The sequence below is a fragment of the Eucalyptus grandis genome, chromosome 10 (genome assembly GCF_016545825.1).
Source record: "Eucalyptus grandis isolate ANBG69807.140 chromosome 10, ASM1654582v1, whole genome shotgun sequence".
Lineage (NCBI taxonomy): Eukaryota > Viridiplantae > Streptophyta > Magnoliopsida > Myrtales > Myrtaceae > Eucalyptus > Eucalyptus grandis.
The window spans coordinates 9,615,362-9,687,450 of NC_052621.1; the positions used below are offsets into that span (position 1 = coordinate 9,615,362).

The following is a 72,089-nucleotide window of genomic DNA, read 5'->3' on the forward strand; positions in this document are numbered from 1 at the left end:
GTCTATGCAGTCTGAGCAAGGAACCATGGGTGCTGGCGTTCGGGGCTCCATATGGCGGAGTGCGACTAGCCAGCAGCGGCGGCGTGCTGCTGGCGGCAATGGAGGGAGGGGCGGCGGGACTAAATGGGGATGAAGAGGAGGAGGAGGCTGACCTGGGGTTCCAGGAGCTGGTTCCAAGCGGGAAGGAGAACAAGCCATTTTGGGCGCATGGGGTAGAGTTGCTGGGTTGCTCGTTGAAAACTGGTCTAAGGCAAGCGAACTTGGAGTTCGTTGACGCGGGTCCTTTTCTTGATCCGTTTTGGCGCGTTGAAATATCTAAATAAGTTTTAAGTAAATCTTTTCAATCGGACAGAAAATTCTGGACACGTGTATATGTATAAATTGGTCATAGACGTATATTTAAAGTTGCGTATACTCTGCAAAATCAAACAGACGTACAACAATGAAACTTTTATCCAATCCTTTTTGTTTTGTTTTAATTTGCCAATTTTTCAGATTTCCTTTTTGATTTGTTTTCCGGCCTACTCTTTTATTGGTATTTATTTGGTCCATTTCCGTATTTTCTTTCTTAATGTTACAAATTTTGACGAGTTTGAACATTTTAGATTTTTAAGTATTCTCAAATCTTTAGTGCTTACTTTTCTTTCCAAGCATAATCTTTTCCGTAAGTACCCTAAATAAAGTTTTGTTATTATAACCCTACCACGTTCATAATCTGACCTCTTATTTGTCGACATGACACTCACCCATGTCTCTACGTCACTTGTCTACCTCACAAAACCTAGTTCATGACCCAACTCAAGCTCTCTCGTCAATTGGGCAAGTCAGTCCAAAGAGTTGCTCATTAATCAAAAGTAACAATTTTAGGAGAAAATTTAATAAGAATTTGAACTAGGATTGAGGTTATACAATTTTTGACCCACCGGACCTACCTGTTTGATAGATATTCACAAGTCACATGCATTTGCACAATTGGGAGATTGGTTCCATTGGTTCCATTTTTTATTTATTTATATTTTCTATGGCTTCCTATTTTCTTCTCTTAATTAAGGATTAAATTAGAGGATTTAATAGGCCCGAGAAGCACAAACTTGAAAGGGAAACGAACAAATCCCAATAGGTGGGATTTTTGAATATCAAGAATGAAAAACAAACTGAATACCAAAATACCGATAATTATAAATAGAAAAATATTATCGTTAATTAAAAATAAATCATTAATATCATCCATTAAATTTTAAAGATAAAACTATTTAAATTATTGGCTTTACAACTATTAACAAAATCGTTCATAATGGCTTATCATTCCTTTCGCTCAAATGAAATTACCCCAAAAGAACTCTCCAACAATTCAAAATCATTATGCGTAAAAATTTACTATAAAAAATAAAAATATGAATAATAAATTAGTAGCTGAAACAATTATTCCATTGATTTAAATATTGTAGAAAAGGGCAAGCAAGGACAAAAAACAATCTAAAACATTACAACATCAATCTTATCATCACAAAAATAATATCCCTAAATCTTATCATTTTGACCACAGTCTAATAATAATAAGATCCACGGTTTAAAAAACTAGTTCAAAGGGAGCAGTCCTCTAAAACCTCGTATCGTAGAATGCGTCTCTCATTCCGGGTGGTCGTAAGGTCCTGTCCGGCCATCAGTCCATTCCACCACAGATTCCATTTTCCCCGAGCTCTGAGCGCCGCCAGACCGAAAGCCTCGCACGATCCAAGAAGCTCCGCGCCGATTCATCAGCGGCGGTGCATCTACGGAGAGACCGAAGGCGCGCGTCCCGGTGAGAGGCGGAGAGAGATGGCTGGAGCGTCGGAGGCGGTGGCGAAGGCGGAGAAGCTGATGGAGGAGCACATGAGTGGGAACGACTCGTCCCACGACGCCTGGCACGTGTTCAGGGTCAGGGATTTGGCCCTCTCCCTCGCCCGCGAGGAGGGCCTCGATGCCCACCCGGGTTCCATGGAAATCGTCCGTATGCTTGCTTACGCCTGATCTCTCTCTCCCTCTCTCTTCGGTCTCACTCCGCCTCTGCCGTTTTCGACTACCCTTTTATTTTTTCCGGCGGATTCGTTCTCTTCTGAGGGTCTTTGTTGTGTTCGGTGAAGTATCTGCAGAAACGAGAGCGACCCACCACTTAATTGGTCCTCTTGAATTTGCTTTGAGTTGCGTTGAATTCATTTGTCTATCTGGTTCTTTACAATCTGTGAATTGTGTTGCAGGTGGAGCTTGCTGCACTTCTTCATGATATCGGTCAGCAGCTCTCTCTCTCTCTCTCTCTCACACGCGCGCACTTGAAGACTGCATTTTTACACAATCATGAGTAGGATAACCGGTCTGACTTTGACATTCGTGCTCTTTTTCCAACTGGGGAGTTAAGGGGTTGAACTTAAAATGCTGTGGTGGCTATGCTTTTTTTTTTTTTTTTTTAAAACAAAAAATGTGTTACTAGCAGTCTGTAGATGACTTGAAACTCTCCCCCTTTCCTTTACTAAATGCATTTACATGTCTGTTAATTATCCAAACGTAGATTGCCGGTCCTTTTGCATAAAGGTCCTTTGAACTAACTCCTGCGCACGCACATAATTAACTGTGGCATTGCTTTCATGTGCTTAACGATCAATTTTAGGATATTCCACAATTTATGTTGAGAAAGAACTTATTTTTAATAGTAGTTTCTCATTGCAGGTGACTACAAGTATCTAAGGTCTGGATTTACTTCTTGATCAGCCATAGAAGTAAGATTACACAGTATTGTTCTGAGTGTGATTGTTCACTGAGAACCCGTCTTTGCATCATATGGATACCTAGTATGTTTGCTCATCATATGCATTTCATCCTTGAGTATTATCTCAAGCTTTGTCATATATGCAACTAAAGGAAAGGTATGGGTATGTTGCAATGCTTTTTGTTTGCTATGCTAATATATTATTGTTTCTTTTCTCTAATTCAGTGTTTCACTTTTGCCATCCGTGTTTCTGTATTTCCATGTAGAGATCCATCTGAGGAGAAGATTGTCGAGAATTTCCTTGAGGAACAGGGAGTGGAGGAAAGCAAGAAGATCAAGATCTTAAAGATAGTAAGGGGAATGGGTAAGGGTTTCTTTTTCCTTCTCGACAGTTATATAAGAAGGGGAATGGGTGATTTTTTTGGAGTTTTTGATTGCTCTACCTTTAGTTGACTGTGTCTTTGTCAATTCAACTCAGTACAATTATGTGTATGACGCTTAAATATGTAAATTTTCTGCGCATGATGTTTTGTGGTACGTGCTATGCTCGCAGCATGAGACATAGACCTTTTATCTTATTAACCTTGGTTTGTGGAACGCCTACTCTTTTTCTGGAAATGTCATCATGAAGCTGTGAAATGGTTTATTACAGCCTCAATATCAAATAGTTATATCTGCAGATAGAAAAACAATTATTCCATTGGAGGAGGTTTCATTGGTAATCATATCATGCAGGAAGAGATTGGACTGTAGTACCTAGATTAATAGACCCCGCCTAGATTAATAGACCCCGCCCATCGATTTATGGTTGCTAACATGAATATGTTGTCCTTATTATATAAACATGTTCTTCAGTGACTCGTACAAGTGTAGGTGTGGCTGGAATTATGGTTTGTGTGTATGGGTGCTATAGTAAATCTGGAGATACTTGTAATTAAATTCAGAGCCTTATTAGTTTTGTGTCGTATAATTTACTCTGTTCGGAGAGAGAAGAAAAGCATATTTATGGCTCATCAGATTATTCATATGGTTTACCAGCAGTTTAGCAAGTCTAGTAGCACTTAAATAGTTTATTTTCAAAGACCCTCTTCGATGGTCATATCATTCCATCAATTATTTTTTATTTAAACATCACTACATCAAGATTATCCTTTTGTATCTTTGGAATTGGGAAGTCCACTAGAAATTACATATCCATTTATTGGTGTGAAAACTTATATGACAGATTCTGGCATGGTCAGGTTTCAAAAATGAGATTAAGGGGCTTGCAGAAACTGAAGTATTTCCAGAATTTGGGGTCGTGCAGGATGCTGATCGTCTTGATGCCATTGGGGCCATAGGTAATAATAAAGAAATCTTGAGTAGTATTTCCTTGATCTTACCTATTCATAATCCTTTGTCTAATTGAATTTTAGTGTTACAAATTGAGAAATTCAGAAAGTTGAATGATGCCATGTGATGTTTACCGATATAAGCTAGTCGTGTGTCCTTCCTTGACTGGTTTTGTGATCTGTTCCTTTTACTCCATTCACTTCTCTGTCTTTGACTGAAAGAAAAAAAGCACACCTTGTCATGAAAATTAATGCATATTTGTTGCCTTCTAACTGCATCTGTCCTTGTACTGGTTTTGAGATACTTTTGAATGACGTAAGGTCGTGTGCAGGAATAGCTCGTTGCTTCACTTTCGGGGGAAGCAGAAACAGAGTTCTCCACGATCCTGCCATCCAGCCACGATCTGTTCTTTCCCAGGAAAACTACATGAAAAAAGAGGAGCAGACTACCTTGAATCATTTTTATGAGAAACTTCTGAAGCTGAAAGATTTGATGAAAACAAAGGTAAAAAAGTTGGGTGTCCTGTATATAGGGACCTAACTTTTGTTGGTATTCGTTTTTGTAGTTATTCCACATGCTTGCTCTTCCCAATGGTTGCTACATTCTTTTAAGAGCTGATAGATGACCATTTAAAATATACCTTCTTTCTGATTGTGTGGGGCTTTTTGAAACGCTTAGGCTGGACAAAGGAGAGCGGAGAAGCGGCACAAGTTTATGCTCGAGTATTTGGAAGAGTTCTACAAAGAGTGGGATGGGCAAGCCTAGATTGGGTAACTGATTCTCTTTTGACAGAGTTCTTGGGTTTTAGGACATTAAGATGCACAGCATTTTTATTCTTGAGGTTGGTCTTTGATGTTGTTACCATGGAACTGCAGGTGATATTGAAGAGGTACTATTACCATCACCATTTCCAATGGTTTAGCCCTTATGGATTACAATACCGAAATTTATCTAAAGTAGAGATCCATGGTTGAATCCAGTTTTAGCAAGTCAGTTGTTAATGCATTGTAATCATAACATTTATCACCTACTAGCTTATTTAATTCTCTTACTAGTATGCTGCATTTGTTAGAATGTCGTTAGAATTCCGGTCATGGTTGCCCATTTCATAACTATTGCTATGTTTGCTATAACAAAAGATGGAATGCCATCTAGATTGCATTTCGTCGAAGATGAGACATTCTCTAAATGAGCTAGAGATCGAGATTGAATCACGACTCACGAGCAGTATGGGTTTCATAGGGATGTGAATGATTCTATGCTGGATCATTTGCTCTTCTTTTTTTTTTTTTAAAATCATTTCATCTTGATGATTGTTTAGGTCTTTGAAGAGCAATTTTATACACACTTCAGACATAAATGGCTATAACGGGGAAAGCACTGCAAGAGACGGAAACGAAGATTGTGTTGCGAGTATAATAGCGTGAGAAGTTGGGAGCTAGAGAAATAAGATGTTTGTAGTGTTGGTTCAGGGGTTAAGTCATTAGATACCGAAGACTCTAGAGTCAAATTATAGCCAGTGAAGACTAAAAATGCTACAATTCTTTGAATAACGTCCGTTTGTTGTCATCTGATTTAAAAACTTAGGTTTGTCATTGGTATGTCGAGTAATTAATTCATACCGCTTACATTTTTTCAATGGTATAGCGATTAGTTGGTGTCCGGACCAACTCTTATTATATACCTCAACTAGTCCACCCTTTCAGGTGGTCTTGAGAGTGCACTTCTACGCATGGTGCCATGTATTAGAGTTTTTACTATCAAAAAATTCCAACAAGATTTGAACCTCAAATTACAAGAAGAGGAGCACACTCTTTTGTCATCTATTGTCACTTAAGTCAACAACTCGTTGGTTCCACCAAAAAAAAAAAAAAAAAAAGCACCTTGTTGGTGGACAAATAAGCCGTCATAACCAAATCTTTCATATTTAGCTTTTGCAATTTCACAAATTAAAATAATTTAATCACATGAATATGCCGGTATCATATAATTAATTAGGACGGACACAAAGTCGAATTGTGTGTTCTATCAAAAATTAGGACACTTTTTCAAGAACTTGACCATTAATACACACTTTTGCGGGAATAGATTCATTTGTATTTTTCATTATTTTAATTATCCATATGTAATCTGCAATATCATTATTAAAAGTATATCCTTTCACTTTTGAATATTAATATATACAAAGTAGAAAAGGTAAGATGTTAATTTCTTGGGTTGGTGCAATTGATTGGTAGGTTAGGAGATTTCAACTTAGGAATTAGAGGTCATTTGTAGAATTGATAAAATTATAATTGGGCATTATGGAAATCTTTCATTCTTATTTTCATGGCATTTTAAGCTTGAGAGTGTTCCACGGATATCATAGCTGTAAAAAGGGTACACTTTTATTTTGAGGTTGTCGATTCTTAGGAAAACTGGAAAATGCATCTTAAGCTGAAGTTCTCAATTAATCGCAAGTTTTTCCATGTGAGAGAGAGAGAGAGAGGGGAAAAGTGGTGCACTTAACGGCCTTTTTCGGTTAAATTTTCACCGCTTGATATCAAGGTATATTCAGGCAAAGCATAACTAAAATACTTCTAGATCCACAAATATCAATAGCAATGCTTTCCACGGATGTTTCTTAACTATTGAATGCCTTTGTTAGCTTTGTTTATTTTTTTTGGTCGAACCTTTGTTAGCTTTAAAAGAGAAATCTGTGCGTCCCAGCATCACACGAGCCTGGGAGTATATCTTCAATTGCTTGCGCCTTGATTAGCCATGTGCATAAGGAAAAACAAAAAAGGCCAGCATCCCTGTTGGTAATTTCTAATCAAAATTGAATATATGAACTCAATTGATAATAATGCAATCTGTTTATGATTGAATTGATCCAATGAAAATGTTTATGATTGAATTGTTTCTCTAATGTAATATGTTTCAAAAAAATTTTGGTACTTTTCGCAAAATTCTTGAGGGAAAAAAGTTGACCTTTTGCTCAATAAGTCACATATCCCAAATGCCAAAATTCATGTCATCTTAATATCTGAAAAGGGTTGGGTAAAGTTCAAAGTTCTAGGAATTGGGGCATCAGCTATATTTTCCTTCACCATTGGACGAAGGTTATTTCCCTTAATTAGTTCTTTTATTGGTATATCACAAATTATAAATATCATTCACATACAAATTCAATTAAAAAAAATTATGGGTGATGCCTATGTTTATAAAGCATTGACCAAATGATTAAAATATCATCCTTAGAAATTTCTATGTTAGATTTTTAGAAATAATTCAATCCTTGGTGGTACAAGATTAAAACTGTAAATGTGAGTATTAAAATTTTCTTTTGGTGTGACTGACATTAAAAAATATGCATATCATATTCTAACCCCACCCCCCAAAAAAAAAAAAATGAAGTCGATCATGCCATGTTTATCTTCAAATCTTTTTTTCCTTTTGTTGTCATTGTTTTGGTGCTTTGTTTTGATGCGATTGAGGATAAGATTTGATTTAAATGTTAAAATTGGAAGGGTTTTTGCATTCGTCGAATTGATAACATGTTATTTCCTTTTAAGTAATTAAATCGGATCTAAATTCTAATCCAATTCGGAGTCCTTGCTTACCATTACTTAAACACTATCGGCCCACACATCCCTTTCGATTCTGTCTTTCCACGTTTGCTCGAGCAAAGATCCTCTACTTCTAAAACCGACCCTGACCCTGACCCTGCCGGCTTGGTCTACGGCTTCCCAACGAACCCGCCGCAGCACCGCCCCGGAAGCACCGCACCGTGCTCAAATACCGGACATGGGGGTTGGTCGATGCTGTGCGGTATGCTTATACGTGGCGCTTCTTGCTGGACTCGCGGCCGCCAGTCTCGCACTTTTTTATCTCCAAGAGAAAAGAGATGCGACTTCTCGAGCGCGAGTTTTCGTGTCCGGCATGTCCCTCTCTTCCTTCGACGTGACGCCGTCGTCTCGTCAATTGAACGGGACTTGGCACATCGATTTCTCGCTGCTACACAAGGGCCCGAAAGTCAAGTGTTTCCCATGCGGCAGCGCCGCGGTCTCGGTGCGTTACAAAGGCACGTACCTGGCGGGGGTGACTCTTCACGCCTTCCGTGTGCCTGTGAATCATCTGATTCCACTGGAGGCGAAGGTCGATGCATCCCGAAGCGACGCGCCGGGTTGGCTCGCCCGCGATCTCATGGAAGCTAGGACACTTGGCGTTGTGGAGTTTGAGGTTCAGTTTGTCACTAAATATTACACATGGCATAATACTTATCTGTGCAGGGGTTTGAGGTTAGGGTTTTCGACGGGGAAAGAAGCTAAGCTTATCGGTGACGATCACGTGAGATGCCCGTTCATTGGTTAGAATAGAAGAAATCGACGAGAAGAAGTTTCTCTTGATGGCTAGATTTCATTATGTTTTCTTTTTCATGTTTCAATAACTTTTGATTGTTTTGTTCTAATTAGTTCCGGGATGAGCAAAGCATGTCATCAAGTCGCAGTGTTAAGCTAACCTGCATCTTGGATAGGGATATGAATGAGTCAAAAGTAGATTTTAGTTGAATCCATGATGGTCTTTTAGTTAAGCAATGTAATCTTTTGCTTGATGTTATCGAATTTTTCAATAGTATCATGTGACCAACCCCATGCAATCAAGCCAATTTTTTCAGCAAATATACCATTAACGAAAGATAAAAAAGAAAAAGTTGATAAAGCTCAGACTTGCTCGACAACGAGTTGCACGGCCAATTGCATGTTTCAGACTGTTTATTGCTCTATAAAATTGGGCTCCTCCTGTTAGCTGCAATCTCCACGGTGTTCGGATATTTCGCTCACGATTTAATTATGCCTCCGAAGTGAGAGTACCGAAGTCGAGCCCCGCCAGAGTGGAGAGATTGGCTTGTCACCATGGCCTCTCGTCCAATCATTCGAGCCTCGCCAGAGTGGAGAGATTGGCTTGTCACCATGGCCTCTCGTCCAATCATCCTCGTTAATATGGACGGCGACAAGGGAGCTGAGAAAGAGATGAAGTCGCAATGGGAGAGAAAGAAAGGGGATAGCCGCGCTCAGCAGCCGGAGAAGGGGTAGGGGTGACTGCGAGTGGCTTGAGATGGCAACTCGCGGGTGATGTTGGGTGACTGACAACACACGGGCGATGCAGGTCTGAGATCTAGTAGGGTAGAGGGGAGAAAGAAGATGTGGAAAGTAAATGGGTAAATCGAGAATACTAATAATGCCGGTGGAAATCAGTAATATATATTGATGGAAAGTCAAAATACAAAGCAACCCTGAGAATACTATCGATAACATGGGGAGGGGAGAGAAACCAAGGTGAGGGGGTATTAGCAAGTTTGCTGTACACGAAGATGAGAGAATCGGCAAAAAGCATTGAAGAGGGCGCGGCACTCCCACGGCGGGCGACCCCGAATTTCAAACGATAACATTCTTAAAATACTGAAAAAATTAATGCCCAAAATCACATGTCGCGGGCCAACCAGTTATCTTGAGTTTTTCATCGAGTATTTTCAAATTTCCAAACTAACATTCTTAAAATTGGAACTTGAGTTTTGAGTATTTTCAAAAACCAAAAACCATTAAAATTGTTTTGTCAAACACCAAGATTTGGTGCCGAGACATTTCGAGACCCAAAATTAATTGAAAATGATGCGCCAAAAGTAGCCTTTGTCCTAAATAGACCTTTAACCTTCACCGTGTCAAGAAGGTTGAAGAAATTGAAATAGTGGAAAAACACAATTTTGTATGCGAATGATATCCAAGGCTGAAAGTTGTCTTTTATCAAGATCGAAAATTTTATTTAGTTAGTTATCAAGTAACCAAGTGTCATGTTAGGGTTCCCTGATCAAATCCAAGAAAAGATAGAGGAGAATTAGTTTTGTGCCCTATCTGAATTCTGGTCATGGTTGCCCATTTCAAAACTGTTGCTATGTTTGCTATAACAAAAGATGGAATGCCATCTAGATTGCATTTCGTCGAAGATGAGACATTCTCTAAATGAGCTAGAGATCGATACCGAATCACGACTCACAAGCAATATGGGTTTCATAGGGATGTGGATGATTCTGTGCTGGTTCATTTGCCTTTTTTTTTCCTTCCCGAAACCGTTTCATCTTGATAATTATTTAGGTCTTTGAAGAGCGATTTTATACACACTTCAGACATAAATAGCTATAACGGGGAAAGCACTGCAAGAGATGGAAACGGAGATTGTGGTGTGAGTATAATAGCGTGAGAAGTTGGGAGCTAGAGAAATAAGATGATTGTAGTGTTGGTTTAGGGGTTAAGTCATTAGATACCGAAGATTCTAGACTTAAATTATAAGCGGTGAAGACTAAAAATGCTAAAATTCTTTGAATAACGTCCGTTTGTTGTCATCTGATTTAAAAACTTAGGTTTGTCATTGGTATGTTGAGTAATTAATTCATACCGCTTACATTTTTTCATTGGTATAGCGATTAGTTGGTGTCCGGACCAGCTCTTATTATATACCTCGCCTAGTCCGCCCTTTCAAGTGGTCTTGAGAGTGCGCTCCTACGCACAGTGCGATGTATTCGAGTTTTTACTATCAAAAAATTCCAACAAGATTTGAACCTCAAATTACAAGAAGAGGAGCACACTCTTTTGTCATCTATTGTCACGTAAGTCAACAACGCTTTGGTTCCACCAAAAAAAAAAAGAAGCACCTTGTTGGTGGACAAATGTATAATTAAGCCGTCATAACCAAATCTTTCATATTTAGCTTTTGCAATTTCACAAATTAAAATAATTTAATCACATAAATATGCTGATACCATATAATTAGCTAGGATGGACACAAAGTCGAATTGAGTGTTCTATCAAGAAATTAGGACACTTTTACAAGAATTGGACCATTAATACACACTTTTGCAAGAATAGATTCATTTGTATTTTTCATTATTTTAATTATCCAGATATAATCTGCAATATCAATATTAAAAGTATATACAATGTAGAAAAGTAAGATGCTAATTTCTAGGGTGGTGCAATTGATTGGTACATCAGGAGATTTCAATTTAGACATCAGAGGTCATTTGTCGAATCGATAAAATAATAATTAGGCATTATGAAAATCTTTCATTCTTATTTTCATTGCATTCCAAGCTTGAGAGTGTTCCGCCGATCCCATAGCTTTGAAAAGGGTACTTTTATTTTGAGGTTGTCAATTATTAGGAAAACTGGAAAATGCTTCTTTAGCAGAAGTTCTCAATTAATCGCAAGTTTTTCCACGTGAGAGAGAGAGAGAGAGAGAGAGAGAGAGAGAGAGAGAGAGAGCAAAAGTGGTGCACTTGACTGCCTTTTTTGGTTAAATTTTCACCGCTTGATATCAAGGTATTCATATTCAGGCAAAGCGTAACTAAAATACTTCTAGATCCACAAATCATCAATAGCAATGCTTTCCACGGATGTTTCTTAACTATCGAATGCCTTTGTTAGCTTTGTTTTTTTTTTTTTTTTTTTGGTCGAACCTTTGTTAGCTTTAAAAGAGAAACATCTGTGTCCCAGCATCACACAAGCCTGGGAGTATATCTTCAATTGCTTGCGCCTTGATTAGCCATGTGCATAAGGAAAAACAAAAAAGGCCGGCATCCACGTTGGTAATTTCTAATCAAAATTGAATGTATGAACTCAATTGATAATAATGCAATATGTTTATGGCCGAATCGATCTAATGAGAATGTTTATGATTGAATTGTTTCTCTAATATAATATGTTTCGAATTTTTTTTGGTATTTTTCCCAAAATTCAAGAGGGGAAAAAGTTGACCTTTTGCTCAATAAGTCACATATCCCAAATGCCAAAATTCATGTCATTTTAAGATCTGAAAAGGGTCGGGTAAAGTTCAAAGTTCTAGGAATTGGGGCATCGGCTATATATTCCTTCACCATTGGACGAAGGTCATTTCCCTTAATTAGGTCTTTGATTGGTCTATCACAAATTATGAATATCATTCACATATAAACTCAATTAAAAAAAATTATGGGTGATGCCTATGTTTACAAATCATTGACCAATTGACTAAAATATCTTCCTTAGAAATTTCTACATTAGATTGTGAGAAATAAATCAATCATTGGTGGTAGTAATGATTAAAAAAACTATAAATGTGAGTATTAAAATTTTATTTTGGTGTGACTAACATTAAAAGAATATGCATATCATATTCTAACTCCCGCAAAAAAAAAAAAAAAAAAAAAAAGGAAAAAATGTTTATCTTGAAATCTTTTTCCCCCTTCATTGTCATTGTTTTGGTGTGTCTATTTTGATGCGATTGAGGATAAGATTTGATTTAAATGTTAAAATTGGAAGAATTTTTGAATTCGTTGAATTGACAACATGTCATTATCTTTTAAGTAATTAAATCGGATCTAAATTCTAATCCAATTCGGAGTCCTTGCTTACCATTACTTAAACACTATCGGCCCACACATCCCTTTCTGATTCTGTCTTTCCACTTTTGGTCGAGCAAAGATCCTCTACTTCTAAAACCGACGCTGACCCTGCCGGCTTGGTCTACGGCTTCCCTGTGAACCCGCCGCCGCCCGCCCCGGAAACACCGCACCGTGCTCAAATACCGGACATGGGGGCTAGTCTATGCTGTGCGGTATGCTTTTGGGTGACGCTTCTTGCTGGACTCGCGGTCCTCGCATTTATTTTTCTCGAAGCAGTAAACTTTCCGACTTCTCCAGTGCGAGTTTTCGTGTCCGGCATGTCCCTCTCTTCCTTCGAGGTGACGCTGTCGTCTCGTCAATTGAACGGGACTTGGCACATCGATTTCTCGCTGCTAAGCACGATAGGCGAGTCTTTCCCGTGCGACAGCGCCGCGGTCTTGGTGTATTACAAAGGCACGTACCTAGCGGGGGTGAATCTTCACGCCTTCCTTGTTCCTGGGAAGCATCCGATTCCACTGGAGGCGAACGTCGATGCATCCCGAAGCGACATGCCGGGTTGGCTCGCTCATGATCTCGCGGAAGCCAGGACACTTGGAGTTGTGGAGTTCGAGGTCCAGTTCGTCCCTAAATATGAGATATGGCATCTTACTTTCTTGTGCAGGGGCTTGAGGTTAGGGTTTTCAACGGCGGAAGAAGCTAAGCTCATTGGCGACGATCACGTGAGATGCTCGTTCATTGGTTAGGGTAGAAAAAATCGAGGAGAAGTAGTTTCTCTTGATGGCTAGATTTCATTATGTTTTCTTTTTCATGTTTCAATAAATTTTGATTGTTTTCTTCTAATTAGTTCCGGGATGAGCAAAGTATGTCATCAAGTCGCAATGTTAAGCTGACCTGCATCGTGGATGTGGATAGGGATGTGAATGAGTCAAAAGTAGATTTTAGTTGAATCCGTGACGGTCTTTTAGTTAAGCAATGTGATCTTTTACTTGATGTTATCGAATTTTTCAATAGTATCACGTGACCAACTCCATGCAATCAAGCCAATTTTTTCAGCAAATATACCATTAACGAAAGATAAAAAAGAAAAAGTTGATAAAGCTTAGACTTGCTCGACAATAAGTTGCACAGCCAATTGCATGTTTCAGACTGTTTGGTGCTCTGTAAAATTAGGCTCCTCCTGTTAGCTGCAATCTCCGCGGTGTTCGGATATTTCGCTCACGATTTAATTATGCTTCTGAAGTGAGAGTACCGAAGTCAAGCCCCGCCAGAGTGGAGAGATTGGCTTGTCACCATGGCCTCTCGTCCAATCATCCTCGTTAATATTGGATGGCGACGAGGGAGCCGAGAAAGAGATGAAGTCGCAATGGAAGAGAAAGAAAAGGGATAGCCGCACTCAGCGGCCGGAGGAGGCAACTCGCGGGCGATGTTGGGTGACCGACAACACATGAGTGATGCGGGTCTGAGATCCAGTCGGGTAGAGGGGAGAAAGAAGATGTGGAAAGTAAACGGGTAAATCGAGAATACTAATAATGCCAGTGAGGGCAAGTTTGGAAGACAAAAATCATTGAATTTCCAAATTAACATTCTAAAAATACTGGAAACCGAAATCATATGTAAGTTTTCTTGAGTTTTGAGTATTTTCAAATCTCAATTTGGAACCAAAAACCATTAAAATTGTTTTGTCAAACACCAAGATTTGGTGCCGAGACATTTCGAGACCCAAACTTAATTGAAAATGATGCGCCAAAAGTAGCCTTTGTCCCTAAATAGACCTTTAACCTTCACCGTATGAAGAAGGTCAAAGAAATTGAAATAGTGGAAAAACACAATTTTGTATGCGAATGATATCCGAGGCTGAAAGTTGTCTTTTATCAAGATCGAAAATTTTATTTAGTTAGTTATCAAGTAACCAAGTGTCATGTTAGGGTTCCTGATCAAATCCAAGAAAAGATAAAGGAGAGTTAGTTTTGTGGCCTATCTACATTCCTTGTTATTGAATCGGGATGTTTTTGACCCGCACGTTTACGCCGATGTTTCAGGAATCATAATTTCTATGCACTTTAACGTTCGTAAGGTCAAATTCTATAGATTTGATAGGTTTATTTATAAATGTTGAGATTTAATCACGTCAGGCAATTTAATTTAATTTAATTTATTCCTTTAAAGGATATGTCACCATACACATGTACTTTGTTATAAGCCCTATCGGATCCTCGAAATTGTAGGGCGATCGTTTTCCACTATTTCAAGGAGCAATGACATGTGCAAAAAAAAAAAAAAAAAAAAAAGGAGCAATGACATGAACTGATGGAAAGCATTAATTGGATAAAAGGGTGTTTCATTAGGCTACGTGGGTGGGTTAAATGTCACGCGGACTTGTCTCACGTACGGTTTATTATATAGGGGGTGAGGTTTATTTGGCTATGCTAGTAAGCTGTTAGGCTGTGTTTGGTAGTTCGGATTTGAGTCAGGATAGGATAATTTGTTATCCTATCCGATGTTTGGGAATGTCCCCCGGATCGGACAAACTTGGATATATCCGGATAAAACGCCGGATAAAAAATCCGGGGGAAGGGGTGGGATAAGCCCGGATTGGATAAGATGTTTTTTTTAAGGAAATAAAGAACTTAACAAAAAGAAGATATCACTTGCCGTTTTCAATGGTGGCCACTGCGGAGGTGGCCACAATTCCTAGATCTAGGGTTTTTCCATGGCCTTTAATTAATTGAATTTTCTATTTTTTAATTTTATAATTTAAATGAATATCATATTTATTTTTTAATCTTATCCTGAAGTGCACCAAACACTTGATAGGATTAGATATGTCCGCCTTTATTATCCAAAGGATTTAATAGCCTACTTTATCCTATCCTATCATGATTATTATCCGAACGACTAAACGTAGCCTTAGCATTCAGCAGTGGAATTTTGCGTCGGTCAAAAAGATATATAGCTAAGCTCCCACTTTTATTTTTAGGGTTTTACTTCACACTCGACAGATATTCACGGTGCAGGCCTATCGTGTCAGGGTCATTTGTCACTTCCACTAACGCGTCCCAGACCTGCGAACGAAAAGTCTCTATTGCCCGTATGTTCAGGACCCTTTCGGTCCCATGAAACTGATTCTTTATTCATTGTTAAGGAAAGGAGAGCATGGTTAGTTTACATAATTCTTTACTAATAAAGAAACCTTGCGGTGCAAAAAAACAAAAGATCTGTGGCTCTTTGAAGGTCTAATGAAATGATCATTTTCAAATTTTACAAAGAAATGTTGATCGACAAAGCGTAATGTACTCATAACATGTTAAATTTTATAAAATTCATTCATTACAATTACATTTGTTAAAACATAACCATATATGTTGATTTCTAATTTTTGGCGACCCAATGTGCATTCATCACGGCCCAAGCTACTGCTCGTGTGCGACGGCAGAATTAAGCCATCACTCAACCTTATAAACTCATTGCTTGAGATTGACTATCCTGAAAAATCCACCAGCGTTTATGACCCCGACGACCCATGGGATTTTTTCGATCTCAAACTAATCCGGAACTGAGATTGAGGATCGGATCAAGTGTGACGGAGCTTACGACGTGATTGTGGTAGGGAGAAACATTGGAAAGGAATCAGGCGGTTAACAATTTTTTTGCTATTTGGAGCACTCCGGACTCATCCCTTTTAGTTTTACTCAATCAATACAACCATTTTACCCAAAAATCAAAATCAAAATCAATACAACAATTTCGACCAAAAAAAAAAATCAATGTAATCGAAGCACACCACACCACACCTCATGCAATCTGTGGACAACTAAATTTTGTCCTTTTATTTAGGACATTTCTAGAAAATTAGGTTTTTTTTTTTTTGGGTCAGAAGTAATAATATATTGAGCTATGAGCCGAACATTTACACAAGATTTGACGCCACAAAACTTGCACTCATGAAGACAATAAGTCTAAACAAGTGGAAGGAAGCCGGATGCAAAAGAACTCTGCAAGATCAGCCAAAGCGAAAAATAGCCTAAGCATCAGGCACACGAGGAAAGAGGAGGCCACGCATGGCCAAAAAGGAACCCAACCTCGACAAAACAACCAACACAAAGGACAGACAACAAAGAAAGAAAATAGTCACAAAACACCAAGGAGGGGTCACCGCCGTAGCCGAACATCAGCCAAACCAGTCAAGGTGAACACGGCCCCGAAGGAAGAAGGCGGAAGGCCTTCATACAGCAAGCACCCGAGAAGACAACGGCCACGGCCCAACCACAAACTGTCTCTGAACCATTCCAAAGAGCACTAAAGATCTGCTGGATGAGGAGAGAAGATGCATGGATCTATCCCCCAGTTACGCTGGAGTCTTCTGTTTCTTGGATTATCCTCAACGTTTCTGAAAGTTAAGGCATTGTCTTTCACCACTTTGATGAGATGATTTTTAACCGCCACAACTGCGACCGTGTGATCTCTAAAGAGAATGTTGTTCATGTACCTCCAAATAAGGTGGCAAATAGCATCAAAATAAAAGCGGCCAATGGAGCGATAAAAGTCCTTATCGGAGAGGAACTTCATCGCCCACTGAAGGTTTTTAAATCACGTCTTGTTTTGCCAAGGGAGATTGCATTTAGCCGCCCAAAAGAAAGCCATGTTGGCAGTGATGCGACACACGAAGTAGAGATAATCGATGGAATTCTGCGCTAGCCTACAAAAAGCACAAACCTTTCTCCCAATTTTGCCATGCGACATAAGTAGGGCTTGGGTGGGAAGACGGTTCTTTATAATAAGTCAGAGACAGAGATTGAATTGATATCTCGGGGTGATAACCTTATTCCAAATAAAGGATGCCCAATTAACCCTATCCTTCATTCTTATGATAATATGCCAAGCCGAGGCAACCGAGAATGGACTAGAAGTGCCGTCACTCCAAATAAAGCGATCCGGTTCTCTGGAGAAGAGAGAGAGGGGATAATCTCAAGATTCAACTACTGTCTTGAAATCTTGTCTCGCTAGTGAGAAAAGGTCCGCCACCGTGACAAATCTGGATAAACCGGAATTTAATATCATTTGATTTGAGCAAAAAAGATGTAAAGGATCTCTCTAGTGCTAGTGATCAAACCAAAAGGAGACTGACTGGCCATCTCCAATTCTCCATTGGAAGAAGAGTCGAAACTCGGATATCAAGTGAATGATTCTCTTCCAAGCCCAAGAATAATAGGTCGGCGTCCCAACCATCTAGAAACTCTTCCATTTGAGGAAGGTTGAGTGGATCCACTTGCACCATAAAGACTCATTATCTATAAACATGATCCAAATGTGCTTGAGCATCGTTGCCTTGTTGAATTCTCGCAATCTGCGAATTCCAAGTCCTCCTTCCTCCTTTGGAAGGCACACATCTTCCTAGGATACTTTAGCGCCACCATTTTCCAAGGTCGGCGCCCTTCTAAAGGAATTGTCTAAGGATCAGCTCAATGCGATCCAAAAGGAATTGTCTAAGGATCAGCTTAATGCGATCCAGAATTGCAACGGGGATGGTGAAAACACTCGCCCAATAAGCTTGGATGACATGAATGACCGACCTTATTAGCTGAACCCTACTAGCAAATGATAGAAAATGCTGAGTCCAGGATTAGACCCTGGCCATTATATGATCAACTAAGGACACACAGTTCGCTTTGCCGAGCCTCAAGGATATAATAGAAACTCCCAAATAACGCACCGGCAACTTTCCTTCAACGAAACCAAGGGCATCATTGATCTCATTCCGTAACTCCTTCGAGCCACCTGCAATAAATATCTCACTTTTGCTGTTATTTGGCTTCAATTCGCTCCATGTCGAGAAAGTATGTAGACCATCTTTTAGAAGAGAGATGGAACCCATATCCGTTCGACAAAAGAGAAAGATATCATCCACGAAGAAAAGATGAGATAATCTTGTAGCCTTGCATCTCCAGAAGAATTTGAACCCAAGTTGCGCCACACATGCACTAAGGATGCCTAAGAAGACTTCCATAACCAAAGTAAAGAGGTAAGGGGACATGGGATCCCCTTAGCGAAGGCCACGTCCACTAGGGAAGAAGCCATGGAGTTCTCCATTCAAGGAAATCGAAAACTTGGAGTGCGTACACATACCATAATGAGCCTAATAATATGGTTTGGGAATCAAAACGCACGCATGACCATTTCAAGAAAGTCTTAGTCGACCGTGTCATAGGCCTTCTGAAAATCAACCTTAACAGCACATTTAAGGGAATACGACTGAAGATGGAAACTAGCAAATAATTCATGTGCAAGAAGAATATTATCCTGGATGCGACGACCCTTAACGAATGCATTTTGAGAAGGGCTGATAGTGTCATGAAGAACTGCGGCAACGCAATTAGCTAAGACCTTGGTGATACATTTATAAATTTTATTGCGGTAGGCAATATGTCTATAATCATTGACTGATGTCGCATTAGGCACTTTAGGGATCGGCACAATGATGGTGTTGTTAATCTCCCTTAGAAGTCTCCCCATGACGAAGAAGTCATTAACTGCTTCAATAACCAAAGGTCCTACTAGCTCCTAATTGCTCTTGAAAAATTCCACACCAAACACATCTGGCCCAAGAGCCTTCCCACAAGCAAGGGAGAAGAAGGTATCATGAATTTTACTATCTGAGAAAGGATAGGAAAGAACATTAATATGCTCCTCATTGAGAGGGCATCGAATAACTTGCTGTAGGTCTAGCAATGCAAGGCTAGAAGGAAGGGATCGCGCAACGAAAAGCTCCTGAAAGTGAGAGATGAAAGTGTTATGCACTAGGCTTGGTTCGGTGACCAAGTTACCATTCCTATCAAGAACCGAAAGAATCATGTTCCTCAGCTGTCTTGTAGTGACGAAGTGGTGAAAGTACTCAGTATTCCTATCACCATTCTCGAGCCATCTGATCATAGATTTTTGTCTAAAAAAGGACTCATCCTGACTCCTCAGCTCCACAAAGGTCTTCCGATGATTTGTTTCTAACTCTGCTAAGAGATCATTAGTTGCGTCCTGCTGTAGGTCAAGCTGGGCTAACCTAAAAGCATTCTTGGACTCAACAACCTTCCCAGATAAGTTGGAGAAAGAATCTCTATTTAGCTGCTTTAGCCGGCTTTTTAGGGCTTTCAATTTGCTAACCAGCTTGTACATAGGGACCCCTTCAGTCGGGGCATCCCACATTTGTGCCACAATGTCCTAAAAGGATGGGTGCTCCATCTAGAAATCAAAGAATTTGAAAGGCTTCTTCCGAAAAACTGGTTGTGTCACTTTAACCACCATAGGAGAATGGTAAAAAATTCTAGAAGTCAGAAACGTTGCTTTCGAATAAGAAAACTGAAAGCTCCAATTGGTATTCACTAACACCCGATCAATTTTCCTCGCCTTGCGATTAGCCCCAAAAGACGTGGACCAAGTAAACCGAAGTCCAACATACCTCAAATCTTCTAGTTCTGCCTGAGTCAAACACTGATTGAAATCGTCAAAACAAGGCGGCCAGGCGTTAGAGCCCCCTATCCTATCATACGGGTCTTTGATGGCGTTGAAATCTCCAGCAACTATCCAGGCCAAATCCTGGACGCAAGAACTTATCCTGAGCAGGTCCGCCCACAAAGGCCTACGTGATATAAACGTGTGCATAGCATAAATCACCGAAGTGCAGCAACATAATCCAAACATAAGAAGCTCCACTCTCTCATGGATCGCTTGCTTGTTGGAAGAGATTAATTCAAAATTAACCAAAGTAGGGTCCCAACCAACCCAAATCCTGCCTTAGGAGAATAATCATAATTGGCCATCCACTTCCACCCAGCCAAAAGCCCAGCAGACATGGATTGAAAGAGATGCTCTGGCACTTTGGTTTCCAATAAGTCTATCATACAAAGGCTGTTAGAAAGAGCGAGTTTCCTAACCTCGGCTCTTCTCAAAGGGTCCATGAGACCTTTAATATTCCAAAATCCGAACAACATATATATAATATAGGCAACTACTGATCTAGGCTAACGAAAGGAAAGGCAAGGCAAAGGAGACTACCTCTGCTTAGGAGGCTTTCGGCGAGGATTTGCCGGCTCTCCAGTCTTCACCTCAGTTCCCGGGTCGGGAGCTAAAACAAGCAATCTCTCCTGAATGGTCTCCACCTTCGTTGGGAGAATCCTCTGGGGTGGGTTTGACACGCCGAGGGAGACAATGTTGTCCTCATCTGAGCATTCAAATGTGGTTGCAACCTCCGACTCCACATCGAGCTCATGGGAAGAAGTGCCTTGATCTCGTTGGGAATCAGCTACAAGGGAAAGGGCCACCTTTGGGGGAGCACTTGATCCTCTATGCAATTTTTCGAGCAAGTCCGGGAGGTAACGAATCCACAGTAGGAGCCTTCAGTGGACGGGTCTGATCTTCAACCCTAGCGATGGACGAATTAGTAGCAGGTACCTTCAGCGAACAGGTCTGTTCTTCAACACCAGCATTGGACGAGCGGGAGGATTCTCTAATCCTGGAGGCCAACTGCTTCTTCTTTTTACCTTTCGCCTGCTTCCAAGGCTGCTCCGGAGAAGTCCGTGATTCTGCAATCACCGAATCAGGAATGCGGGCCATTGTAGGGGTCAAGGGAGCTGAATCGCCCAAGACCTGAAGGATCAATCAAGGCCTGTTGCAGTGTAGGAATTGTCACTTCAGCAACCGGAGCAGGGATAGTAGTCTTCTGCGGAACTGAAACCACAACAGCCAGCGAAACAGGCTCGACCGGATGCTACTTTGGAGCTCTAGTTTGTTCGGCGGGGTTGTGCACGCGGGGAGGAGGTCGACAGTTGTGCCCAAATGCATTACAGTCCGGGAATTCAGCCGGCAGCCATTCGAGAACTCCTTTTAAGACCACTTCAGTAGTCTTGCATCTCGGCTGATTTGTCTTGATCTCCACACAAATTCTAGCAAACGAGACCATTTTCATTTGGTTCGTTTGTTGATCCACAAATAGCGGTTTACCGACCACACTCGTGATGGCACTCATCGCCGGTATTGTCCAACAATCAAACGGTAAATTCCTCAACCGAATCCAAACCGGAATGGAGGATTGGTTTTCCCTCTTGAGGTCCATGAGCGGCTACTATTGCCTAAGAATAAGAGGCACTCTAGCCACTGTGATCGGACCATCTTCTAGAATTTTTTTCCAAAACACTAGGTCCGGAATGTGGAGAAATAGGAATCCTTGGTTATTGGCGAGGATTTCCACAAGTTTGGAATCCCACGCATTCTTCAAAGATTGCTTCATGAGGGAGAAGGGGAGTTTCCTCCTCCCAACTAGGTATCCCACCAAACATTGATGCCACTTTGGGTCCACTGTATCAAGAGCTTCATCCGCCAAATTCACAACAGCTTTGCCATCAACAAACGTGGGAGGAACGTAGGATAAATCCGACCCTTTCACTGCAAGCCGGGCGACATTTGCCCAAGAATGTGCCGGGGCATTAGGGTGACCACTTGGAGGATGCATAGGGCGCTTGGAAGTAGACCGCTTTTGGCTCCTGCCTCTGGACCGGTGGGGGCGAGCAGAAGGCTCCAGGGGGCTTTCAGCTTGTTCTTCGATTCTGTAGGACCGGATGAGGAAGCCATAGCCATACCAGGTTGATTCGAAAGAGAGGCAGCACCACGAGAGGGGTCTAGATGCGCCTTAGAGATAGAAGCCAAATGACGAGCTGCTGAGACGATTCCAGCCTCAACAGTGGTTGAAGACATATTCACAAACACTTGCACTGCACCCTGAACACAGCTAAGAAAAACACCATCAAATATAGGGAATCGAACATGCCTATCTTTAACGACACTACATGGTACTACAGGGGCCAATCTAGCATTGAACTCATAGCAGAACTCCAACAACAAGTGCGCCCAGAAAAAACACAAAGCAAAATCGTAGCAACAAAATCGAACCAACGAAAATTGGGGAAGCAGCTAATCTGGGAGATCACCAATTGGAGGGGCGTTGTATAAAGCCTATATGACCTTAGCCACCAAAGGAGAAGCCGAACCACATGATAGAACTCCCCAACTCACGACGGCCAGACTAGATGCACAGCTTACGCGCACACCGGGAGCGAAGTGGATCTCGAAAACTAAGCCAGCCCAGCGGAAATCCTTCGATGGGGAAGAAGATGTAGGTGAGGGGGAACTATTCCAAAAATCAGCTCATTCAACCCATAGAATCTCCCAAATCATGCAGAAAATCAGAAGGAAAAACACCAGATCCGAAACTAGAGAGCAGCCCACTCTAGGGCAGAAGATATCTTCGGATGTAGACCATCTTTAGCAAAATCCTTCGGTGGAGATGTAGAGGAGGTTGAGATGAGACTTCCCTCCGAAAATCAGCCCATTTCGATGGCTACAGCCACGGGAAATAGCTTCACACCACATCGATGAACAGTAACCACGAGTTGCGAAAATGGCTCTGAAAAATTATGTATTAGTCTCCAAGCAAAGAAAGAAAAAAATAAAGTAAGTGAAGTAAATAATTTTCACTAAAGTGCATCGTGTATATTTTCATTAGAATGCATCACATATAAATATTAGGGAAATTTGCATTATTAGTGTTAGTTATTAAGTTTTTTTAAAATTATTAAAAAAAATTAATTACTTAAAAAAGAGTGAAAAAAAAAAGGAAAAAAAAATTGAAAGAAGAAAGAATAGGGCTAGCCCAAGGTCGAACTGGCTTGGCCCTCCTTCTTCATTTTTCCCATTTTCTTCTTTTCTTCTTTTCCCACATGCGTTGGCCCATCTCTTCCTCTTTCCGGCCCAGCCCGTCCATCTCTTCCCCTTCTCTTCTCTTCTCTTCTCTCTCATTCGGGCATAAGGGTGACAAAAGCTGGGAGGACGTTGGCCGAAGGATGACTGTACGAAGTGAGGATGGCAAGGACGTTAGCAATGATTGTTGTACGCAATGCCAGCGTAGGGAATGTCATGCGGTACGAGGCAAGCTAGCGTCGCACTAGAGGAGATAGGAAAATAACAGAGACTAGGATAAAGGTAGAGGAGGCAACATTCCAAGGGGGTTTTGGTTTTTTTGTTGTGGAGGGCTCAAAAAAGGGTTTTTGGAGAAATTCGAGAGAGAGATATCCGAGAGAGTAAGGTCAAAGGAGTGTTTTGGCCATCGTCGATCATTCATTCGTGACTGCTGTACATCTTCAGCCTTTCACGTTGAACCAGGTAGGTCTCTTTAACAAGTGTTAGCAATCAGTTTTTATGTTATTTTTTCAGTATTGCTTATACATCGTGCGTCGACCCTAGGTCGAACCCAAGCCTCGAAACCAACCTAGGTTGCCCTTTTAGCTAGTGCATACCATACGTTCGACAAAATACCATATGTTGCCATTTTTGTATGATTTTCATGAAACAACTGAGTATCGTAAAGTTGGAGAGTCTTTTTTCTTTTGGTTCCGGTAAGTGAGTTAACAGTCGCTAGAGTTTGTGGTCGAAGGCAATTGACGCCGATCAAGGCGTAGGAACAACGGCGATCAGTAGCCCGAGCGGTGGTGAGTGTTGGTGAGAGTTCGCTTGAAGTTGAGGTTCATCCAGTTGTGGTTTGGGAAGAGAGCTCGGTCTAGGAGTCTTCGGGCATGCAGACCAAGGAAGAAGGAGAAGAAGAAAGAAAAAGAAAAAGAAAAGAAAAGAAAAGAATTAGAAAAATTAATTATAATATTAATATATAAAAAGTAGATTTTAAGCAATAGCTTTTAATTAAGTATATTAATAAAGTTTAATTGATATATTTTTCAACCATTAGGTCTATCAATAAATTTTAATCGATGTATTTCTCAACCATTAAGTCTATCAATAAAGTTTAATCGATGTATTTTTTAACCATTAGGTCTATCAATAAATTTTAATCGATGTATTTTTCAACCAATATGTCTATCAATAAAGTTTAATCGATGTATTTTTCAACAATTTCTATCCATAAAGTTTAATCGATGTATTTTTCAATCATTAGGTCTATCGAATAAAGTTTAATCGATGTATTACATCTTCAGCTCTTCCCGTCGAACCAGGTAGGTCTTTGTTAGCAATCGGTCTTTGTGTTATTTTTCAGCATTGCTTATACATCGTGCATCGACCCTAGGTCGAACCCAAGCCTCGAAACCAACCTAGGTTCCCTTTTAGCTAGTGCATACCATACGTTCAACAAAATACCATATGTTGCCATTTTTGTATGATTTTCATGAAACAACTGAGTATCGTCAAGTTGGAGAGAGTCTTTTTTCTTTTGGTTCCGGTAAGTGAGTTAACAGTCGCTAGAGTTTGCGGTCGATGGCGATTGACGCCGATCGAGGCGTAGGAACAGCGGCGATTAGTAGCCCAGCGGTGGTGAGTGTTGGTGAGAGTTCGCTCGAAGTTGAGGTTGATCCGGTTGTGGTTTGGGAAGAGAGCTCAGTCTAGGAGTCTTCGGGCATGCAGAGACCGGGAAGAAGGAGAAGAAAAGAAATAAAAAGAAAAAGAAAAGAAAAGGAATGAAAAAAATTAATTATAATATTAATATATAAAAAAAGTAGATTTCAAGCAATAGCTTTTAATTAAGTATATTAATAAAGTTTAATTGATGTATTTTTCAACCATTAGGTCTATCAATAAATTTTAATCGATGTATTTCTCAACCATTAAGTCTATCAATAAAGTTTAATCGATGTATTTTTTAACCATTAGGTCTATCAATAAATTTTAATCGATGTATTTTTTAACCATTAGGTCTATCAATAAAGTTTAATCGATGTATTTTTCAATCATTAGGGCTATCGATAAAGTTTAATCGATGTATTACATCTTCAGCTCTTCCCGTCGAACCAGGTAGGTCTTTGTTTGCAATCGGTCTTTGTGTTATTTTTTCAGTATTGCTTATACATCGTGCGTCGACCTTAGGTCGAACCCAAGCCTCGAAACCAACCTAGGTTGCCCTTTTAGCTAGTGCATACCATATCTTCGACAAAATACCATATGTTGCCCTTTTTGTATGATTTTCATGAAACAACTGAGTATCGTCAAGTTGGAGAGAGTCTTTTTTCTTTTGGTTCCGGTAAGTGAGTTAACAGTCGTTAGAGTTTGCGGTCGATGGCGATTGACGCCGATCGAGGCATAGGAACAGCGGCGATTAGTAGCCCAGCGGTGGTGAGTGTTGGTGAGAGTTCGCTCGAAGTTGAGGTTGATCCGGTTGTGGTTTGGGAAGAGAGCTCAGTCTAGGAGTCTTCGGGCATGCAGAGACCAGGGAAGAAGGAGAAGAAAAGAAAGAAAAAGAAAAAGAAAAGAAAAGGAATTAAAAAAATTAATTATAATATTAATATATAAAAAAGTAGATTTTAAGCAATAGCTTTTAATTAAGTATATTAATAAAGTTTAATTGATGTATTTTTCAACCCTTACGTCTATCAATAAATTTTAATCGATGTATTTCTCAACCATTAAGTCTATCAATAAAGTTTAATCGATGTATTTTTTAACCATTAAGTCTATCAATAAATTTTAATCGATGTATTTTTCAACCATTATGTCTATCAATAAAGTTTAATCGATGTATTTTTCAACAATTTCTATCCATAAAGTTTAATCGATGTATTTTTCAATCATTAGGTCTATCAATAAAGTTTAATCGATGTATTACATCTTCAGCCCTTCCCGTCAAACTAGGTAGGTCTCTTTAACAAGTGTTTGCAATTGGTCTTTGTGTTATTTTTTCAATATTGCTTATACATCGTGTGTCGACCCTAGGTCAAACCAAGCCTCGAAACCAACCTAGGTTGCCCTTTTAGCTAGTGCATACCATACGTTCGACAAAATACCATATGTTGCCCTTTTTGTATGATTTTCATGAAACAACTGAGTATCGTTAAGTTGGAGAGAGTCTTTTATCTTTTGGTTCCGGTAAGTGAGTTAATAGTCGCTAGAGTTTGCGGTTTATGGCAATTGACGCCGATCAAGGCGTAGGAATAGCGGTGATTAGTAGCCCAACGGTGGTGAGTGTTTGTGAGAGTTCCCTCGAAGTTGAGGTTGATCCGGTTGTGGTTTGGGAAGAGAGCTCAGTCTAGGAGTCTTCGGGCATGCAGAGACCAGGGAAGAAGGAGAAGAGAAGAAAGAAAAAGAATTAAAAAAATTAATTATAATATTAATATATAAAAAAGTAGATTTTAAGCAATAGCTTTTAATTAAGTATATTAATAAAGTTTAATTGATGTATTTTTTAACCATTAGGTCTATCAATAAATTTTAATCGATGTATTTTTCAACCATTAGGTCTATCAATAAATTTTAATCGATGTATTTTTCAACCATTAGATCTATCAATAAATTTTAATCGATGTATTTTTCAACCATTAGATCTATCAATAAAGTTTAATCGATATATTTTTCAATCATTAGGTCTATCAATAAAGTTTAGTCGGTGTACTTTTTAATAATTAACTCTCTTTTAATCGATGTATTTTTCAATAAATGGAGATCACGGGCTTTTCTCCTTTGAGCGGCAAGATGTTCATTCTCTGCAACAATGACCTTACGTCCCTTTTGGCCGAACACCTCAGTTGAGCGAGCATCGGCGATGTGGTTTTCAGTCACTCTAGAACAAGATCGCCTCTCTTGCTCTCTCTAGTTTTCCTCTGTGATATGGTTTTTTTAAAAGATGCCCCTCCCTCTCCTCCTCTCGCCCTTTTCGATTAGCTCACCCTTCTAGGACAGCGAGACTCACTCTCGTCACTCGTTGTTGATGGGTGCGTTCTCATTGGGAAAATGTAAGGAGTTTAGGACTTTGCATTTTGGTAAACTATACTTTCGAAGAAATTTTGAAAATGCCGTTTGGTGATAAAATACATTTGAAAACTCTTTGGGTGATTAAAATTTTATTTATTTAAAATTGAAAAAATAATGCATGCAACTTTTTAAATATAACTTTTGATCATATATATAATTTAAAAAAAAAAAAGACCAAATCATTCCTTGAAATTTTTTAATTTTTATTTGTTTAAAATTGAAAAAAATAATGTATGGAGTTTCTAAATATAAAATTGAAAATAATGCTAAAAATTCAAATACATACATATATAAATTTTTTTAAAAGACTAAACACTTCATCAGAATTTTTAAATTTTTAATTGTTTAAAATTGAAAAAAAAAATAATGTATGCAAATTTTTAAATATAAATATTAACAATAATACTAAAAAATTCGAATACATATATATTTTTTTCTAAAAAAGGCCAAACCCTTCATTGGAATTTTTTAATTTTTTAATTTGCTTAAGATTGAAAAAAATGATGTATGCAAATTTTTAAATATAAATGTTCACAGTAATGTTAAAAAAATAAAATACTTATATATTTAAAAAAAAAGACCAAATCCTGCGACGAAATTTTAAAATTTTTATTTTTTAAATTGAAAAAATAATGTATGCAACTTTTTAAATATAAATTTGAAAATAATGCTAAAAAATAAAATACATATATATATTTTAAATATCAAACCCTTCATTAGAATTTTTAAATTTTAATTGTTTAAAATTAAAAAAAATAATGTATGTAACCTTTAGATATAAATTTTGACAATAATACTAATAAAATCAAATACACACACACACACACACACACACACACACACACACAAATTTTGACACACAATACACACAAATATATATATATATATATATATATATATATATATATATTTAAAAAAGATCAAATCCTTCATCAAAATTTTTAATTTTATTTTTTTAAATTTGAAAAAATAATGTATGCGACTTTTAAATATAAAATTGAAAATAATGCTAATAAATTAAATATTTATATAATTTGTTTTTAAAAAAGACCAAACCCTTCGTCGAAATTTTTTAAATTTTATTTGTTTAAAATTGAAAAAAAATAATGTATGTAACTTTTTAAATATAAATTTTGACAATAATGTTAAAAAAATCAAATATATAAATATATATTTTAAATACCAAAATATATTTAATTTTTTTAGCATTTATATATATTATTTTTTTAAATTAGAATAATAATAACGAGGGCAAAATCAGAAATTTGAAGAATGAGTCGGATAGTTTTGGAAAAAAAAAATAAGTTTTAGCATTTGATTAGATACCGAAAACTCAAATCTAATTCCTATTAGCATTAGGCTTTCACTTTTTACTTTTTTTCTTTTTTTTTTTCCTTTTTTTCCCCTTTTTTCTATTCTTCTTCTTCTTCTTCATTTGGCCGGTCCCGGGACCGGCGACCAGGCCAGGCGGGCGGCCTTCGTCGCCGAGCCTCGCCGGCGAGCTCGAGCCTCGCCCGCCCCGTGGCTGGCCGGCCGGCCTCGCCGGTGGCTGGGCTTGCCTCCGGCGAGATCGCTGGACCTCGCCTTGGCCTGGCGAGCCTCCGGCGACCGGCGGTGGCGGGCGGCGGCGGACGGCGGCGGGCAGTGGCGGACGGCAACCGAGATGACGAAAGGGAAGAGCGAGGGTTTCACTGTTTTGATTATTTTTCGATTCTCGGAGAGAGAATCAAATTTTTTTTTATTCTCAAATCTTGTCCAAAATTATTCCAGGAACAAAAATTTTATCAAACACGATTCTTGTCCAAAACGATTCTAAGAACAAAAAATCGGAAGATTTGTTTGGCACGTTGCCAAACAAGCCCTTATTGAGTCACAGGAGGAGAGGTTTTGCGGCCGGTCGGCTTGTCGCCTCAAAGAACCAATAGAAGAGTCTTCCTAAGACCGTCGTCCACTGAGACATAGCCAGAGTAGTGGCGGAAGCTCGCTAGAGGCTGGCTAGGGCAGGTAGCGATGCGGTTGGCCTCTTGTAGCACCTCGGTTGTGGGCTCCAGTCATTCTCATGAGGGAGAGGAGGCAAACGCCGAGAGACAGAGGCACAAAGCTAAGGCCCATTTTCTAAAGTGTTTTTTTTTTTTAATGACATGCATACAACGTGGTTCTCATCACATTCTGTTTATACTCGAATATGAAGGCTTCAAGTTGTTCATCACCTCGTGAGTCAATCGAGCGTATGTACGGATGGAATTGACTTGTTCGAAAATTATTGTGATTTCAATCACGGATGCGGACATGATGAACGGAATTAGAGGTCTTTTCTATTGTTGAAATTGAAAGTTCGCTGCTTTCTTGTGAAATTCAAGGCAAAAGAAATTGGGGGTTGGGCTCTTTTCTTCTTCGAGGGAATCCAAGAAACATCCTCTCCATCGATGTAGTTCGGAAAATGTAAAAAAGATCCTTGGGTGGAGTCAATGGTTTATGATCGAACTCTTGTTGAGCAGACTTTGGTACGTACGCATCGAATTCATATTGTTGCTATAACATAATTTATGCTTGTTTAAGGATGGCCTACATGTGCGTTGTCATCTTATCTTATTCCTTTCCATTCATGAATAGGTGCAACCGCACGTGCGACATTTTCAGCAAAAATCTATGTCTTGAAAAAGAAATTGAGATTTGTCATGACTTCCTTGAAGTGGGTTAGACTAACTAGGGTTTGAGTAATGGATTACTAAACCAAAACTTGGTTCGAACTATCCAAACCCCATACCAATTAGGTTCAAATTCTTAATATGCAAACCATTTTCATTTAGGAGTCCTCATCAATTAGTTTATGGTGGGCCAATTAGAAACCCAGTATCGGGAGAAATATTTTATTCCTATGAACCAGAGATTATGGCTACGAAGACTTAATTATATTAGATTTCTCTAATACCCTTTTGATATCGTTCTTTGTATGATTTTCATACATGTTTGGCAGTTGGCTTGGATTTATTTTATTACTCACATGTCCCTAACATGTGAGGTGAATATGTCGGTGCGCAAACTATCAATCTAACACCTAATAAAGTAATAAATAAATTGTAGAACTTAACTTGTAAAAACGAAATCATCTACAATATTAGTTCAAAATTCACATCAATAACCCTGGATATGATTTCTTATTAACATGCAATTACTCAATTTTTTTAAAGACATACAAGAATGTGTCTATACTAACATGACATGCGACATACAATTAAATACACTACATGCAAACTATGGCATGCAACATTAGTTAAATGACCTGATCTAGTGATGGACAAATATTAAATGAAACTATCTTAATATGTCACATATTTAAATGATCCTAAACATGCAATGACTAAATGACAAATGACATAATTCTAGATAACACACCCACGGCAATTTTTTATGTTTTCTTTTCTTTTTCAATTACAATTCAAAATTAAAATGGCCCAATGATTAAACAAGCAATTTTAATTAAGGAAAATGAAATCTAACATCCTAAAGCATGTTTTTGGTATTTTTTAATTTAAAATTTTGGAATGATTAAATTACCTAATCTAATCATGCAATCTAGCCTAAAACTAGCAATATTCTACCGAGCACCAAATCTAATTCTAAGATAATTTTGTGGGTTTAAAAAAAAATCAAATAATGGATAGATATTTAATTAGATAATGTTGTCCACAATCTTGTGCAATCTATCTCAATAAGGATGCAAAATAACCATTAAGGATATTAATGGAAGATTATCCATTCAAATTTGGAAACGGATAAATCAGTGATTGTATCCAAATTGTAATCAATAAGATAAAAGATTTTCCGTTCCTGAATATCTATCTCGTGATTGGAAATAGGATGACTGTCCTATGTTGTTAAGTTAGGAAACTTTCCTAACTTGATGGGATATTTTAGGATTTTGTGGAAAATAGATATCTAAGAATATATACTTATTGCTAAATGAATGTATTAATCCATTACATAATATATTGAATCACTCAAATAAGGCAGTAAAATAAATTGGGCAAAACGGTTAAAAAAATGCACCAAATAAATTCTAATTCTGACTCTTTCAACTTCTCACAAAGACTTCACTCTTTTACACCAACATAAGAAAATAACATTACCATCTTTTTTTGAAAAATCCAAATGAAATAAGTTATTTTCAACAGGAGACTTGTATGAAGATCCCCTTAATTGGTGTCCGAGCAATATATTTGAATTGATTTTTATTTTAATATTTTTCTTGATTTAAATATTACTCTTGCATAATTTAATTTTTTAATTGGAAATATCTAGACAATTTATTCATTGAATGAACTTATTTTACAAAAATAAATAATTTAAAATTTTATTTTCAAAATACAATCGCTTGCATTGCTAAAAAAAATGAATGAACTATTACTAGTCACGAAAATATTCAAATATAAATGATCGTCATTAACAAGATTTGTTTATGAAAAATATTTACATAAATTATTATAAACAACGAAAATTTGTTTATAAAGATAGGTAGATATAAATTATTATTGATAATGAGAACATTTTTAATAATTTGATTATTTCAAATGATACCAATGATTTTGTTTTTATGATTTCCTCTTGAGGTCATCACGTGAATATAAGTTTAAATTCTAATATCCTCATAAATCACATATAGTTTTCGCACAGAATTACCGCTCCTTTCTAATTATACGCAGGCGTGTCGAGAGAGAGAGAGAGAGAAGTGATCGGAGACGGTGACGGAGGCGGCGGAGGGTGAAGCCACGAGAGGCGGCCGTTCGCATGGCGACCGCTCGCCCCGCGTCAAGGTCGGAGAGGCTTGACTTCTTCGGCTCGCCCACGACGGAAGAGCCTCGCTTCGGGCCCCGGATTCCGTGGAAATTGTCCGTACGCTCGCTCGCTCTGACGTTCATCTCTATCTCTTTCCGTTTCGCGCTGCAGTTACTGTTTTTGATCCCCGTTTTCCTCGTATTCATAGATCTGTAGCTTTCGTTCTGTTGATTTTTGGTCGCGTCCTGTGAAGTAGCTGCAGATCGAGAGCGGGCATTTCTTTTCGGCTTCTGCTGTTTGGAACTCGTGATTTTGAGAACACTATATTGTAGATTGACCGAGAAAAGACGCGAAATTGCGGGGATGTCACTCTTAATTTGGTTTGGAGCTTTGGTACTGAGTTCATATAGTTCATAGTGAATGGCAAATTGGATAGAGTGGGGAAAGAAAAAAAGGGTGAATGGGACGATGCGGGTTAGCGTGAAGTAGCAGTATTGATTGCAGTATTAGCTTAGTATGTTTCTTTGGAGTATTTAAAGTAGAGCATGAGTAGTTGCTCGCTAGTCCCGTCTTGTGTAGCTGGTCTTTCATGAACTTAAAGTTGAATTCTGCAATTGAGTATTTGCTTTATGTGGCCAATCGAGTAGGTGCTGGCGCTCAGGCTCCACACGGCAGTGTGCGACTAGCCACTGCCGGTGGCAGCGACGGAGCGAGGGGCAGAGGGACAAAATGGGGATGAAGAGGAGGTGGCTAAGCGGGAAGGCGAACAGGCCATTTTGGGCGCATGGGGTAGAGTTGCTGGCGTGCTCGCTGTAACTGGCCTAAGGTGAGGTCCTTTTCTTGATCCGTTTTGATCCAGTTGAAATATCTAAATAAGTTTTTAGCAAATCATTTCAATTGGACAGAAGAAAAATTAGTTGTATGTTTTAAGTTGCGTATACTTTGTAAAATCAAACCAACTTACAGCAATGAAATTTTAATCCAATCTTTTTTGTTTTGTTTTAATTTGCCAATTTTTTCAGATTTCATTTTTAAATTGGTTTTGGGCCTTTTTTTTTTTTTTTATGGTATTTGGTCCATTTTCGTATTTTCTTTCTCAATGTTACAAATTTTGAGGAGTCTGAATAATTTTAAATTTTTGAGTATTCTAAAATCTTCGTTGCTTACTTTTCTTTCCAAGCATAATTTTGTCCGTAAGTGCCCTATTATAAAACTTGTCATCATAACCCAACCACATTCATAATCCAATCCCCTGATCAATCCACATAGGTGGTCTTGTTCGTCAACATGACACTCACCCATGTCTCTACTTTGCTCATCTACCTCACAAAATCCTGGTTCACGCTAACTCAAGCTCTCTCATTAATTGGGCAAGCTAGTCCAAGAAGTCACCCGTTTTTTAGAGGTAACGATGTAAAGAGAAATCTTAAAACTCGGATTGGGTTGGATCATTTTCGAACCAACCGAACTCACCCGTTTGATGGGTCAATTCACAAGTTACGTACATTTGCATGTATTATAATAAACAATTGGGATATTGGTTCCACCTGTTCCAATTATTTTATTTTATTTTTCATGACTTCCTATTTTTCTTGGCTTAATTTAGGATTAGATTAGAAGATTTAGCATGCCCGAGAAGCACGAACAAATCCCAGCAGGTGGGATTTTTTGAATACGAAGCTGATGGAGAAGCACATGAGAGGGAACGACTCGTCCCACGACGCCTGGCACGTGTTCAGGGTCAGGGACCTGGCCCTCTCCTCGCCCGCGAGGAGGGCCTCGATGCCCACCCGGGTTCTATGGAAATCGTCCGTATGCTTACGCCTGATCTCTCTCTCTCTCCCTCTCTCTTCCGTTATCGACTACCCTTTTATTTTTCCCGTCGGATTCGTTCTCTTCTGAGGGTCTTTCTTGTGTTCGGTGAAGTTTCTGCAGAAACGAGGGCGACCCCCCGCTTAATTGATCCTCTTGAATTTGCTTTGAGCGGCATTGAATTCCTTTGTCTATCTGGTTCTTTACAATCTGTGAATTGTGTTGCAGGTGGAGCTTCCTGCACTTCTTCATGATATCGGTCGGCAGCTCTCTCTCTCTCTCTCTCTCTCTCTCTCTCTTTCTCTCTCACACACACACACACACACACACACTTGAAGACTGCATTTTTACACAATCACGAGTAGGATAACCGGTCTGACTTTGACATTCGTGCTCTTTTTCCAACTGAGGAGTTAAGGCGTTGAACTTAAAATGATGTGGCTATACTTTTTTTTTTTTTTAACAAAAAAATGTGCTACAAGCAGTCTGGAGATGACTTGAAACTCTCCCCCTTTCCTTTACTAAATGCATTTACATGTCTGTTAATTATCCGAACCTAGATTGCCAGTCCTTTTGCATAAAGGTCCTTTGAACTAACTCCTGTGCATGCACATAATTAACTGTGGCATTGCTTTCGTGTGCTTAACGATCAAGTTTAGGATATTCCACAATTTATGTTGAGAAAGAACTTATTTTTAATAGTAGTTTCTCATTGCTGATGTCTACAAGTATCTAAGGTCTGGATTTACTTCTTGATCAGCCATAGAAGTAAGATTGCACAGTATTGTTTTGAGTGTAATTGTTCACCGAGAACCCATCTTTGCATCATATGGATACATAGTATGTTTGCTCATTATATGCATTTCATCCTCGAGTATTATCTTATACTTTGTCACATATGCAACTAAAGGAAAGGTATGGGCATGTTGCAATGCTTTTTGTTTGCTATGCTAATAAATTGTTGTTTCTTCTCTCTAATTCAGCGTTTCACTGTCACCATCCGCGTTTCTATTTTTCCATGTAGAGATCCATTCGAGGAAAAGAGTGTCGAGAATTTCCTTGAGGAACAGGGAGTGGAGGAAAGCAAGAAGATCAAGATCTTAAAGATAGTAAGGGGAATGGGTAAGGGTTTCTTTTTTCTTCTCAACAGTTATATAAGAAGGGGAATGGGTGATTTTTTTGGAGTTTTTGATTGCTCTACCTTTACTTGACTGTGTCTTTGTCAATTCAACTCAGTACAATTATGCGTATGACGCTTAAATATGTAAATTTTCTGCGCATGATGTTTTGTGGTACGTGCTATGCTCGCAGCATGAGACATAGACCTTTTATCTTATTCACCTTGGTTTGTGGAACGCCTTCTCTTTTGCTGGAAATGTCATCATGAAGCTGTGAAATGGTTTATTACAGCCTCAATATCAAATATTTATATCTGCAGATAGAAAAACAATTATTCCATTGGAGGAGGTTTCGTTGGTAATCACATCATGCAGGAAGAGATTGGACTGTAGTACCTAGATTAATAGACCCCGCCCATTGATTTATGGTTGCTAATGTGAATATGTTGTCCTTATTATATAAACATGTTCTTCAGTGACTCGTGTAAGTGTAGGTGTGGCTGGAATTATGGTTTGTGTATGGGTGCTATAGTAAATCTGGAGATACTCGTAATTAAATTAGTTGCTTATTAGTTTTGTGTCGTATAATTAACTCTGTTCGGAGAGAGAAGAAAAGCATATTTATGGCTCATCAGATTATTCATATGGTTTACCAGCAGTTTAGCAAGTCTAGTCACACTTAAATAGTTTATTTTCAAAGACCCTCTTCGATGGTCATATCATTCCATCAGTTATTTTTTATTTAAACATCACTATGTCAAGATTATCCTTTGTTTTTTTGGAATTGGGAAGTCCACTAGAAATTACGTATCCATGATATTGGTGTGAAAACTTATATGACAGATTCTGACATGGTCAGGTTTCAAAAATGAGATTAAGGGGCTTGCAGAAACTGAAGTATTTCCAGAATTTGGGGTCGTGCAGGATGCTGATCGTCTTGATGCCATTGGGGCCATAGGTAATAATAAAGAAATCTTGAGTAGTATTTCCTTACTTACTATTCAAAATCCTGTCTAATTGAATTTTAGTGTTAGAAATTGAGAAATTCAGAAAGTTGAATGATGCCATGTGACGTTTACCGATATAAGCTAGTCGTGTGTCCTTCCTTGACTGGTTTTATGAGCTGTTCTTTTTGCTCCATTCACTTCTCTGTCTGTGACTGAAAGAAAAAAAGCACACCTTGTCATGAAAATTAATGCATATCTGTTGCCTTCTAACTGCATCTGCCTTGTACTGGTTTTGAGATACTTTTGTATGACGTAAGGTCGTGTGCAGGAATAGCTCGTTGCTTCGCTTTTGGGGGAAGCAGAAACAGAGTTCTCCACGATCCTGCCATCCAGCCACGATTTGTTCTTTCCCAGGAAAACTACATGAAAAAGAGGAGCAGACTACCTTGAATCATTTTTATGAGAAACTTCTGAAGCTGAAAGATTTTATGAAAACAAAGGTAAAAAAGTTGGGTTTCCTGTATATAGGGACCTAACTTTTGTTGGTATTTGTTTTTGTAGTTATTCCACATGCTTCCTCTTCCCAATGATTGCTACATTCTTTTAAGAGCTGATAGATGACCATTTAAAATATACCTTCTTTCTGATTGTGTGGGGCTTTGAAATGCTTAGGCTGGACAAAGGAGAGCCGAGAAGGGGCACAAGTTCATGCTCGAGTATCTGGAAGAGTTCTACAAAGAGTGGGATGGGCAAGCCTAGATTGGGTAACTGATTCTCTTTGACAGAGTTCTTGGGTTTTAGGACATTAACATGCATAGCATTTTTTATTCTTGAGGTTGGTCTTTGATGTTGTTACCATGGAACTGCAGGTGATACTGAAGAGGTACTATCACCATCACCATTTCCAATGGTTTAGCCCTTACGGATTACAATACTGAAATTTATCTGAAGTAGAGATCCATGGTTGAATCCAGTTTTAGCAAGTCAGTTGCTAATGCATTGTAATCATAAACATTTATCACCTACTAGCTTATTTAATTCTCTTACTAGTATGCTGCATTTGTTAGAATGTCGTTAGAATTCCGGTCATGGTTGCCCATTTCAAAACTGTTGCTACGTTTGCTATAACAAAAGATGGATCGCCATCGAGATTGCATTTCGTTGAAGATGAGACATTCTCTAAATGAGCTAGAGATCGATACCGAATCACGACTCGCGAGCAGTATGGGTTTCATAGGGATGTGGATAATTCTGTGCTGGTTCATTTGCCTCTTTTTTTTTTCCTGAAACCGTTTCATCTTGATGATCATTTAGGTCTTTGAAGAGCGATTTTATACACACTTCAGAAATAAAATGGCTATAACGGGGAGAGCACTGCAAGAGACAGAAACGGAGATTGTAGTGCGAGTATAATAGCGTGAGAAGTTGGGAGCTAGAGAAATACGATGTTTGTGGTGTTGGTTTTATTTTATTTATTTATTTATTTTTTGAGTCTTTGTGGTGTTGGTTTAGGGATTAAGTCATTAGATACCGAAGATTTTAGACTTAAATTATAAGCGGCGAAGACTAAAAATGCTAAAATTCTTCGAATAACATCCGTTTGTTGTCATCTGATTTAAAAACTTAGGTTGCTTAGGTTTGTCATTGGTATGTCAAGTAATTAATGCATACCGCTTACATTTTTTCATTGGTATAGCGATTAATTGGTGCCTGGACCAGCTCTTATGATATATCTCAACTAGTCCACCCTTTCAGGTGGTCTTGAGAGCACACTCCTCCGCACGGTGCGATGTATTCGAGTTTTTACTATAAAAAAATTCCAACAAGATTTGAACCTCAAATTCTAAGAAGAGGAGCATACTCTTTTGTCATCTATTGTCACATAAGTCAACACCTCGTTGGTTCCAAAAAAAAAAAAAAAAAAAACACCTTGTTGATGGACAAATGTATAATTAAGCCATCGTAACCAAATTTTCATATTTAGCTTTTGCAATTTTACAAATTGAAATAATTTAATCACACGAATATACCATATAAGTAGCTGGGATGGACACAAAGTCGAATTGAGTGGTCCATCAAGAAATTAGGACACTTTTATAAGAATTGGACCATTAAAACGTACTTTTGTGGGAATAGATTCATTTGTATTTTTCATTATTTTAATTATCCATATATAATCTGCAATATTAATATTAAAAGTATATCCTTTCACTTTTGAATATTAATATATACAAAGTAGAAAAAGTAAGATGTTAATTTCTAGGGTTCGTGCAATTGATTGGTAAGTTAGGAGATTTCAACTTAGGAATTAGAGGTCACTTGTCGAATTGATAAAATAATAATTGTGCATTATGGAGATCTTTCATTCTTATTTTCTTGGCGTTTTAAGCTTGAGAGTGTTCCACGGATCTCATAGCTGTGAAAAGGGTACACTTTTATTTTGAGGTTGTCGATTCTTAGGAAAACTGGAAAATGCATCTTTAGCTGAAGTTCTCAATTAATCGCAAGTTTTTCCATGAGAGAGAGAGAGAGAGAGAGAGAGAGAGAGAGAGAGAGAAAAGTGGTGCACTTAATGGCCTTTTTCGGTTAAATTTTCACAGCTTGATATCAAGGTATTCATATTCAGGCAAAGCATAACTAAAATACTTCTAGATCCACAAATCATCAATAGCAATGCTTTCCACGGATGTTTCTTAACTATTGAATGCCTTTGTTAGCTTTGTTTATTTTTTTTGGTCGAACCTTTGTTAGCTTTAAAAGATAAACCCATGCATCCCAGCATCACACAAGCCTGGGAGTATATATTCAATTGCTTGCGCCTTGATTAGCCATGTGCATGAGAAAGAAAAAAAAAAAGACCGGCGTCCACGTCGGCGATTTTTAATCAAAATTGGATGAATGAACTCAATTGATAATAATACAATATGTTTATGATTGAATTGATCTAATGAAAAGGTTTATGATTGAATTATTTTTCTAATACAATATGTTTTGAATTTTTTTTTGGTATTTTTCCCAAAATTCGAGGGGGAAAAAGTTGACCTTTTGCTCAATAAGTCACATATCCAAAATGCCAAAATTTGTGTCTTTTTAATATCTAAAAGGGTTGGGTAAAGTTCAAAGTTCTAGGAATTGGGACATTGGTTATATATTCCTTCACCATTGGACAAAGGTTATTTCCCTTCATTGGGTCTTTGATTGGTATATCATAAGTTATGAATATCATTTACATATAAACTCAATTAAAAAAAAATTATGGGTGATGCCTATGTTTATAAAGCATCAACCAAACGACTAAAATATCGTCCTTAGAAATTTCTACATTAGATTGTGAGAAATAATTCAATCCTTGGTGGTACCTATGATTGAAAAAACTATAAATGTGAGTGTTAAAATTTTATTTTGGTGTGACTAACATTAAAAGAATATGCATATTGTATTCTAACTCCCGCAAAAATAGAAAAAAGGAAAGAAGAAAGAAGTCGAGCATCCATGTTTATCTTGAAATCTTTTTTCCCCCTCCATTGTCATTGTTTTGGTGCGTCTATTTTGATGCAATTGAGGATAAGATTTGATTTAAATGTTAAGATTGGAAGGGTATTTGAATTCGTTGAATTGATAACATGTTATTTCATTTTAAGTAATTAAATCGGATCTAAATTCTAATCCAATTCGGAGTCCTTGCTTACCATTACTTAAACACTATCGGCCCACACATCCCTTTCCGATTCTGTCTTTCCACGTTTGCTCGAGCAAAGATCCTCTACTTCTAAAACCGACCCTGACCCTGCCGGCTTGGTCTACGGCTGCCCAACGAACCCGCCGCAGCCCGCCCCTGAAGCACCGCACCGTGCTCAAATACCGGACATGGGGGGTGGTCACTGGTCCATGCTGTGTGGTATGCTTTTGGGTGACTTTTCTTGCAGGACTCGCGGCCTCTCTCGCATTTATTTTTCTCGAAGGGAAAAGCGATTCGACTGAAAAAATATTGGGGCTGGCGAAACGTGGAGATGTGGGGCTGGCTCGCCAGCAAACGAATTTATGCACAAAAAAAGTTTCCTCTCACTGGCCTGCACACACTACTCTCTCTCAATAGCCTGCACTGCACACACCAACCGCCTGCGCTCTGCCTCTCTATCTCTCTCCAGCTCTGCACGCATTTATTTCTTTGTCTCATATTCTCTTTCCTCTTCGTGCTTTCCATCTCTTCCCCCTCTCCTTTTCTCTCTGCTTCGGACAGAAGGGTGGCGACTAAGCTGGGAGGACATTGGCCGAAAGGGGATTATACGAAACGAGGATGCAGGAGAGAGGAAAAGGACCGAGAGGGGGATAAAGGTTGAGAAGGCACGTTTGGGAGTTTTGGTTTTTCTGCTGGAGGGCTCGATAGAGGTTTTTCGAGAGATTCCAGAGAGAGATCCGAGAGAGAGGCCGAAGGAGCGTTTTGGCCGAGGTCGGTCGTTGTTCGTGAGCTTCCGTACGTCTTCACCTTTCCCGTCGAATCAGGTAGGCCTCTGTGTTAAGTGTTAGCAATGGTTGAGTACATGTTTTAGATCTTATAATTGTTCGGATAACAGATATAAAATAAGTAAAGAAATATGTTTCGTCAGGTTCGAACATTGTTCGACCCAAAATACGTTAGTTTCAAATTCCAAACAAGTTAACTAACCCAAACACGTTCTGATCTTTACCCCAATCAGTCAAACACATACGGTCGCCGTCGCCACCCCTCGTCTCAACGCCGGAACCCTAGCCGCCGCCGGATCAGTCGATCGTCGCCGGAAACCCCTCCCCTTCCCCTTCGGTCGAGCTGAAATTTTGACGTTTAGGGTTCGAGTTCTGTGGGAGATTGGACAAGTGAGGCTGCTCGCGAAGGAGGACTCCGAGGCGAGGACGACGCTCCCGATGCTCGGGGCGATCCCGCCGTTGGTGGGAATGCTCGATTCTTCGGATCTCGATTCGCAGATTGTTTCGCTCTACGCTCTGCTCAACCTCGGCATTGGCAATGACATGTGAGTTCTTGGGATTTTCGGAGTGGGTTTGGATCGTTCTTCTCTGATTTCTGCATTTGATCGGTTTCGGCACCTTGTTCTGCCATTAACAGGGGAAAAAAAATGTCATCTTTTTCGCCTCTTGCATGTGTCTTGTTGTGTCCATCTTGTTCCTTTCTTCTGAAAAATTTCTCTGCTTCATTTTTCGTGCTTCCAGTTCAGCCTCTGCTTTTTGGCAAAGTTCTCACCTTGACGATCTAGATGTGTTTTGGTTTCACATCTCAATCTTTCTTTGCGTCGCCATCGAATATTTCTTCTTACCTCGACTACCCATGATGTTGTCTGTCATGTGCTTTTGAATTTGATGTATTTCCGTATGCAGGTTCTGGCTCTCTGTTTAGTTTCTGTCTTCTATGGTGTCATCAATTATTCATCTGCACGCGCTGGGTTCCCCTCTCGTTCCGTCCTCAGTTTGGGTTCTTGGGTGCGTCGTAGATCGGTTCAGCAACATTTACTGACTTTGATCTTGCTGATAATAGGACAGGCAAGCTAATTGAAACATCATGCTAGATCATGCATCAAAATAGCACATAAATCCACAGAAGAGAGCCGCCTATAGGAAAATGGAACTTTATGAATATCGCCACGCACGCTAGTCAAGAATACCACTTCCCCTCTGCTTAATGTACGATTAATGTGCTTCCGCAATGAAAGAAACGGATAAAATACATTCTGCATACACAGTAGCAGTAGGAGAATATAGTCGAACGCTTTTTAGATATAAAATGCAAGAGAAATCAATAGAACCATTGGGGAGACAGGGTGAGTAGGTTAAGTTCTATTATGCGTTCATCTGTAAAGTTTGACAGAAATTTACAAATGTAAGTGTGGGTTTATAGATAAGTCAAGTTTTGGGTTGAGACAGGGTGAGTACTGAATCTTTCCCCAATCTGTTTGACCTTGCTGTGTTTGAATTGGTGCATGAAGCTTGTAATGGAGGGCATGCTTTGCAATTTGCACCATAATGTGCGTTTCCCTTATATGCTATAATGATGCAATACAATGCGTTTTATACATTGGAATTTTGTTCTATCACTAGATCTTTTATTGGCTTTGCTCACGACATAATATTGTCTTTCTGAGTAGAGACCAGCGATACACTTAACTCCATCTCAAGGACATTGGGTTAGAATTTTCTTGGCCTATTGGTAGAATTAAAGATGCACTTTCAGAATTAAATGGTATCGACTGTTCAACCCCCCACGACGTGCTCCAGAAAATTTGCAAAATCAATTCCTGCTCCAGTTGAAGAACAAAACATTCCAGAGGCAAAAATTATGTGATTCAAGATCTTCCATCTTGAATTGAGACTCTTTTAACTCTTGAAAAAGAGTAAAAAGAGGAGTTGTCCTAGTCATTAAAAAACCAACAATTCGTGAAAAGTTAGAACAAAACGAGGGAAAAACAAAACTATTGCATTGACATATGCACATGACATAAAAACTATAAATATGAGCATAGCTTTCTGTGACTTTGAAGACCAATATGGTAACAGACCCTAATGGTATTAACCCTACTGACAATACCATCCCAACCCGAACCCCAGGAAAAAAAAAAGTGGGAAACCTAGCAACCCGACCCGAATCGAACCATCTAATGTGTTTCAGGTCGGTCCAGGTTGGGTCATAGTGTGTGGCCCTTGTGTTTCGGTTCGGGTCGGGTAACAACGAAACCCGACCCGACCCATTGACACCCCTAATGCGCACCTGTCGTTGGCCAAGCTTAAAAGGGAGAGGGAGCAAGAGAGAAAAAGGGGGGTCGGAGAGAGAGATCCGAAGGGGAGTTCGAGTGAGAGGGCTGAAATTTAGCCTCGGCTAAGCGTCGTCCAGGCATCCTCGCAAACCAGTGCAATGGAGCTTGCAGTTCCCCCCTTCTTCTACGTCCTCCGACGTTGGTGAGTTGAGTTTTGGTTTCGATCCGTTGTTTTCTCAAGGATCCCGGCTTGGCGACACTAAGATGGCCGGCCACAACTAGATGTGTGTTAAGACCGGCTTCCGGACGTTGTCGCCAAGCCAGGTAGGGGCCTATGATTGGGTGCCCGTTCCTTTATTTTATTTTATTTATTATAGCTGCGTCCGGCTTGATTTTAGAGAGCTAAGCAAGCTCGATTTCCTTAGTCCTCATCCGCGCCAGACCCGAATGAGTCGATTTCTCTTAAGTTTAAACTTTGCTCGCTGATTTCTTGAGTTTGGGTGTGAGTTCGAGCTCTGAAGAAGTCCATATTCACTCTCCAACGCGTTGCCCATTACGTGTTCGAAGAAATGCCCGAACAAAGTCCGTCCAGCTTGGTCTCAGACTCTGACTTGTTTAGGGGGCATTCAAATTTGTTCCTTTCAGTGCACGATTGTTCTTGATTATTGAGTGCATTCTCAGTAAAACATTTCGTTCCCATCGATTCCAAATCTCTTAAAACTTTCGGTTGCTTTGCTTGGTGCTTTGATATTGTCCTCGTGAATATTCCCGGAGTCTGTGGCCGTCGGAGGTTGACGCCGGTTAGGATGGAAGCAAGTGGTCAAGGGCCGGTGGTTGTAACAGCCACCGACGACCAAGGATTGCCAACTGTGGAGAAGAAGAATTCAACTTAAGTTCACGAAAGACCAGCTACACAAGACTAGCGAGCAACTACTGATGCTCTACTCTAGAACACCCTTTTACTTCCAGAGGGTAAACAAACTAGCTCATAAAAAAAATGTATATTGAGTAAAGGGACTACATAAGATTCATGATCCTCGAACTTGTCAATTTGCTATAGTCATTTCCAGAAAAGAAGTCAAGTAATTTTGCTGTGAGCAAAAAGTAGCTGATAAACAGAGAACGTTGCCCTACTTTGACAAAGTGTAAAGATAAAATTAAAGAAGAAAATTCACCAATAAACACATTGTCCACGATACATGGATGGTGGATGCTCTTGCCCCCCAAAAAAGAAAGAATAATATGGACTTCGTACAAAAATTAGATAATTTCCTTTCCAACCATTAATTCTATCAATAAAGTTTAATTGATGTACTTTTTATTAAGAAAAGATCTATGCAATGCATCGGTTTAATAGTAATATCGTTATGAACTTGTATTATATATCGATTGTAACTTATAGATTAATTGTATAGTGATGAAATCGATATGATTAAGTTAATCAATTTATTATCATTTACGTATAGTTATGTTGTAATTATTAAGTGAAATTGTGAAAATACATCAATTTTATATGTAGTTTTATTTATTTATTTATTTTATGAATGATATTGTGGATAAGATTAATGGCAACGAGAAATAAAAACTCACTAAAAACACATTGTCCAAGACATGATAAGTTAGAGGATCCCACAAACTAATTCATGTTATAATATCTATCTCGAAAAAAACTCAGGATCTACAGTAAGTTTATTGTAAGTAATTTTTTCTTTTTTTGTGTGAATGGTTTATCATCTAAGTTTAATACATGTATAGATAATCTAAATCATACAAAGGATAATTAATTTTTCTAAAATTATTTATGTTCATTTCTTTTCTTTTTTTGGTATTAAAGATATTTCCTTGGAGATATCTTCGGAAGCCATGGCAACTGACGAAACAGCCCATGAAGGTTGCAATCCCACTAACGGTATGTCGATTTAAATTTATAACGGTTTTCATTGCATCTTGTGTTTCATGCGTTTCAACTTTTTTTAATCCGAAACATTTTAAATCATTGCATATAAATGCTGACACAAACATTCAAATTTAATCTTTTATAAATTTTAATTAAGAATAAATTGAATTATAATTGAGAAAGCTATATAAAGAAGATGTTTTTTTAGGTAAACAAACTCGCTCGTAGAAAAACTATGTTGAGTAAAAGATTGTCCCTCTTTTGCATTGAGTTTAATGCGAACTTTGAGAAGGTGCAATTGTTACACTTGACCTGAAAAACTAGTGCAAAAGACTGAAGACATTTAATATGTAACTTTTGCAGTTATGGCAACAAGGTGCGTGAATGTAGTATATAGGAAACTATTTGAAGTTGCTAGGAAAGGTGATTTGAGAGCTGTCAATCAAATAATCGATCGAGATTCTAAAGTAGCGATGGCTAATGTTATAATCACAAGTGATCAACAGTATACTACCCTAACCCTAGATGTTGTGGTTATAGTAGGACAAGATGAGATGATTGAGAATTTGGTATATCGCATCCTTGAAGAAGATTGCCATCTAATTTTGCATAGGGCCCTCAAAGTTGCCCTCAAGGGAGGGAAATTGAGAATAGTAAAGGCAATACTGGACAGGAACTCAGCATTAGATACTACCTCATTGACTTTTCTTGGAAGTGTTACAATAGAAAAGGAGCTTCTTTGGTATTTAGTTAGTCTTATACAATCCCCACTATCTGATGATGCCATGAGGAACCTTATTTTTGCTGGCCATTCGGGTAGGATTTTTATACTCACAAATTGTCATATTTCATTCACTGTTAACTTGAATTAACTTTTATTTTATTCTTGTGTTTTAAAAGATGTAGGATTATATTTAGCTCTCAAATATCTCAGCCCAACGATGGCAATGGAAATTATAAATCAGTTAGCAATTATGCCACATCTTTTCTACAGCGGATCTAGGCTCAATTTGTGTGAAAGATTAATATACAAATGTAAGTACTTCTTGCACTTCTTTTGTTGAATCTGTACAACTTCAGTAACTTATGGTGTTTACACTATTTGTTTCCATTTTAGGCATCCCTCTATGCTTGGTCAATACATCACTTGACAACTCCGAAAACACAAAGATGGCTCGAGGTACTTTTGTTAATTTGTTTAATGAATGGACTAATATGATAGAAAGCATATCATTCATGAATCTTATTGACAAAAAAAATTTAGGGGCAAGGATTACATCTATCTATACAGATTAATATCTAAATCATCATGTATTATTTGATATAGCATTTGCAAAGTCAGTCCAAAAGTCAAACTCAATGTCAAATTACCAAGTAGAATTATTGAGAATTGTAGATTTGGATTTCAGGTCATGGAGTTTGATTGGTTCAAGTTTTTTTTAACATATCTAACATAATTAAATTCAAACATGCATCTTTGCGTTCGTCATCAATTTTTAATTGCTGAAATGATTCTTCTCTCCTCTTCATGATGATGCAGTAGTTAAGGAGGTGCATGATAACCAAAATTTATGTTCTAGAAATAGTTTTTCTATTCCAGATCGGTTTCTGGAAGAGAAATCCATTTGATAAACCTATTTAGTTTTTCTATTTTTGGAATAGATTTCTATTCCAGAAATTTGTTTGGAAGAGAAATCAGAAGCTAAAATTTTCTAATTTTCTATTTCTGGAATAGAAATTAGAAATAAAAATTATTTTCATTGTTCGTCAACGACCGTCGGCCGATAGCCGGTCGTCGGCCGCCGTCGCTCGCCGGTCGCCGACCCGCCGCCGCCGCCACCGGTTGCCGGCCGCCCGCCGAGGCCGCCGGCCGTCCATCCCCGCGATCGTCGGTCCACTGCCATCCGAAAGGAAGAAATTTTGTGTCGTTATCAAATGGTTATTTTTGCTTAGAAACTCTTCTAGAAATAGAAATAGAAAAATCTATTTCTGTTCCAGAAACTATTTTTGGAACAGGTTGTCATGCACCTCGTATAAGTGGCTCAAAATATCATTCTAGAATATTGCCTCAGGTACACGAAATGCCATGTCATATACAGAAAAAAGGACCTTATCTCATCTATCATTGAATTCTCTAAATTGGAAGTATAAAAAATGATAGTTTTAGTATATCATTTTGAGATCATAGTATTAATATGAATAGGCTCTCAACTATTATGTAATTATTTAATTTAATTCAATTAAAAATCTAAAGGATATGTATTCATCAAATGAAAAATACACATTTGAAAATAGATTTATTATGGGTCTTGAGTACCTAGGAATGGTGGAGTTCAAGTTAAAAGGCTTATTTTCTTCGTGAATATTAATGATGCATATAATTTAGGAGGTGGAATTAGTGTTTCACGAATAGTTCTTGTACAAGAAAAACTTTTGAAACATATTATTTGAGTAATTATTGGGCATTGTATGTTCTTTTTCTATGGTTATTTATGATAATTAGTGAGGGATTGGACAACGTGCTTACATTCGGGTTTTGGGTTTGGCGCATTCTAGTCGAGTATAAACCAAAAAGAGCAGAGTACAACAAAGATTTAAATCTTATGAAGTGGTGTAACGGTTAAAATGCAAGCCAAGTAGGTACCAAGGGCTAATGCAAACCTAACATTGATTAACAGAAATACACTTTGTAAATGTTTGATTCTGGAGGCTATCTTTTTCTCCTTATGGGCTTTGGCAACTGACATGCTCAAAAATGACTATAATGATCGGTCCATCGAGGCCATCCATCTCAACGAATGGAAACACCATTGTTACATTCACGAAGGAAACTCAAAGTCATGCCGTAACAAAATAATCACTGTTCATTGACACTAATTATGGTCAATATTACACCTCAAAAGTCTTAAAACATGAGCAAAAACATAACTAGTTCGTCCAATAATAGTAGAGATCAATTTTAAATCTTCAAATGATATTAGATGCGAGGCCTATAAGTGAATTCCCAAATTTCAGCAATTAGGAGAGCTGTGACTCATACGACAATAAAAAGAACCACCAAAACAATTGGGATAAACTCAGTGCCCACCATAAAAGCAACGGACTAATTAAATCTTAGCATCGAAGCAACCAAAGAACATTGAAGAAGAATCAAGCCCATCATCATCTGTCGTGGCAACGAGTGGAGGTAATCAACTGTAATGTGGTGCGAAATTATTATTGACAAGAATATCACAGCTGTACTGAAAGTTAAGATCAGAACTGTCATGGCTATCATGAATACGGTCTTATTCCTAGCGATTATAATCACAATAATGCTATTGTTGTTGCCTCCAGGTATAGAAAAAAACCATAGCAAAAATTTTTGTTACGATGAGACTTGCAACGGTAGTACTGGCTGTTGATGCTGTCTTCATCCATTGTCCCGTCCCTTTAAGCATATCTTTGCGATTTTTAAAAAATTCTTCTCTGAATGCTTGTGTAGTTGGTAATGGAGATGTGATATTTTCCATTATCTTTAGAAAAATAGAAATGAAGCCTCTTAATATAAACGTAAAATCAAGAGAATGAAACATAATTACGGTGAACAAACCTTAAACTACTGCAGCTCCCTCTACAAAATGAGAGCCTCTTCGGTAACATTTGCTTGTAGACTTATTTGAGACAATTCTACTACAGAACTTATCAAGCTGTGGCGCTCACTTTTATTCAAATGTTGAATTAGTTGTGGTGTATTGAGCAATCTGAAGGAATTGACATCTCTTATTTTCACTATTGCTTTTATCAGTTCTTCTGTTAAATTTTCATGTTACGTTAATTCTGGATAATATTTTAGGCATAACTTCAGGAGTTGAAAAATTTTAAAATCTGCGATATTAAGGACAATCTATGAATTCAAAAGAAACTCCAGTATTTGATCCGTCAGTGAATTCAAGGATTGTCCTTAATATCACTGATTTTAAAATTTTCCAACTCCTAAAGTTATGCTTGAAATATTATCCAGAATTGACGTGATAGGAAAATTTAACAGAAGAACTGATAAAAGCAGTAGTTAAAACAAGATATGTTGATTCCTTTAGATTGCTCAATACACCGCAACTAATTCAACATTTGAGTAAAAGTACGGAGGAGCGCCATAACTTGATGAGTTATGTAGTAGAACTGTCCCAAATAAAGTCTATAAGCAAATGTTATCGGAGAGGCTCTCATTCTATAGAGGGAGTTGTAGTAATTTAAGGTTTGTTCACCGTAATTATGTTTCATTCTCTTGATTTTACATTTATATTAAGAGGCATTCTTTCTATTTTTCTGAAAATAGTAGAAAATATCACATCTCCATTACAAACTACACACGCATTTAGAGAATAATTTCTTAAAAATCGCAAAGATATGCTTAAAGGGGCGAGATAATGAATGAAGACGGCATCAATAGCAGTTGGTACTGCCGTTATGAGTCTCATCGTGACGATACTTTTTGCTGTGGTTTTTTTCTATACTTGGAGGCAACAACAACAACATTATTGTGATTCCAATTGCTAAGAATAAGACCGTATTCATGATAGCCACGACAGCTCTAATCTTATCTTTCAGTGTGGCTGTGATATTCTTGTTAATAATAATTTCGCGCTACACTGCAGATGATTTCCTACACTTGTTGCTATGACAGATGATGATGGGCTTGATTCTTCTTCAATGTTCTTTGGTTGCTTCGATGCTAAAATTTAGCTGGTCCGTTGCTTTTATGGTGGGCACTGAGTTTATCCCAATTGTTTTGGTGGTTCCTTTTATTGTCGTATGGGTCACAGCTCCCCTAATTGCTGAAATTTGAGAATTCACTTATAGGCCTAGCATCTAATATCTTTTGAAGATTTAAAATTGATCTCTTTTATTATTGGACAAACTAGTCATGTTTTAAGACTTTTGAGGTGTAATATTGACCATAATTAGTGTCAATGAACAGTCATTATTTTGTTACGGCATGACTTTGAGTTTCATTCGTGAATGTAAGAATGGTGTTTCCATTCGTTGAAATGGATGGCCTTGATGGACCGATCATTATAGTCATTTTTTAGCATGTCAGTTGCCAAAGCCCATAAGAAGAAAAAGATAACCTCAAGAATTAGACATTTACAAAGTGTATTCTGTTAATGAATGTTAGGTTTGCATTTTGACCGTTACGCCACTTCAGAAGATTTAAATCTTTGTTATACTCTGCTCTTTTTTGGTTTATACTCGACTAGAACACGCCAAACCCGAACGTAAGCACGTTGTCCAATTCCTCACTAATTATCATAAATAACCATAGAAAAAGAACATACAATGCCCAATAATTCCTCAAATAATATGTTTCAAAAGTTTTTTTTGTACGAGAACTATCCGTGAAACACTAATTCCACCTCCTAAATTATATGCATCATTAATATCCACGAAGAAAACAAGTCTTTTAACTTGAACTCCACTAGTGGAGTATAACAAAGATTTAAATCTTCTGAAGTGGCGTAACGGTCAAAATGCAAGGGGCTAATGCAAATATAATATTGATTAACATGATAGACTTTGTAAATATCTGATTCTGCAGGTTATCTTTTTCTCTTTATGGGCTTTGGCAACTGAATATGCTCAAAAATGACTATAATGGTCAGTTCATCGAGGTCATCTATCTCAACGAATGGAAACACCATTCTTACATTCACGAAAGAAACTCAAAGTTATGTTATAACAAAATAATGACTGTTCGTTGACACTAATTATGGTTAATATTACACCTCAAAAGTCTTAAAACGTGAGCAAAAATATAACGAGTTCGTTCAATAATAGTATAAATCAATATTAAATCTTCAGATGATAGTAGATGCTAGGCCTATAAGTGAATTCCCAAATTTCAGCAATTAAAGGAGCCGTGACCCATACGATAAAGGAGCCGTGACCCATACGACAATAAAAGGAACCACCAAAACAATTGGGATAAACTCAGTGCCCACCATGAGAGCAACGGACTAGTTAAATCTTAGCATCGAAGCAACCAAAGAACATTGAAGAAGAATCAAGCCGATCATTTGTCGTGGCAACGAGTGAAGGAAATCATCTGTAGTGTGGCGCGAAATTATTATTAACAATAATATCACAGCCGCACTGAAAGATAAGATTAGAGCTGTCATGGCTATCATGAATACAGTCTTATTCCTAGTAATTGAAATCAGTTGCTGCTACCTCCAAGCATAGAAAAAAAAACCGCAGCAAAAAGTATCGTCACGATGTGACTCGCAACGGCAGTATTAGCTGCTATTGATGCCGTCTTCATTCATTGTCCCGCCCCTTTAAGCATATCTTTGTGATTTTTAAGAAAGTCTTCTCTGAATGCTTGTGTAGTTGGTAATGGAGATGTGATATCTTCCACTATTTTCAGAAAAATAGAAAGGAGGCCTCTTAATATAAATGTAAAATCAAGAGAAATGAAATATAATTACGGTGAACAGACCTTAAATTACTGCAGCTCCCTCTACAAAATGAGATTCTCTCAAGTAACATTTGCTTGTAGACTTACTTGGGACACTTCTACTACAGAACTTATCAAGCTGTGGCGCTCACTTTTATTCAAATGTTGAATTAATTGCGGTGTATTGAGCAATCTAAAGGAATCGACATCTCTTATTTTCACTACTACTTTTATTAGTTCTTCTGTTAAATTTTCCTATCACGTCAATTCTGTATAATATTTTAGGCATAACTTCAAGAGTTGAAAATTTTAAAATTTGCGATATTAAGGACAATCTTTAAATTCAAAAGAAACTCTAGTATTTGATCCCTCATTGAATTCAAGGATTGTCCTTAATATCACATATTTTAAAATTTTCCAACTCCTGAAGTTATGCCTGAAATATTATCCAGAATTGACGTGGCAGGAAAATTTAACAGAATGACTAATAAAAGCAGTAGTGAAAACAAGAGATGTTGATTCCTTTAGATTGCTCAATACACCGCAGTTAATTCAACATTTAAGTAAAAGTACGAAGGAGCACCATAGCTTGATGAGTTATGTAATAAAATTGTCCCAAGTAAGTTTACAAGCAAATGTTACTAGAGAGGCTCTCATTCTGTAGAGGGAGTTGCAGTAATTTAAGGTTTGTTCACCGTAATTATGTTTCATTCTCTTGATTTTACATTTATATTAAGAGGCCTCCTTTCTATTTTTCTGAAAATATTAGAAGATATCACATTTCCATTATTAACTACACAAGCATTCAGAGAAGAATTTCTTAAAAATCGCAAAGATATGCTTAAAGGGGCGGGACAATGAATGAAGATGGCATCAACAATAGCCGGTACTGCCGTTGCGAGTTTCATCGTGACGATACTTTTTGCTGCGGTTTTTTTTCTATACCTGGAGGTAGCAACAACAACATTATTGTAATTCCAATCCCTAGGATTAAGACTGTATTCATGATAGCCATGGCAATTGTGATCTTATCTTTCAGTGCGGCTGTGATATTCTTGTCAATAACAATTTCGCGCCACACTGTAGATGATTTCCTCCACTCGTTGCCACGACAGATGATTATGAGCTTGATTCTTCTTCAATGTTCTTTGGTTGCTTCGATGCTAATATTTAGCTGGTCCGTTGCTCTCATGGTGGGCACTGAGTTTATCCCAATTGTTTTGGTGGTTCTTTTTATTGTCGTATGGGTCACAGCTTCCCTAATTGCTGAATTCACTTATAGGTCTAGCATCTACTATCCTCTGAAGATTTAAAATTGATCTCTACTATTATTGGACGAACTTGTTATGTTTTTGCTCATGTTTTAAGACTTTTGAGGTGTAATATTGATCATAATTAGTGTCGACATTACTTTGAGTTTCTTTCGTGAATGTAAGAATGGTGTTTCCATTCGTTGAGATGGATGGCCTTGATGGACAGACCATTACAGTTATTTTTGAGCATGTTCAGTTGCCAAAGCCCATAAGGAGAAAAAGATAGCCTGCAGAATCAGACATTTACAAAGTCTATTATATTAATCAATATTAGGTTTGCATTAGCCCTTAGTACCTAGCTTGCATTTTGACCGTTACGCCACTTCAAAAGATTTAAATATTTGCTGTACTCTGCTCTTTTTGGTTATACTCGACTAGAACGCGCCAAACCCGAATGTAAGCACGTTGTTTAATCCCTCACTAATTATCATAAATAACCATAGAAAAAGAACATACAATGCCCAATAATTCCTCAAATAATATGTTTCAAAAGTTTTTCTTGTACGAGAACTATCTGTGAAACACTAATTCCACCTCCTAAATTATATGCATCATTAATATCCACAAAGAAAACAAGTCTTTTAACTAGAACTCCACAATTCCTAGGTACTCAAGACCCATAATATTGCAAGTGGGTTGCCGCTCCTCCCCCCGCCCAAATTGGCGGATCTTTAGTTGAGTAAGAAATTCCCCTCCCAAATTGAATAAGCGGATCTTTAGTTGAATCGTAAGAAATTCAACATAACCTCAACCGGACAGATTGATAGAGAGCATCCACACTTGCAACAAATTTTGATACCAACGGTTCAAATCAAAATGCGTAAGGATTGATGAACTAGGGCCATGATATAAACGCATCGACAATTCAAATCAAAATGCATAAGAATTGATGGACTTGGGCCGTAATATGAACACACTGTTTCAATAGTAGCATATTGTTCCATGGAGCAAAGGTCGAAAATAGGGAAGAAAAATGTGTTTCTATGGCTCTACCACTTAGTCAATTTTGTTCCACTTAATCCCTATTTCATGGCCACATATTTTTCTGGCTAAGTAATGGAAAACATTTCTATTGTTACATGAATCCGATTTTCATTTCATCCGAGAAAAGCCATCTTTTTCTCAACAATGTCTTTGTCATTTGATCCAATAGCCTTCTGTTAGATAGGAACGGATTTGATAAATACTGATAACTCTCGGATGGAGTATTAGAATGGAAAAATGCATTAGATAATGAACTATTGGTTCTAAGCCATCTTTGGCGATGAATCAACAATTCGAAGTACGCAACTACCACCTATCAAAACAATATGTAATTCCCTTACCTATCCCCAACGAGGGCTAGAGTTCATCACTGAGGTCAAATGGCTCGAGCGGCTCCAGACAAAACCTACACATTGAGGAAATTTGCGGTATTCAATGCTCTGCTTGCTCGAATGTTATACACAATTAGTGTCTTAAAAATTGAATTGTTTCAAATAAAATATACTTAAATAGATACCCATGAACTCGATAAATTTTAAGAGAAAGAAGAAAGAAAAGCTACACATGAGTTGATAATTTTCGATTGTAGCTTTTTGACTACAGTCATGGAGAGTAGGCAACAAAGAAAAGTAGATTAGATTCTTATGGAATCGTCTCTATAGCCTCTACGATCATACTTGGAATTTCAATCGCCATCTATCACCGAACCTCACTCTAAAAGTCAGGATATTTGAGTTTGTTTGTTTGTTATTGTTGTTGTTTTTTTTTTTTGGGTGTATGATTAGATTTGCTCAGAACTTCAATGCTCACAGGAAATTTCAAGATTGAAACTTCAGATTTGACAACGGGGCGAAGATTGCTGACTTGGTCTCTCTTAGTTAAATAAAGAAATTAAGGGCTTGTTTTACTTTTTGATTAATTAAAATTTTATGGCTTGCATATTTTAACTTTTACAAAAATCGAAGCACTGGAAACTTTTGCAAAATATAAAAATTACCACATAAATGGATATAGGGTCTGTTTGGTTCAACTTTGGGGAAATGGCTTTGCATTTTCCCAAATATCTTTAGAGGAATGGGGATTTGAAGAAGGCAATGGTGTTTGGATAATTTTATTTTGGTGTATTTGCAAAGTAGTTTTGAGGTGAAAAGAAAAAGGAAAAAAAGAAAGGAAAAAGGAGGAGGAGATGCTTTGAAGCGCGAGGTGAAACGGTCGGGAGGTAGTTGGCGGTTGTGGTGGGGAAGGCGGCTGGTGGCGGTGGTGGTGGGGAGGCGACGGGTTGCGCGACCCGCATGCCACCGCCTGAGGCCGCGCGACCTAGGCGACGGCAGTGCGTGGGTCGCGCAACCCAGGCGACGCCGGTGCCTAAAGGAGAGGGTGAAACGGTTGGGAGATAACTATGGTTGTGGTGGGGGAGGCAGCTGGTGGTAGTGGTGGTGGGGAGGCAGCGGGTCGTGCGACCCACCCAGGCGACGGCGGTGCATGGGTCGCCGTCACGCGACTCACCCAGGTGGCGCCGGTGTGTGCTTCGCACAACCCAAGCGACGCCGGTGCGTGCTTCGTGCGACCCAAGCAACGGTGATGTGTGGGTCGCTGTCGCGCGACCCACCCAGGCGACGCCGGTGCGTGCTTCGTGCGACCCAGGCGACGGCAGTGCATGGGTCGCCATTGCGTGACCCACTCAGGCGACATCGGTGCGTGGGCAGGCAACCCTTCTCGGTAATCAACTCCGACCGGTTGAGCTTTGCCAGCGTCACCTGAGGCTACAACCCAGGCGACGGCAGTGCGTGGGGTCGATGCCCGAGGTCGCCTGAGCAGATTCGACGACCCTTCAAGTCCAAGGAAGATGATGAACAGTAATTAATTAGGGCAAAAAAGGAAAATGCAATTATCAGTGAGGGCAATATTGAAAGAAAAAAATCATTAAATCCCTGTTTAGCATTCCGAAAATGCTGAATACTCAAAGCAGGTCAAATGCAAGCATTTGGAGAAGGGGAGCTCTAAATACTAAACCAAACACCAAATTTTTTTTCCCCCAAAGCCCCTTCGGAAAGCCGAACCAAATGGGGCTATATATATGTATAATTTTTCATATTTATTTGAATTTTGATTAGTATTTTAATCTTTGACAGAAAAGTGAAAAAAAAGTACTTTTTGCTTCTGCTTAAATTCAATTAGATCACTTCAACACAACCAAATTAATGAAAAAAGTCTAATGACACTTCTTTTTTTCTTATTTCTTTTTTTTTTTTTGTCGGTTAATGACACTTCAGGTAGCAAAAACTTGCAACGAATGACTTAAATCTCGACATTCATAAATAAACCAATCAAATTTATAGAATCTGACGTTGCAAACGCAAATAATGCACATAAATTATGGCTCCCGAAACACCGGCTGTAAACATTCAGTTAAAACACATTCTCTCTCTCTCTCTCTCTCTCTCTCTCTCTCAATCCGCTTCCGGCAAGTTGGGGACCTCGGGGTATTTACATCGTATTAAAATTGGTGCTTCATGCACTAAATAATCGTAGTACCCACACAACTCTAGGACCGCAACCTTATTCCATTTCGCTTTCGTCGCTAATTAGTAACTTTTATAATAAAATATACTAAAAAGGAGTAGTAACCACCATGTGAGCGGAGTCTCGGTCCATTCCTTTTCTGTCCACCTTTCTTGTTCTGTGGGTCATGGACAGCTCCTCTTGAAAAAGCAACAGGGAAAATTTGAAGGAGTAGTTCGTGTGATCAGATTAGAGGTATTCTACCAGAATTCGAATGGCCCTGCGCACGTAAAGGCTCGGGGACGGTTGTTGGGTTGTCTCAAGGCACGGGAGAGGGCTGGTGTAGTCGGTGTGGAGACAAAGGCTTGGTCGGGCATGGTCGTGTCTTCTGATTGGAGCTGGTGGTCGGTTGACGAATGCTAGTGGGAGTCGTCTTCTCCGCCCAGGCCCTAGGTCTCTCCGTTATTGACCTTCAAAATAGCTACAAGAAAGACGAAAGCATGCTCACAAGGCCCAAAGTCCAAGGTTACCAAATAAAGCGAAAATCTTAGGAGTCAAATAATATAAGCATAGATTTTCATTAACCCATCTTTTCCAAAACGATCTAAATTCCGAAAAAGAAAATATTTTTCACAGAATAAATGAATACGAAAATGTTATATGTTTGAAAAATGTTTTCCAAAAAATGGTAATACTTTTCCAATGTTTGGTTGAAACATGAAAAAGAAGTGGAATTTTTTTTTTTTTTGATCATTTGGAAAGGAAAATCTAATCCTGAATACACACATCATTTAAAATATGACTAAAAAATATCCATCTCAACATTGGTCGTGTTACGTAGGATAGTGGGTGTCCTTGTGGGGATATCAATCAAGGTGGAGAGTAAGCAATAGATGGAATGATGCTGAAAACAAAGCCGTGTCTCTCCATTCACCTTTGCCCGAGCTGAATTTTAATGGTTTCAGAGGATTATGCATGAACTTTTTTCAGTTTGGGCATTCTTCTGCAGAAATTCAAGAACTAATACCATGTAAGATGAATACAAAAAAAGGAAAAAGAAGCAAGAGAGCCCTACCAATATCAACAACTTATTTTGCGAATTTGATTCATTGGACCTTTGTGGCATTGAAGAAAGGATGAAGAAACGAAGCAATTTGAGAATCTGCTGGACATGGTGTCGATCTCAGATTTCTTTTAGTCTTTTTCTTTTTAGTCTATATCCAAATTTTTTTATGGACGAAAACACCCTTGTTTCAATCATCGGAAAAATCAAGTGCTCATTGGCCCTTATTTGACACAAAGTGATCAATTTAAACTCTTATTTAAGACGAAATTTATTTCAAACCCTCACTTGAGAAAATGACATCACTTCATGCTTTTCTTTGAAATTTTTCCCATTTTAAATTTTCTAAGAATTTTTCTTCTAAGGGTTTTTTTAGGGAGGTAGGGAGGGAGGGAGAGAGAGAGGGAGAGAGAATCTGGTTAGAGGGGAAGAACTCATAAGTTTTTCTAGAATGTCGATACATCCCGAAGCAACGAGCCGGGTTGGCTCGCCCACGATATCACCAAAGTTAGGAGACTTGGATTTGGGGAGTTCAGGGTTTAGTTAGTCACTAATTATGGCATATGCCATATGGCATATGGCATAAAACTTATTTGTGCGGGGGTTTGAGATTAGGGTTTTCGACAACGGAAGGAGCTAAGTTCATCGGCAACACTCATGCGAGATGCCCTTTAATTGGTTAGAAGAAATAGATGAGAAGAAGTTTCTCTTGATGGCTAGATTTCATTCTATTTTCTTTTTTATGTTTCAATAAGTTTAGATTATTTTTTCTAATTATTTCCTGGATGACCAAAGCATGTCATCAAGTCGCAGTGTTAGGTTAATCCGCATCCTGGATAGATTGTGAATGAGTCGAAACTATTCTTGATTCGTAAGTTTCACTTCAAGCTGTGATGATCTTTTAGGTAAGCCACGTGATCTTTTGCTTGATGTTTTCAAATTTTCCGATATCGCGTGACCATCCATGCGATCAAGCCAATTGTTTCCGAAAATATACCTATAACGGAAGATAAAAGAAAAAGTACATAATACTCAGACTTGCTCAATAACGAATTGATGGACAATTGCATGTTACTGCAATTACTCTAACCTTCATGACCTTAAGATAATAATACCGGTCAGGTGTCTTCACCGTTGTCTCATCCGCTGAGTGGGACTTGGCGCCAGCAGGGACATGACAATTGACAGCACCGTCGTCTCGGCGCACAACAAAGATAGGAATGTGGTGGGTGTGGAGCTTCACTCCATCGCCATCTCCCCCAAGCGTTCGTACAAAAGAGTTGGACTCGCAGAGTTTGACACGGTCTAATGCTACTGGACCTAAAGGCAGTACTCATCTTTGTGAGGGTTTGAGGATAGGATTTTCCGGAAAGGTGATGGCTGGAGAAGTTAGGATCGTCAGCTAGAGTTTCACACAAATTAATAGGAAAAATTACTAAAAAAGTCCTAAATCTTTTTTTTTTACCAATTCAATCGTAAATCTTTTTGTAATTGCACTTGGGATTATGAATTTCTCATGGCTATTTGGTATGTCAAATGAAGGAGATGAAACTGGCTTTGAATGCCTCCATTTTCAGTATTTGGGGAGGGAGGAACCTTGGTTTACGTGATGTTGTCATTCCTCAGGTCGGTCCAGTTACTGCTACTGTTACGTTCCCTATAAGAGTTGCTTTTGAGTCCATGTCTTCTGAGGATTGATTAAATTGGGGCCTCGAGTTCGCACTACAGCTACAGGTAAGCGCAGAGCAGGAGGTGACAGACCATGTGGGTGCGTCCGTGCACGATGCCGATGGCAACGACGATGACACGGCTCCGATTGGGGGCAATTCGATGAGCCGCAGCGACGAGGTGTTCATGTGACAGCCAAAAATTTCCCATATTTGATAATAATATTTTGGATTAATTTTCATAATTTAATCATCAGAATACCAAGACATTATAATTAAGTTCATAGAATTCGATGTTGTCGCGACCCAATTTTTTCGGGTTATAAACCACCTAAGGTTTGGCTAATGGATTGTTAAGCCTAAACTTAACTCGGGCTCTCCCAAGCCCATACCAATTGCGACTTAGGTTTGAATTCTTAACATGCAAATTGATTTTATTTAGGAGTCGCCACTAATCAATTTATGGTAGGTCGATTAGACACCTAAGTAAAATAATGGGAGAATTACATTACTCCTACGAACCAGAGACTAAGGGTACGGGGACTTGATTACATTAGATTTCTCTAATGCCCTTTTTGGTACCATTCTTTTTATTTTCAAAAGTGTTTGGCAATTGAATTGATTTTAAACTAACTTCCTAACATGTGAGGTGATCATACATGTGCGCATACCACCAATTTAACACTCAAGAAAGCAATTAAATATTGCAAAACATACCTAAGAGCAACGAAAGCATCTGCATTGTTAAATCGGAATTCACATCGCAGCCCTAGATATGATTTCTAATTAACACACAATTTCAATTTTTGTTTTCACTTTATTTAATGAAAATCATGACTTATGTAATGCATGTTGATGATCTAATATGACATGGCAGCATGACCTAAACTATATGACATGAAGAAATGCAATAATTAAGTGCAATCTAAATGACCTAATTCGATGACATGCAATGCGATGCAATGACATGCAAAATTATTTAAACTAAAATGACATGCAGCATATAATTTAGTATGCAAGTTATATGTCATGCGACATTTATTAAATGATTTAGTCTAATTACGAGTAAGTTCTAATTAAATGAAAAACTAAATGACATGCATTTGATATTTCTATTTAAAAATGCAAAAATGATCTAGCTATATTAAAATTCTATCTAATTTAAACTAAAGATCAAGTCACATTAAATCCTAATTTAAACTAAGATATTATCTTAATCTAACATGTAATTGATCTAATATGAAATGACATGCGGAGCAAGCCCTAATTCAACATGATATATGGATGATGATTTTTTTAGTTTTTATATTAATTTCGAAATCAAAATTTCATATGCAATTCAAATAATGATAAAACTAACAACCTAAATGAATGCATTTTTTTGTTGTTGTTTTAAGATTTTTTTTAACAATAGATTTTTTATATTTTTTTTAGTTTTTTTAGATTCTCTAAATCAACTAAATAGTAAATCTAAACAATCAAGATATGTAATCATATAAATGATCAAAATAATCGAAAAAATAACCTGTTGTCTCACAGGTTAAATTAATGATTATCCTAACCCTAATTATCACGACAAAGGATTCAAAATAACTAAAAATTTGATCCGAATTCTTACGGATCAAATTAATAATTATATTGATTTAGTACTTAAAAACTATCAACAAACCCCAAAAATTAAAATAATTAAAAAAATGACCCGACATCTTACGGGTCAAATTAATAATTATAATAATTATGGAGAAGATCCTGCGGATAATGCCTACAAGACTCATACAGTAAACATTGGGATTCAATTAAATAACTAAACTACATAATATAAACAAAATAAAGTAAATATAAGAAGAAAATAAAACTACCTAATTTCTTTTCCTTTTTCTTTTATTTTTTTCTTTTCTTGCTTTCTTCACCCACGGCTTGCTCGTGCGGCTGATCTTCGGGTAGCGGGTTCGGGTCAGTGGGTCCTCGGGTCCTAGGCGATAGGCGATGCTCGGGGGGACGGAGCGGTGGGTCGCGACGAGCTTCACGGGCGTCGGAGACGAACGAGAACAAGCAAGGCACGGCGGTGGGCAGATCTCGGCCTCTGGACAGCAGCTGGAGCACGAACTCGCGGGCGATGGAGCGACGGTAGCAAGGCAGCAGGGCTCGGCGTGGCACGAGAGCAGCAACAGCAAAAACCCGTGGAGCAAGGGCGCTCGGGCGGAGGACTCAGGGGACACTCCGGCGTCTCGAACCAGCAACTCGTGGGCGAGATCAGCTCGGGCTGCAACGGCGTTGTCGCTCGGGCGGAGCTGATCGTGGTCAGATCAGGGGCGAAGCTCGGGCACTGGGCTCGCGAGGGGGGTCGCGGGTGCTCACGGACAGAGGTGGCCGGCGAAGATACAGCAACAGCAGAGCGTCGGTTTGCTGCGAGCAGCGCGGCTGGGCGGCGGTGCGAGCTTGCTGAGACGAAAACCGAGGGAGTCCGGCAGTGCAGTGGTGCGGCAGCAAGCGGTCGCGGGCGAAACGGCGTGCGGCTGGCGGTGGAGGAAGCTTCGCGGATGGAGGTTGCAGAGGAAGGGCAGTGATTTGGGAAGATGGTGAATAGTAGGGGTCAAATCACTCCTTTACTTTTCTCCTCTCTCTCCCTCTGTCTCACGTCACTCTCCTTCCTTCGTACTCTTTCTCTCTTTTTACTTTTTAAACTCCACGGATGGCTTCTCTCCCTTCTTTCACTTTTTCTTCTCTGTCTTCTTTTTTCGACGAAGAGAAAACACCTCTCTCTTGACCTTTCTCTTGACCTTTTTCTGAATTTTTTTCAAAGAAGCTCCTCCTGGACGAAGAGAAGACCACCCCTATTTATAGAGTGGAAACTTAGTTTGCTCAACCTACGAAGATTTGCATAACAACTCAATCGCTGAAGATCATCTTTCGAGATTATCGTGTATGCCGACCGTATGCCGACTCACTCGGCCATTGAAATCATCTATTAAGATCCTTCAAGCTGACTCGCTCGACCATTGAAGATTTTATATGCTGACTCGGCGGTTGAAGATAAATGGAATTTTTTTTGTGAAGATTTTTCAAATAATTCACTTTAGATAAAAACTCCATTATCCAATTCTAAAATCTTTTGAGATATCCATCCGCAACAAAATATTTTAGAATATTCCTTATCCTCATTAATATTCCCAATGATTTTATCACAAAAAGATCAAAGATAAGATTGCAATATGATTTTTTAAACGTCAAAAACTACCGTAATATTGCATCAAATCTCAATTTTCCACGAGATAATTTTCAATAAAAAACATGGACTTGGGCCAACCTGCTCGCTTTGTGGGCCTGATCCATCTAATTAATTAAAAACCCAAAATCACTAATTCAACCCATCCAATAGATAAAATGCAAATAAAAAATAAATGCAAATATAAATCTATATGCTATGCAATTAATAAAATTAACCCATAATTTCCTATGTAATAAATAAATAAACTAAATCACCAAAATTTAGGTGTCAACAATTGCCCCTCTTTGAATGTGAGCTCGAAGAGGTTGCCTTCAAAGACAAATTGAGATCTAAATTTTGACCATGCAAATGCACTGAATGATTTTTTTTTGTCGGAAAATGAATTCCATTTTTTAATGCAATTTATATGATGCATGGAAATACTAATGCAAATGAACCTACCTGAAATAACTTACCTTCGAGGAGGATAGAGTAATTCGAGGTAGTGGGTGTTACTTGTCCAGGACCCGTACCATTCTACGGTCGCCTAGAATAGTAACATGACTTTGTGAAGATGCTATTTTCCCAGACCCGACCATTCTACCATTCTAGAAATGAGCTGGACCCGTACCATTCCTCGCCCAATACGTGACCCGAAATGAGCCCGTACCATTCTACGGTCGCCCAATACGGTGAAATGTTTGGTAAGGAATCGCTTTCCCAGACCCGTACGGTCCCCGTACCATTCTACCCCGCCCAGTACCCGTACCATTCTACGGTCGCCTAGTATGACAAGTGTTTGGTTGTGTCTAGGACCCGTACCATTCTACGGTCGCCTAAACGGGGATTTACCTTCCAGACCCGTACCATTCTACGGTCGCCTGAATAGGGAAATAGGTTTTGTCTAGGACCCGTTCTATTCTACGGTCACCTAAACGGGGATTTACCTTCCAGGACCCGTACCATTCTACGGTCGCCTGAATAGGGAAATAGGTTTTGTCTAGGACCCGTTCTATTCTACGGTCGCCTAAACGAAGTTTTGCTTGGCTAGGACCCGAACCATTCTTCGGTCGCCCAGCCTTGCAACAGAGGTCAACTGACCAGGACCCGAACCATTCTTCGGTCGCCTTAATCAGATTGAATCTGGAGGAAAATCTTTGGGGGACAACTCGCCGAGTGTCGGTGTTTTCAAAAGGGACTCGGCTATGACAAAGACGCCAGGTCAATATAAAGGGACATCGGGCTACGAAAGCACGCCGAGTCGATAAAGAGGGACTCGGGCTACGAAAGCACGCCGTGTCAATATAAAGGACATCGGGCTACAAAAGCACGCCAAGTCGATAACGAGGGACTCGGGCTACGAAAGCACGCCAGGTCAATATAAATGGACATCTTGACCGAGTCAAGTGTGAAAATGGGTAGAGATATACTTACCTGATGATATCTCGATTCTTTGGGATATGTCTTTTGGAACTTAGATATCCCGTGGAGGCCTTTCACCTCCTAATATCATGAAACATTCTGAAAGGAACTTGAATTACCTGTCAGACATGATTTAGAGCAAAAACTGATATGCATTCATCAAAGAGATAGACAATCTAAGCTACCCTAGAATGCACATTTCAAAATTCAGTGAGGTTTTCATTAACTCAGTCAGGGTTTATGCATAATGACATTTGTATCACCCAAATTTCCACTGGAGAGAATTATCATTCAAGACAATCTACTCACGACATGGATTTCTTAAAAATACTAAATGAGAGACTTTCGGTTAGAAAGGACTTTCACTCACTCTCATTTAGAATGGCTATTTTATGCGAATCACTCTATTTTATCATATCGATATGGGTCCGAGTATTCTCGCAAGCGGTACGATCTTACCAATCTGAGAGGTCTTTAATAGGGACCATAATGTGGGCTTGGTCAATGGCTTAACACAATGACTCTTTGAGTCAAAGCTATTGGATGAACTGTCTTGTAATCATCTCCGGGTTTACAAGTCAAAAACCCTGCAAAATGAAAAAGAAATAATCTTGCTCGCACTTCTTCGAGCGATGCTTATAAACATATGAACTCTTACGTTAATTCAAATGCCCTAATCTGAAGAGACTTTGTAAGGGACGTAACGTAGGTTGGGTTCATGGGTTGAGAAATGAAAGGATCATTAGGCTCAAAATGTGTGTAAAAGGTTTGAGTTGATGATCATCTTAGCATTGCCACCAGTTTTCTTTTTCACCATTGGGGATTGCCTTTATGAAGTCCCATTGATTGCAAAAACTTAGCATTTGAGTTCTTTGACTATTGCTCCATTGGGATTCGATACTTGTAGTTGACAGTCACCTATCTTGACTCTCTTTTTTCATCTATGGGCATTGACTTTGCTTTTACCAAGCACACCACTTTTTATGCCCATAACTCTCATGCATTTTTTTCACTTTTTTTTCATGGGCATTGGCCTTGCTTTTACCAGGCACACTGCTTTTTCATGCCCCTTAATTCTATTTTGAATTCAATTCTTGCGCACAATGCATGCGTCAAGCAATTACACTTTGAATGGCACTTGAACTTTCAAAGGTCCTCATCTAGCTTTTGCCTTGCCCCAGTGTGGGGGATGATCACCAACTGGGTTTAATGTGAAATGAATTCATAGGCTCAAGTGGGCTATGCAAAGGATATAAGTGTATGGGATAGAGAAAGAAATGCTCTTCATCATCCTAAGGCACTTAAATTAACACATGAATTCAATGTAATAGCATGACTTGAAGATTGATGCAAGTGAGAGCAAGAAAATTTCAATCCATTTTCCTCACCTCATGATGCCATTTGATCTCTTAGTTGCCCCGATGTGGGGTGATTCTTGACAGGGGTGATTTGAAAAGAATATCCATAAGTGTATGGGCTCAAAAGGGTTAAGCAACGGATCACCTGTAGTGTTTGGGATAGAGATATGAATTGCCTCTCATCATTTCGGTTGCCGTACCTTTTGCGAGAGAACTCTTTACCTTATGAATATGAACCTTTCTACACTCATCTCACAAGTATATGAATATGGGACTGTGTATAAGATAGGGTTTGCCTTTCATCATCCCGACTCGTCTCATTTAGTATGCTCAATCAATTCCACATCATTCATTAAATTAGTCCATCTTGATATTCTTTAGTGGAATTGATGGATAAAACATGTAAGAGTCATCATGCAAAACCTTTTTTTTTTAAAAAACTCAACAGCTTTAAGCATGTCAACTTCAAACAGTTTTCTATACTGCAAAATGGTTTTAAGCATTCATTCAAGGATTCCTCTACAATGGGAATTGCCTCAGCAGTTGATGTCTTTGGATTGTTCCTATCATTCAAGATTGAAAATCCACTTTTGCCCCTGCACAAGAGAACGTGCATCAGTATAATACTATGCAACATCAAAGTAAATTCAAATTGCACATCCATTTTGGCTCGAGTTGAGACTTTATCCCAGTCGGATCACTACCAAAATCTGTTATGTCCCAAATTGGTCATCTCCTCCACCAGGGAATGATGGTCATCTTTTACTTGCCCCAAATCTTTTTCATTACAAGTGCGCTCAAAACCTGTTGATCACAAGTCAAGTTTATGATCATTGAGACTTGATATGCCATTCTCAGATGTCCCTTGTCATAAAGTTATAGAATCATGTTCTGAGACAAGAAAAAATGAGTCGACAAACAAACAAGTTTAATCTGCTACAAGCTTTGGGAAAATGTTTTTTTTTTTTTGTTTTATTTCATTTTTTACAATGAAATGCTTTTTTTTGTTTTTGAAAAGGTTTTTGGGAGGAAACATGAAAAAGTCCAGCCCTCAGGATTTCTCCGTGGATGATATTTTTCTTTTTCATGGTTGGATATCGTCATTGGACTGGTTTGATATACCCCATCATGTCCTCAAAATTAGAAATAAAATTGTAATTTCATCAAATGAATTACATTATTGAAATGGAAATTATGATTCCTAACCCCTAAAAGAGAGAAAATCGAAAACGATTCCTAAAAAGGGAAAACTAATTCCTAAAAAGCAATAAGAATTCCCACGCAGGGGAAAATGCAACCGAGCATGCCCTTAATTAAACAAGGAAAGTGAACTACTTAGGACTATGAATCATGTATGCTTGAGTTCTTCACCCTCCTTGCTCATGTGATGCGAACCCTTCAAGTCGAGATTCTTCCTTCTAGATATGTCACGAGTCTCTTCATGGTGGCATCAAATTCAGCTACCTCGGAAAAGTGAGACGATTCAAAAGTTCTCTTGGCTCTCTTCTTCGAGTCGCAAATTCTTATTGAAGATGGAGTATCTATGTCATCGCAGCCTTTTTTCTTGATGAGAAAAGTCACAGTGGTAGACAATTCATTGACTTGATTTTGGTGGTGTGCAATTTGCTTGTTCATATTATCAATGATACGGTCCATCGCCTTGTTTCGATCCGCCATTTTAGCTCTCGACCGTGTACGGATGGGTGAGCGAGATCGCTTCATAATCACCTAATTGAATAAATGGGAACATGTAAGCATGATGTGTAAATAGAAAGCTAGTCCATGACAACCATTTAATTTTAGTCAAGAAAAGTCCACATGTGAAGAGGATTTCCTGAAATTGGACTAGGAAAATAAAGATATGAGATGCCCCAATAGGGACGAAATTTCCTAAATATGAACTAGGAAAAACCAAGACATAAATTGAAAACAAATTTCCAATTTTTATTTTCCAAATGATTCATTGTATGGCAATTCATTTGATTTCTAATTGACAAAGGAATTAAATCAATGATTGACCTAGATTGTCATGGACCGATCAAGAGTATGACAAAGTAAGTAAATTGCATTAATATGGGAATAGAAGACTTACTTCACCAAGGAAAATCGATGGCAATCACATAGACATGCACATGAAATGTGAGGCTCAATTTCTACTCTAGACAAGGCTTAACAAAGTGGAGCTAAGAGGATGGTCTCGACCGTTGCGCTCGCATTAACGTGTCGGGTCCCCTTAACTCCGGCTCGCCGAATGGAATATCCAATAATCACGCAGTCTCGCGGATATGGATAAACACATTCGACACCATGAAAGAAATTTCGGGGAAGAGAAGGTCAACCTCTACATAGCAATCTCGCTTTAGAGGAAGTATCCTTCTCAACACCATCCTAGAAATTCTATCGCAGCCTAGGTCTGACCGCAGGTTGTGTGTGCAAATAGTGTGGTGCTAAAGCAATAAAGCATGCACAATAGTTTAAATGCAAACAACACTTCTATAGTTTTAATTCAAACATTCATCCCTAACTCCAACCTGCAAGACAGGGGTTAGCAAAGACTACTCCCCTTATACCTCCTATCTGCAAGAACATTTAACACCTTAGGAATGTTAGGGACATACCTGGGATCCTCGCTGCCAAACAAAAATATTTTTTAAAAAGAAATTGGCCTAAGTCCACAAAGAGTTTTAACTCTAATTGTCCCCAGCGGAGTCGCCAAGCTGTCGCGACCAATTTTTTTCGGGTTATGAACCACCTAAGGTTTGGCTAATGGATTGTTAAGCCTAAACTTAACTCGGGCTCTCCCAAGCCCATACCAATTCGCGACTTAGGTTTGAATTCTTAACATGCAAATTGATTTTATTTAGAGTCGCCACTAATCAATTTATGGTAGGTCGATTAGACACCTAAGTAAAATAATGGGAGAATTACATTACTCCTACGAACCAGAGACTAAGGGTACGGGGACTTGATTACATTAGATTTCTCTAATGCCCTTTTGGTACCATTCTTTTTATTTTCAAAAGTGTTTGGCAATTGAATTGATTTTAAACTAACTTCCTAACATGTGAGGTGATCATACATGTGCGCATACCACCAATTTAACACTCAAGAAAGCAATTAAATATTGCAAAACATACCTAAGAGCAACGAAAGCATCTGCATTGTTAAATCAGAATTCACATCAGCAGCCCTAGATATGATTTCTAATTAACACACAATTTCAATTTTTGTTTTCACTTTATTTAATGAAAATCATGACTTATGTAATGCATGTTGATGATCTAATATGACATGGCAGCATGACCTAAACTATATGACATGAAGAAATGCAATAATTAAGTGCAATCTAAATGACCTAATTCTGATGACATGCAATGCGATGCAATGACATGCAAAATTATTTAAACTAAAATGACATGCAGCATATAATTTAGTATGCAAGTTATATGTCATGCGACATTTATTAAATGATTTAGTCTAATTACGAGTAAGTTCTAATTAAATGAACCTACATGACATGCATTTGATATTTCTATTTAAAAATGCAAAAATGATCTAGCTATATTAAAATTCTATCTAATTTAAACTAAAGATCAAGTCACATTAAATCCTAACTTAGACTAAGATATTATCTTAATCTAACATGTAATTGATCTAATATGCAATGACATGCGGAGCAAGCCCTAATTCAACATGATATATGGATGATGATTTTTTTATTTTTATATTTTATTTAAAATCAAAATTTCATAAATTCAAATAATGATAAAACTAACAACCTAAATGAATGCATTTTTTGTTGTTGTTTTTCTTTTTTTTTTTTTAGATTTTTTTAGTGATTCTCTAAATCAACTAAATAGTAAATCTAAACAATCAAGATATGTAATCATATAAATGATCAAAATAATCGAAAAAATAACCTCGTTGTCTCACAGGTTAAATTAATGATTATCCTAACCCTAATTATCACGACAAAGGATTCAAAATAACTAAAAATTTGATCCGAATTCTTACGGATCAAATTAATAATTATATTGATTTAGTACTTAAAAAACTATCAACAAACCCCAAAAATTAAAATAATTAAAAAAATGACCCGACATCTTACGGGTCAAATTAATAATTATAATAATTATGGAGAAGATCCTGCGGATAATGCCTACAAGACTCATACAGTAAACATTGGGATTCAATTAAATAACTAAACTACATAATATAAACAAAATAAAGTAAATATAAGAAGAAAATAAAACTACCTAATTTCTTTTCCTTTTTCTTTTATTTTTTTCTTTTCTTGCTTTCTTCACCCACGGCTTGCTCGTGCGGCTGATCTTCGGGTAGCGGGTTCGGGTCAGTGGGTCCTCGGGTCCTAGGCGATAGGCGATGCTCGGGGACGGAGCGGTGGGTCGCGACGAGCTTCACGGGCGTCGGAGACGAACGAGAACAAGCAAGGCACGGCGGTGGGCAGATCTCGGCCTCTGGACAGCAGCTGGAGCACGAACTCGCGGGCGATGGAGCGACGGTAGCAAGGCAGCAGGGCTCGGCGTGGCACGAGAGCAGCAACAGCAAAACCCGTGGAGCAAGGGCGCTCGGGCGGAGGACTCAGGGGACACTCCGGCGTCTCGAACCAGCAACTCGTGGGCGAGATCAGCTCGGGCTGCAACGGCGTTGTCGCTCGGGCGGAGCTGATCGTGGTCAGATCAGGGGCGAAGCTCGGGCACTGGGCTCGCGAGGGGGGTCGCGGGTGCTCACGGACAGAGGTGGCCGGCGAAGATACAGCAACAGCAGAGCGTCGGTTTGCTGCGAGCAGCGCGGCTGGGCGGCGGTGCGAGCTTGCTGAGACGAAACCGAGGGAGTCCGGCAGTGCAGTGGTGCGGCAGCAAGCGGTCGCGGGCGAAACGGCGTGCGGCTGGCGGTGGAGGAAGCTTCGCGGATGGAGGTTGCAGAGGAAGGGCAGTGATTTGGGGAAGATGGTGAATAGTAGGGGTCAAATCACTCCTTTACTTTTCTCCTCTCTCTCCCTCTGTCTCACGTCACTCTCCTTCCTTCGTACTCTTTCTCTCTTTTTACTTTTTAAACTCCACGGATGGCTTCTCTCCCTTCTTTCACTTTTTCTTCTCTGTCTTCTTTTTTCGACGAAGAGAAAAACACCTCTCTCTTGACCTTTCTCTTGACCTTTTTCTGAATTTTTTTTCAAAGAAGCTCCTCCTGGACGAAGAGAAGACCACCCCTATTTATAGAGTGGAAACTTAGTTTGCTCAACCTACGAAGATTTGCATAACAACTCAATCGCTGAAGATCATCTTTCGAGATTATCGTGTATGCTGACATATGCCGACTCACTCGGCCATTGAAATCATCTATTAAGATCCTTCAAGCCGACTCGCTCGACCATTGAAGATTTTATATGCTGACTCAGCGGTTGAAGATAAATTGGAATTTTTTTGTGAAGATTTTTCAAATAATTCACTTTAGATAAAAACTCCATTATCCAATTCTAAAATCTTTTGAGATATCCATCCGCAACAAAATATTTTAGAATATTCCTTATCCTCATTAATATTCCCAATGATTTTATCACAAAAAGATCAAAGATAAGATTGCAATATGATTTTTTAAACGTCAAAAACTACCGTAATATTGCATCAAATCTCAATTTTCCACGAGATAATTTTCAATAAAAAACATGGGACTTGGGCCAACCCGCTCGCTTTTGTGGGCTTAATCCAACTAATTAATTAAAACCCAAAATCACTAATTCAACCCATCCACCACCGGTCAATAAATGCAAATAAAAAATAAATGCACCTATAACTAAATGTTATGCAATTAATTAATTATTGATAAAATTAAACCCTAATTTTTTAATTGCGACTAATAATTAAAAGGGTCACCAAAATTTAGGTGTCAACAGATGTGTATGTTAGTGGTGTTGAATGACAATATTAAATTCACTGCCAAATTATTGATAGAATAAGTTTGGTATGTTTCGAATTTTATATTTAAAGATATTTGAATTCTAAATTTATTATATTGAGATTGTCCCAATTTTTATATCCTTCATTTATGATTTAGTGGAAAATGTTTTCAGACTCATGAATGTTCAAGACGAAAATGTTTTCAAATTATCAATTGTTTAGAACGAAAATAATTTCAAAATCAAATGTTTAGAACAAAAATTGATTTCCCAAATCTCTATCTTACGAGCCACTTCTCTTTTTTTACTAAAGATTTTAAACTCAAGCTTTATTTTGAAACATTGAACTTCGAAGTTTTGATATCACTCATGACATATTCAATTTTAACTTTGTTCCATTAATACAATTGGTGAACCACACCTTTACTTGGCCAACTGAGAAAGGCCCATCTTCATTCCTATCAAAATATCTTCTAGCATTCAAATTTTATTGGACCATTTATATCCTAGCTAGCTTCATAGGGACATTTGAAGTTCATGCATTGGGACACTTGCTTTTTAATTAAAGTTTAAATTTTCTTTAACCTTGATTTAATTATTACATATTATTGATAACTATTGAGGACTCTTTGAAAAAAATTCTTTTGCCTTGATTACATGAGCAAAAACGCTACCAAGCTTTCATTTTTTAAAAGGAGAGGTTTCTTTTCGTCAACTTCAACCACTAGACCGACTATTTCCTTGCTTTTTCATTTTCAAGAACCTACAGCACTCGAATTGATTGAAATTTTATTTCAATCTTTAGAGTTTGAAATAGGTAAATTGTCATGAGCTCCCGAAGTAGGTGAAACCACTTAGGGGTTTAGCTAATGAATTATTACTCGAGCTATCCAAAACCCATATCAATTCACGACCTAGGATTCACGTTCTTAGCATGCAAATTATTTTCGATGTGGAATCACCAATAATCAATTTACAATAGGTTGATTGGAAATTCAAACAAAGTATCAAGGGTCCGTTCGTTTCGTGGAAAACATCATGTTTCCGGAAAATATTTTCCCGGAAGTCATTTTCCAGAAAATGACTCTATTTTCCTGTTCGACTAAAACCTAAAATTTGAATGGAAAATATTTTTCATCATTCGTTAGCTCATTTAATTATATGGAAAATTTATTAAAAATTGAATTTTAATATTTTTAATTGACCAAAAAATTAATTTTATTTTTTTATATTTTTAAAAAATGAATTTTTAATTATTTATATTTTTAAAAAATCAAAATTTTTAGTATTTATTATTTTTTCTTTCTTTTCTTTTTCTTTTCCTTCATCCTTCCTCCTTCCTCCTCCTTCTTCCTCCTCCTTCCTCCACTGCCGCCTCCTTCCTCCTCCTTCCGCCGCCGCCACCTCCTTCCCGCTCGACGATGCCCGCCGCCGGCGACCTGCACTGTGGGCGATCCGCAAGCTCGAGGCTCACCCGATCTTGCCTGAATTCGCTGCGAGCTTGCCGAATCCGGCGGTGGAGCTCGCTCGCCCGGATCAGAGCCCCACTCCACCGCCAAATCCGGCGAGCTCGCGTGAGGCCCAAGCCCGCCCAGCTTGCTAGATTTGGCAAGCTGCGAGCTCCACCTAGGCCGGTGAGGTCGCCGATTGT

The 72,089-nt window shown here is 38.5% G+C and overlaps 1 protein-coding gene, 1 long non-coding RNA gene and 1 other non-coding gene across 4 annotated transcripts; all 3 read left to right on the forward strand.

Annotated features, from left to right (window-relative positions):
* Nucleotides 1–1,601: 1,601 nt before the first annotated feature.
* On the forward strand, nt 1,602–36,983 carry LOC104421604 (uncharacterized protein YpgQ). Of its 2 annotated transcripts, none has more exons than XM_039303962.1 (8): nt 1,602–1,986; nt 2,238–2,268; nt 2,704–2,722; nt 3,010–3,107; nt 3,985–4,083; nt 4,407–4,579; nt 4,754–4,845; nt 36,801–36,983. In XM_039303962.1, the coding sequence occupies exons 1-7, from the start codon at nt 1,621–1,623 to the stop codon at nt 4,838–4,840; spliced, it is 873 nt and encodes a 290-aa protein (XP_039159896.1). In that variant the 5' UTR covers nt 1,602–1,620; the 3' UTR covers nt 4,841–4,845; nt 36,801–36,983. The 2 variants fall into 2 exon arrangements, with proteins under 2 accessions (XP_039159896.1, XP_010031915.2); XM_010033613.3 differs by lacking the exon at nt 36,801–36,983 and adding an exon at nt 4,951–5,264.
* Nucleotides 34,142–36,983, forward strand: LOC104421606. The gene is made up of 5 exons (XR_005547136.1): nt 34,142–34,988; nt 35,844–35,942; nt 36,260–36,431; nt 36,604–36,695; nt 36,801–36,983. It is a non-coding gene; the product is annotated as an uncharacterized protein YpgQ (transcript).
* Nucleotides 36,984–39,978: 2,995 nt separating this feature from the next.
* Nucleotides 39,979–43,721, forward strand: LOC104421608. Its single transcript, XR_005546922.1, has 3 exons — nt 39,979–40,434; nt 40,629–40,940; nt 41,302–43,721. It is a non-coding gene; the product is annotated as an uncharacterized LOC104421608 (long non-coding RNA).
* The last annotated feature ends 28,368 nt before the right edge of the window (nt 43,722–72,089 follow it).

Bases quoted from the DNA above. Each gene is read 5' to 3' on its own strand.
- LOC104421604 (XM_039303962.1), top strand. From the start codon at position 1,621: ATGCGTCTCTCATTCCGGGTGGTCGTAAGGTCCTGTCCGGCCATCAGT. The intron at 4,084-4,406 runs GTAATAATAAAG...GGTCGTGTGCAG, and splicing joins TGATGCCATTGGGGCCATAG to GAATAGCTCGTTGCTTCACT. The intron at 4,580-4,753 runs GTAAAAAAGTTG...TGAAACGCTTAG, and splicing joins AAGATTTGATGAAAACAAAG to GCTGGACAAAGGAGAGCGGA.